Source organism: Ostrea edulis, chromosome 2 (genome assembly GCF_947568905.1).
Source record: "Ostrea edulis chromosome 2, xbOstEdul1.1, whole genome shotgun sequence".
NCBI lineage: Eukaryota > Metazoa > Mollusca > Bivalvia > Ostreida > Ostreidae > Ostrea > Ostrea edulis.
The window spans coordinates 53,991,788-54,063,876 of NC_079165.1; the positions used below are offsets into that span (position 1 = coordinate 53,991,788).

Below are 72,089 nucleotides of genomic sequence, written 5' to 3' on the forward strand. Positions count from 1 at the left end.
TCAGTCTACTAGTAATCATTAAACTATGCTTGATTTTTAACTTATTTCTAACTTATTTTAGGTCCAAATGGGCATTCAAAGAAGAAACCAAACAACAAAAACTAACAATAGTAAAAGTGATACTAGAAACACCCCCAAAAGAACTTACACCATTATAATGCTACAAAAGAACTTACACCATTATAACGCTACAAAAGAACTTACACCATTATAACGCTACAAAAGAACTTACACCATTATAATGCTACAAAAGAACTTACACCATTATAATGCTACAAAAGAATAAAAATGTTGAATGGTAAAAAAGAAATTACACTGTAATCTATCGTCTGTATAATCACCAAGTTTGAGTATCTTTTAGATCCAGAAGTTAAAATCAAGCCAAGGTTCGACAACTCTATCGAAATGATCTCAGACGGATATGAACATATTATTATTCACAATACATCAAAAGGATTAGGTACAAGTTCAAAAACTGAAATAGCCCTCTCCCAATAGCATAATCTAAGAACAAGTTAAACATTGTCAAACAATATGAATAATCTACAACAAATACAAAGAAATACAATAAATGAATATAACGCGTGTATTACAGAGTATAATGGCAGTATCATTATATAACGCGTGTATTACGGAGTATAGTGGCAGTATCATTATATAACGCGTGTATTACGGAGTATAGTGGCAGTATCATTATATAACGCGTGTATTACGGAGTATAGTGGCAGTATCATTATATAACGCGTGTATTACGGAGTATAATGGCAGTATCATTATATAACGCGTGTATTACGGAGTATAATGACAGTATCATTATATATCGCGTGTATTACGGAGTATAGTGGCAGTATCATTATATAACGCGTGTATTACGGAGTATAGTGACAGTATCATTATATATCGCGTGTATTACGGAGTATAATGACAGTATCATTATATATCGCGTGTATTACGGAGTATAGTGACAGTGTCATTATATAACGCGTGTATTACGGAGTATAGTGGCAGTATCATTATATAACGCGTGTATTACGGAGTATAGTGACAGTATCATTATATAACGCGTGTATTACGGAGTATAGTGGCAGTATCATTATATAACGCGTGTATTACGGAGTATAATGACAGTATCATTATATAACGCGTGTATTACGGAGTATAATGACAGTATCATTATATAACGCGTGTATTACGGAGTATAGTGACAGTATCATTATATAACGCGTGTATTACGGAGAGTATAATGACAGAATCATTATATAACGCGTGTATTACGGAGTATAGTAGTGGTATCATTATATAACGCGTATATTGCGGAGTATAGTGGCAGTATCATTATGTAACGAATTTTTCCTGTCAGTAACCTTAACCTTCTACACTAAATAGAAGCCAATGATCTTGTTTCTCGGCTTTTAAATGTCTAAAAAAAAAACTTCTTAAGAGATATGTTGGAATTGTCTTTCCAGTGACCTTGATCGTTAACATTTAACGTTGAAAAGAAATAGAAATCCAGGTAGCAATGCATTGCTGAAAGTTTGGTAATCGGATATGAAATGTGGCTTAATATTTCTCAAGATATTACATGTCCTCATTGCAACCATGAAACACATTTTGTTGTTGGTGGTGATATTTTAGGATTTTTGAATATCATTTACAATATACGAGTACATGTATTCCGATACATTTTGGCATTGCAAAGTCCTGATCTGCAGGAAGACAAAAATACAAAGAGATACAAAATAGCACCAATGTATCGCGGTCCAAACTTCTGAAAGATTGGGATCAAACCAAGGGCTGAAATATGTAGCGAAAAGTGTGATAATAGAAAATACTGTCCGTGATTACAAAAAACATGTTGTTTCCCTGAAACCCAAGGAACTGTAACGACTACTACCCCGGAAGTGTTGATAGTACGGGAGAGTTGCTGTGAAGGCTTGGGTCAACTTGTAGTTTGTATTTACTCATTAATTTCCGTGTGATTTATATTTATGGTATAAACTGAATGACTCGTGATTAAGCAAATCAGCTTGTGTCAAATATGTCACATCAGTGTTCAAAGGAATTACGAACCGTGACATCATAAGATGACAATCACGTCTATTTTACGTACAAATATTGATTCCCAATAAATAATTACAGACAGATACAATTCAAAATATCTCGGACCAATGTCCCGGCCTAGTTTTTAATTTTAAAAATTATTACAAGACTTTTACAGAAACAATATAAGATGATAGGTTGAGATAGATCACCTGCAATTTACTGTGGTTTTTAATACTAGGGCGATCTACACGCAATGTCTGTCCGCATCTACACTGATTGAATTTTTAAAGATTTATGGTCGAGATACTGGGATACCGTCTATGGGGAATTTTTAAATTTCTTCAGTAAGTTAAATGTGATAGGTATCTAGATTTTGTAGCAACGATTTCCGTCCAACTGACGCGTGCTGGGCTGTTAGTGGTCGAGATGTAGGGTTGTTTATCGGCTATTCTAAATAAAACAATGATAACTTATTCTGCAAGATCTTACAAGAATAGTATAGTCTTTTTAAATGTGTTTATCCAGTCTCAAGGTTTAATTCTCTTACCACCCGATGTAAACAGGATATTTTGATCAGCATCGTCACACATATGTATAGAGAGAGAAGAATAGAATGTACATCATACATCATCTAAATTCAATACAACCTTGACAATTATTATGCATAACTCTATTCAAGCGTTTATCTATTGCTATTAAGGATATCAGCCATATTATCTTTGTGATATTTTTACAACTTTAAACTGTTCATGAAAAAAAAGGAAAAAAAGGTCGTACTTATGTCAATAGCAGATCTAGATCATAATGGAATTTTATGAATGTTGATCCCTTACGAAAACACAACAAACTACAATGACTTCATGATATCGATTCCAGATATCCAATCACTTGACTGCAAACAATGCATATCTTATTGCATTAAAAACTTATTTATTTTTACCAGGTCCAAAGCCAATTATCAAGACACTAACTTACGTTTTAAGAGCAAGATGCAATATTGACCCTAATTTGGGGGAGGGCGGATAAATCGATTTTATACCAGCACTTAAAATTTCGAAGTAATCCATCGAGAGAGCAACCAAAAAAAAAAAAAAATTACATGTACGTGTCTGACAGGAATATTCTGTTCCGAATACAAAACATCAACAGAGCGTGTCTGACAGGAATATTCTGGTCCGAGCACAAAACATCAACAGAGCGTGCTTACAGGAATATTCTGTTCCGAATACAAAACATAAACAGAGCGTGTTGACAGGAATATTCTGTTCCGAACACAAAACATCAACAGAGAATATCTGACAGGAATATTCTGTCCCGAATACAAATCATAAACAGAGTGTGTCTGACAGGAATATTCTGTCCCGAAAACAAAACATCAAGAAATTTCAAATAGACGAAGATGTATCATTTTGTAAGATTTAAGCTGACTGCTATCCAATTAATAAATTCTAAATTTACGATACGACACATTTTACTCATGATTAAACAAGAATAAAAATAATAAGGGGAACATCTCTGCATGCAGCACTTCTTTGCATGCACAATTTTTACGAATACTCATTAAAATATTAATTGAAGAATAACGTTTTGGAAAGTCTATCAGTTTATGAGGGAACATATCATACAGTATAAAATTATATGACGACCAATTTCAAAGGGCCTAACTGCTCCAGTTCGGAGCGTTCCACCTTCTGTGTGTGTCAAGCTCTACATCTCCATAAAAATACGTATATTGATATAAATTCATTAGAAGTCTATTCAATATTGTTTACTTGTACAAATTGGCATATATATCAAACACTCTTCCGTAATAAATCAAATTGATGCATTAAATAGCGTATGTTCTCGGTTTCACTTACCCCTGTGATCCCAATTTACGCTAATGTGCGCTATAGAAAAGTTTACAGTTTAAGGTTACACAGGAGCGAATCAAAAGTCATCCGGGTACTTTATTTCCAATTTTCTCTGACACATACGTTTCTTTCTGTTGATTAATGCAGGTTTTATACGCACTCAGAGTTTAGATACCATTTACAACATGGTTGCTGATAGCTTTCATTTTCTGGAGAACAGCCCTTCCCTTTGTATTCGGTTTTATTTGCCAGAGATTAGGGGTGGTTTTCCAAAGCCTCCAAAATGGAAGATTTGATATTTTGTTCGCATTATGCGACACCCTTCGATAAATGTCGACGCTTCGTCTGATTATGCGCCAAATTGCAAGAGCTGCAAAACAAATTCGTATACAATCTTTTGGCAAAACGCGCTCAAATTTTGCTTTCCTGTAGGTTATCCGTTAGTTGATTTGACATATACTTTTGGAAAGCTAGGACGAAGGTTTAATTAAAACACACGAGACAACAATTTTAAACACATCATAGCCGTGCACTCGTATAATAGCCCCTAAGATTACCCTTATTTGATACGTTACTATTTAAATTCGTATATAGTCCATGTATGATTTATAGTGTTAGAGCCGAAAAGTGTTGTTGGAAGTTTTACAATACAGATGCACAGAGTACCGAGATAGTAAGCCGAAGATAAGTGATTTGCTTTCTCTGGTTACAGAAGATGCTATTCATAGTTACAAACATGACTTACCGCAGATTTTCTTCACGCCAATCGTTGACTTCGAATACCACGGTCACCTTGCATACGAATCCATTTCGCACTAATGTTCAAAATCCGACTTGTCAATACAAAAACTTTCTTTTTTCTATTTTAACTTTACATGTTCTTTGAGGGATTAGAAGTTGAAAATTGACACAAGCGATTTGGCATTACTACAACTTGGTTGTGCCCGTAGATTTTAATATACTGCAGCCAAGTTTTGTGCTTGTAGATTTTCATATACAGAAGCCAGATATGGAAAAGAAAAAATAATAAAAACGAAGAGGTAAAACCTGTCTTTAACGTCAATTAATGAAGTCAATCAGCTACTCCAATCGACCATGCAGCCGCAGATTTAGCATTTAAATAAAATGAGAAGATATTTTGTTATGGAGTCTATTCAGCATATAAAGCCAGTGAATTCAATTACTGGCCGTTATCACATATAGAATAACAGTTTTAGATCTCATAGACCATGGATTCCTTTTAAAGAATAATTAAATTGCTAAACACATAATTTTTTTTAGCCTTTTCTCAATGAATCATTTACAGGAGACATGAAGTTTAGCGATAAAAAGCGGTCGGCAAATCCGGGTGATAACAATCGTGTGATTTAGGGGGGGGGGGGTGTTGACAAAAATATCATTTGTTTAAAAACGTTTGAAGAATTGTCATTGTAAATATATTTTAGTGACCATCACGGATGTGGGTTTAGCTTTTCCTTTATAAATACAGATTTAACTTTTCCATTATGAATATGGGTTTAGCTTTTTCACTATAAATGTGGGTTTATTTTTTTCACTTTAAATGTGAGTTTAGCTTTTCCACTATAAATGTGGGTTTACTTTTTACACTTTAGATGTGAGTTTAGCTTTTCCGCTTTAGATGTGAGTTTCACCTTTCCACTATAAATGTAGGTTTATTTTTTTCACTTTAGATGTGAGTTTAGCTTTTCCACTATAAATGTGGGTTTACTTTTTTCACTTTAGATGTGAGTTTCACTTTTCCACTTTAGATGTGAATTTAGCTTTTCCTCTTTAGATGTGGGTTCAGTTCTTTTGCTTTATGTGAGTTAAGTTTTTTCACTTTAGATCATAGATGTGAGTTTAGCTTTTCCATTTTAGATGCGAGTTTAGCTTTTCCTCTTTAGATGTGGGTTTAGGGTTGTTTTTTTGTTTGTTTTTTGTTTTGCTTTAGATGTGGGTTTAGTTTTTTCACTTTAGAGGTTAGTTTAGCTTTTCGACTATAAATGCAGGTTTAGTTTTTTTCACTTTAGATGTGAGTTTAGCTTTTCCACTATAAATGTGGATTTTGCTTTCTCAATATTGATGAGGTTTTAGCTTGTCCACAATAGATGCATATAAAACACTCTTTAGAATAGCAAGTATCAAGGCTATGCTGTATCAAAACACAGTTGTACCTAGTACCATGTACATTAAGAGGGAGAGCATCGTCATGTCACCTGCGAAATGATTTTAAATGTTAGTTGAAATTATTCTAATTGTTGATTTCAAGCTACCTTGTAGATATATTTCAGCACAACTTTGCAAATCAGTCATAGTGTGTGATGTGGGATTTTATAAAGCAGTCATAGTGTGTGATGTGGGATTTTATAAAGCAGTCATAGTGTGTGATGTGGGATTTTATAAAGCAGTCATAGTGTGTGGTGTGGGATTTTATAAAGCAGTCATAGGGTGTGATGTGGGATTTTATAAAGGGGTGTTATGGTATATCAGGAAATCCCAATTTTAGGGAGGGGTGATTATGCGAATTAACTGGAAATCGAGGGAGGAGGTGGGCCTATGCGGGGATTGGGTGGGTGGCATTGAGTCTGCAACTATGCCACAGCGATATTTGTAATAATAAAGTCCATGTTTGGATTATTTAGAATCTTTAAACGTCGATAGCGTATTCAATTAATATAAGTCACCTAAAAAGAGAAAACCCATTTTTCATTTTTTCCCCCCTCTAAAATGAAGATATTTTTAAATTGGAAGTTCGTAATATGAAGTGCCTTGTAATCTTTAAGTTAAGGGATAATATACACATTGTTTTTACATGAAGTGTCGCTGACCTATGATTTGGGGGGTTAATGATTGTATAAGCCACTAATCTACCCAGTAAATATTACTGAAACAAAATCCCATTGGGGAAGCTATCAGGGTTTCCAGTAAATAGTTTACGACATTCAAACACCTGTGCTCGGGAAAATACTCTTTTGTGAAATAAAATGCTATGGTTCCAAAAACAGTGTGTCACTTCGCTCGACCGAACGTGCAAATCTTTTGGGTGAGGTTTCTCATAGATTTCGATGAAATAAGTTATAATTTTCTTCTCAGTGACCAATTACGTTGAAAGAATGACATAGCATGGCCATCCAAACTCACGTTTATTCAAACCATACGGCCAACAGCGAGTGAAATTTGCATTCTCGATCAAGCGAAGTGACGTGCTTTTATTGGATGGTCATACAGTCATGTGAACAACTCTAATATATATAACTAATGTTCTAAGCAAGAGGGAATGAACACGCGATTCTAAAATGGGCGTAACCAAATGATAACATTCCTAAATCGAGCTGCAATTTCTAAGTCCATGGAGTCCTCTGAAAAGTTCATGACTTTTCTTTGTTAATGAGCTTGAACAAAGATTCCTACGAGTCTTTGTTATCATATCATCACATCATTAGCAGCAACACACTACACCCGAGATACATATCACTAGCAGCAACACACTACACCCGAGATACATCTCATTAGCAGCAACATACTACACCCGAGATATATCTACACTCGAGATACATCTCACTAGCAGCAACACACTACACCCGAGATACATCTCATTAGCAGCAACACACTGCACCCGAGATACATCTCATTAGCAGCAACACACTACACACGAGATATATCTCATTAACAGCAACACACCACACCCGAGATACATCTCATTAGCAGCAACACACTACATCCGAGATACATCTCATTAGCAGCAACACACTACACCCGAGATACATCTCATTAGCAGCAACACACTACACACGAGATATATCTCATTAACAGCAACACACCACACCGGAGATACATCTCATTAGCAGCAACACACTACACCCGAGATACATCTCATTAGCAGCAACACACTACATCCGAGATACATCTCACTAGCAGCAACACACTACATACGAGATACATATCATTAACAGCAACACACTACACCCGAGATACATCTCATTAGCAGCAACACACTACACCCGAGATACATATCATTAACAGCAACACACTACATACGAGATACATATCATTAGCAGCAACATACTACATACGAGATACATCTCATTAGTAGCAACACACTACATACGAGATACATATCATTAACAGCAACACACTACACCCGAGATATATCTCATTAGCAGCAACATACTACACCCGAGATACATCTCATTAGCAGCAACACACTACACCCCAGATACATATCATTAACAGCAACACACTACATCCGAGATACATCTCATTAGCAGCAACACACTACATCCGAGATACATCTCATTAGCAGCAACACACTACACCCGAGATAAACATCATTAGCAGCAACACACTACATCTGAGATACTTCTTATTAGCAGCAACATACTACACCCGAGATACATCTCATGCTTCCTACTTTTATAGAAAAATTTAATTAAAAAGTCCCTCACGCGTAGGTCAAATACTTCTAGCAGTACAAACAACAAATGTATCTGAATAATTTATAGCTAAATGATGCAATCTAGTTATAGTCTTTTCTGACTTTATGATAATTAGCAAAAGGGATATTGAAAACGTTCCTTTGTGCCTGGTCATTTCAGTCGTCTTTTTCGCGATATATCCGAATAGAGTTTTATCGAGTAATATTTACATGTTTTGTCAGTAATATTTATCGATATAGAAACTGTGACGCGCACGTGATCTCTCAACGACATAAAAACCTACATTCAAAGAAAAGCAAGTTGTGTTACAAATATGAATATAAAGAATAAATATATTTAGTTTGGATGTTGCATGGGGTAAAAAAAAAAAGAAGAAGATAAAATGGGGTTCATTTCTGAATGGTCAGATTCACGGATAATTAATAAATAAATTTTAATTTTTGAAAATACATGAGGGCATGAACTGCGACGTTTTGCATTTACATTGTATTTTCATTTCTGTCGAAATCCCCAGCCGTTAAAATAGACATTCTACATTATTGTGTTCACAACTGCATCGCATTCATTAGGAAATGGCTATCATTACAGGTAAAGATATTGAATGTAAAAACATTAGAAATGTAAATAATGCGAATTATCTCATGCTTCCATTATCTTTATACCCTCACAGGTACTAATTCCTTAACTCTACCACATGTTGGTGAACGTTACACCTTAGCAAAAAAAATACTATAGCAATCTACATTGTATATCAATTTTTTTTTAACCCCAGTTCACTATAGTATCAAAGTTTTTACTCCAGTTTACTATAGTATCAAAGTTTTTACTCCAGTTCACTATAGTATCAAAGTTTTTACTCTAGTTCACTATAGTATCAAAGTTTTTTGTTGTTTTTTTTACTTTAGTTCACTATGGTATCAAAGTTTTTACTTTAGTTCACTATAGTATCAAAGTTTTTACTCCAGTTCACTATACTATCAAAGTTTTTACTCCAGTTTACTATAGTATCAAAGTTTCTACTTTAGTTCACTATAGTATCAAAGTTTTTACTCCAGTTTACTATAGTACCAAAGTTTTTACTTTAGTTCACTATAGTATCAAAGTTTTTACTTTAGTTCACTATAGTATCAAAGTTTTTACTTTAGTTCACTATAGTATAAAAGTTTTTACTCCAGTTCACTATGTTATCAAAGTTTCTACTTTAGTTCACTATAGTATCAAAGTTTTTACTCCAGTTTACTATAGTACCAAATTTTTTACTTTAGTTAACTATAATATACAGTTTTCACTCCAGTTAACTATAGTATAACGATTTTACTCCAGTTAACTGTAGTATAAATGTTTTACTCCAGTTAACTATAATATACAGTTTTACTCCAGTTAACTATAATATACAGTTTTACTCCAGTTAACTATAATATAAAGATTTTACTCTAGTTAACTGTAGTATAAATGTTTACTCCAGTTAACTAAAATATACAGTTTTACTCCAGTTAACTCTAATATAAAGATTTTACTCCAGTTAGCTATAGTATAACGTTTATACTCCAATTAACTGTAGTATGAAGTTTTTACTCCAGTGAACTATGATATAAATGTTTTATTCTATTTAACTATGATGTTAAAGTTTAAACCCCATTTAACCATAATATAAAAGTTTTTACCCCAATTAACTATAGTATAAAGGTGTTACTCCAGTTAACTATATTAAAAGGGTTTTACTCCAGTTAACCATAGTATAAAGGTTTTACTACAGTTTACAATAGTATAAAGTTTACATTCCAGTTAACCATAGTATAAAGGTTTTACTACAGTTTACAATAGTATAAAGTTTACATTCCAGTTAACCATAGTATAAAGGTTTTACTCCAGTTAACTATTATGTCAATGTTTTTTCTCCGGTTAACATTTGCATCAATGTTTTTCCTCCAGTTAACTATAGTTTCAAAGTTTCTACTGTAGTAAATTAATGTACATTGGGGGCAACAAAGGAGATTGCACAGTAGCCGTGCGGGCTCCATACGATTTCCGTGGGATACTTGTGGAGATAGCACAGAAATTGTTATATACCTACACTGTATTCGAATAATTTCCGCACAGCCATAGTTCGGATTTGTCCCGACCTCTCCCCGAGAGTTCGTGCGAGAAATGGCCTGATAGCCGTATACAAAATTATAAAAGTCGTAGCACATAGCTTCTCGTGATACCCCAAAAATCGCAAGGAAATATTGCACGGCTGCCGTGGCTAATGTAAACTACGCTTTATCTTGGTCATCCCGACTTACTTATATCACAAACCTCACGGACAACGACAATCGGTTTACTACTTCTGTTGAATGATCTTTGCAATATCTTAATCTTTCTAAAGCCTTAAGAACACAGAAAGAACTAGTGCCTCTCCCACGAACAAATAGATATGACGACTTATTATTGACAAACTCGCCTTCTTTATATCTAAATCTTGACAAACGACCATAAAGATAGAAAAAAGACAACAGATTTTCGCCACTTGGGTTACACATCTTAAAAGCATAGATTATTTACTTTAGCCATCTGTAAAGTAAGGTCAATAATGTTTTATAAGATTTCTACTTCTTTTATACTTTTTTTTAAACCGGTAGTTAGCTGAGAGGTTCATAACTGTAGCACTGCATGTTTATGGAATCTCGTAACAAGATGTGTTTGTGGGACTTTATGCCCCGTTCCGTCGATAAGTCGTATGTTGGCAAATTTGGCCTTCAAATATTATATTTTGACCTTGACCTTTCATTGCTCTACATATGAAACACAAGACAAACAGAGGGAATAAATGGAGTACACAAGTGGCTGGATTTTTAAAGAAAATTAATATGACATTTTTCTTCTTTTCTGTGAATAAGACTTATTAAGAAGAAAATACAAGACGGGTTGCGCGGGAAAATCTGTATAATGTCCTGGAGAGAGGCTGACATACTGCATATTCTTCCGTCTTAGGACTGGTAGACCCATACCTTATTTAATTAAATCGAACATTTCTGTTTTAAATGACTATGTTTCCCGGATTTTGGACACACATCGACAATTTTTATATTTGTTTGAAGAAATAATACAAAACACTTTCATTTTATTACCATGGTAATGTTCTCAAACAAACTACATGTACATTTCTATGTTCTCAAACGAACTATTTATAGAGTTTATCTCAGTAAGGAGTAGTTTCCCTTGAAAGGGAACTCAAGTTATTAATTGCGAAAATTCCGAATGATTTGAAGATGATTGTTTATCTTTGTTGACAATAGAAATGATACAGTGTAAAATTCATAAGTTGTACAGATTCAGAATACTCTCTACAGATTCAGAATACTCTCTACAGATTCAGAATACTCTCTATATGCCATAGAGCAATAATCACCGGTGTTGTTTTGTGGTTTTTTTCTTGGGGGAGGGGGGGGCGCTGTTACTGGTGAGTACTTTACATTTGAAAAGAATTGGAATGGTAGGTATGAAGAAAACGTTAAAAATGTTCAATTGTTAACGAATGATGGACGACGACGGACACAGCAAAAGATCACCTGGGTGACTCAAGTGAGGCCTATAAAAACTACCCTACTGACTTCACTGGAGAGCTCGTCAAACCCGCGGCGCTTCTGGAGTTACGTCAGCAGTAAACGTAAATGGAGTAACAGGGTAGCCTTCTGGAGTTACAACATCAGTAAACGTAAAGAGAGTAACAGGGTAGCCTTCTGGAGTTACAACATCAGTAAACGTAAAGAGAGTAACAGGGTAGCCTTCTGGAGTTACAACATCAGTAAACGTAAAGGGAGTAACAGGGTAGCCTTCTGGAGTTACAACATCAGTAAACGTAAAGGGAGTAACAGGGTAGCCTTCTGGAGTTACAACATCAGTAAACGTAAAGGGAGTAACAGGGTAGCCTTCTGGAGTTACAACATCAGTAAACGTAAAGGGAGTAACAGGGTAGCCTTCTGGAGTTACAACATCAGTAAACGTAAAGGGAGTAACAGGGTAGCCTTCTGGAGTTACAACATCAGTAAACGTAAAGGGAGTAACAGGGTAGCCTTCTGGAGTTACAACATCAGTAAACGTAAAGGGAGTAACAGGGTAGCCTTCTGGAGTTACAACATCAGTAAACGTAAAGGGAGTAACAGGGTAGCCTTCTGGAGTTACAACATCAGTAAACGTAAAGGGAGTAACAGGGTAGCCTTCTGGAGTTACAACATCAGTAAACGTAAAGGGAGTAACAGGGTAGCCTTCTGGAGTTACAACATCAGTAAACGTAAAGAGAGTAACAGGGTAGCCTTCTGGAGTTACAACATCAGTAAACGTAAAGAGAGTAACAGGGTAGCCTTCTGGAGTTACAACATCAGTAAACGTAAAGAGAGTAACAGGGTAGCCTTCTGGAGTTACAACATCAGTAAACGTAAAGAGAGTAACAGGGTAGCCTTCTGGAGTTACAACATCAGTAAACGTAAAGAGAGTAACAGGGTAGCCTTCTGGAGTTACAACATCAGTAAACGTAAAGAGAGTAACAGGGTAGCCTTCTGGAGTTACAACATCAGTAAACGTAAAGAGAGTAGCTGGGTAGCCCCTTTGAAAGCCGAGGATGGAATAATGTACTCTGAACCATCAACAAAGACTAACATCCTGAACGATCAATTAATTCATCTGAGACCTCGGAGAACATCACAGACTTCACTGCCTATGCCACATACCCATTGAGAGAGTTAGAAAACTTTTATCAGGGCTGAACATCGATAAATCTAGTGGTCCAGATTGTGTGTCAACTTGAATACTTAAGGAATTTGCGATTAGATATCATCACCAGTATTCACCACACTATTCCAGGCAATATTGCACCATGACACATTACTAGAGGACTGAAAAATGATGATGTAGTCCCCATCTTCAAGAAGGGAACCAAGACTTGTCCGTCAAATTACATCTCAGTTTGTCTGACCTCCGTGGTATGTACATCTCAGTTTGTCTGACCTCCGTGGTATGTACATCTCAGTTTGTCTGACCTCCGTGGTATGTACAGACCAGTTTGTCTGACCTCCGTGGTATGTACAGACCAGTTTGTCTGACCTCCGTGGTATGTACAGACCAGTTTGTCTGACCTCCGTGGTATGCAAAGTTACGGAGCACATTATTTGCAGCAACATCATGCAACCTGTACATGTACCAAACGCTCACAGATGCCCAGTACAGTTTTAGGAAATGTTGTTCCTGTGAGACCCAACTTTTCATCACTCCAGGACTTGTCGAACAAACTAATTCTTAAAAAAACCTTTTTAAAATCTTTATAAGTTTCCTGTTAATCATCATTGTAATGCTAAATCTGCAGTGATTTCTATCTATATCAGATCGAGTAAATGCAAACAGGTGTTGATCTTTTCTTTGAAGCTCACTATAATTGATAGAAAATGAGAAAATTAAACGTTCCTCCATTATGACGTTACAACATCTGATCCTGAATGCTATCCTCGTGGAAGACGCAATCATACGATTGACATGATTTGTCATACCCTTGACCCTATGTTTCTCACTAAAACTTTTCTAAAAGTCAGAACCAAGGTGTTATTAGATTGGAATTAAGATGGCTCGCTACACCTGGAAAGGGTTTCTTAAATCAACATGAAATGGTTAATCATGAAAGATATTATATGTAATAAGTACGTATGTAAAAAGGCAGACAATAAACATTTTTGGATAAAAACATGATTTTCAAAAGATTTGGATTTGAACTCAGAATATACGGGTCATTGACCCGATACTTTATCCAATGAGCTACAATGATATACAAACAAATCGATCGACACAAAGCATTTAAATTGCTGTCTTGTGACGTAGTGTCATAAAAAGTATAAATCGTATCAAACTATCAATCGGTATAAACTGTCCACGTGATGCTCATATGATTTTCCCCGTTTTCGGTTAACTCTGGTTACCTACCCCCCCCCCCTCCCCTTTTTAGACAATACGTTATATACTTACAAATGTCGAGTGGTGCGATCTGTTTCATCTGCATAGAGCGGTTAACCCTCGTGTCATCTCAAACTTCTTATGCTTTGTTTTATGTCTTCTGTTCTAAATCTTCATCGCAGATGTTGTGACATTTGCGGATTAGCGCGTGTGTTATACTAGGGCGTTCGACGGTTGGTTGGTTGTTTTTTTTTACCACTTTGCTTAGTAGTTTTTGAATGTGACAACGTGCTGTCGGAATCTTTGCATTGATTTACCGTTGTGTCAATAAAAGTTGTATATATTTCCAGCGCGAGCTTTCGAACAGGGACAATATCTATGTAGACCGGCCGTTCTTAAAAGGGTTAAAGATCATTTCAACATTGAAACCGTTTCAGAAAATCAATGTTATACAAACAACAGCCGGACACTGTATCAAACTTATGAAGTATGTCGACTGCAGACCATCACACTTGCCATAAAACGGTAAAATATAAGAAACGTGTAAAGTTCACATTGCCACCACATGCCACAAAAGTGCAATATCTTCCAAGGGGAAGTATGGAAAAGACAACTCATTAGTGTTTCTACAACAACAGACCAACACTGTATGTGCACGATCATACACAAGACCTTGCTGTTGAATCAGAAGAATTGCAACATTTTCAAATATCACCACAAATGAAGCTTGCACTTTCCAAGTATGATGGAAATTTCAAACATTTTCGATCGAATTTCAAAGATTACATTGTAAATCTTTTCGTACATCATCGAACAGGAATAATGTCAAGATATCTTATCAAATTGTGGATTGCACTTCAAAAGCTTTTAATTTTAAGTTAATTTTGCACTCTAAGTAAATTTAATGAAGAAAAAGAGGCAAATTCAAACTAATTATTTATTTTAACTAGCTAGGGTATTTAGACCAACAACTAAGTTGTTGCAAGATTTGATACCTTAAGTTTAATCGAGTATCGAATGCCTTCAGCAAAAAAAAAAAAAAATCAAACGACAACGATTTAAACCGATAAGGTAATCATTACAGATGATAGAGAAAGAATCTTCACGCGAAACCTTTGAATAGGAGTCATACAAATTGTGCAGAATTTGTCTCTTCGTATAATTTGGAATATGAAGAGATAACTATATCGACATACAAGCTGTGTTAAATCCGCGCAGCCTACCGTATCAGTTCAGTTTTGTCCTTGTCAATGCGGGGTGAGGAATAGATTTTTATTAGATCCGTTCAAGGTGTCTTCCTTATTAGAGGGAACCAAATCAGATCGAATTCAAAAGCACGTTAAGATTATCAGATTTGCATAGGACCCTCATTAGCTTAAGCAGTGCTTAGGAATTCTGTCAAAAGCGTGTATTCCACGTCACTGTTTGGTTTGTCTGGTTTCATTTGGGGTAAAAAATATTTACAGCCAGGACCTCCCAGCGTGGCAAAATGAATTGTATACAAAATACCAAGAGTAGTAGAGGGGTATCTGAATTAGTGCTGTAGTACAACGTACGGTGTCCTGATATTGTCAAGAGTAGTAGAGGGGTATCTGAATTAGTGCTGTAGTACAACGTACGGTGTCCTGATATTGTCAAGAGTAGTAGAGGGGTATCTGAATTAGTGCTGTAGTACAACGTACGGTGTCCTGATATTGTCAAGAGTGTCAACAAACCACACAACGGACGTTTCCTTGAATGTACGTGTTTCTTACTACAAACAGAATGATGTATGAAGCATTGCAAGAAATATACATGTATTCTAGCGTGGTTTACAAAACTCCAAAACCAAGGTCACGTTTACACTTTTCCTTGATTATACAAACAACACTTGTTTTACATAAAAAGCAGAAGAGGGCGCGGGTATGATATTCAATGTCGCAAAATTTTGCAAAGCGCCAAATACACATTTAGCGATATAATCTCTAAATACTAAATTTGGTTTAAACATCTCATTGGTAAAGGCATGCATTTTTGGATCGTTTACTGTGGACATTTAGTCGTGGAGCAACTTTGAGTAAACAGTAAATCAGATTTATTTGTCACAATTCAGAAAATTTTGAATACTTTTACATTGTTGTGAATTTCCTCCATTTCAAACATTTCTAAGTTTGGGGAAACATTTAACATTAATTTCTCGGTTAGCTCCCTGGATCCTCCTTATTTTGTACACATACTACATGTGTTTTGTACTCATACTACATGTGTTTTGTACACATACTACATGTGTTTTGTACTCATACTACATGTGTTTTGTACTCATACTACATGTGTTTTGTACACATACTACATGTGTTTTGTACTCATACTACATGTGTTTTGTACACATACTACATGTGTTTTGTACACATACTACATGTGTTTTGTACTCATACTACATGTGTTTTGTACACATACTACATGTGTTTTGTACACATACTACATGTGTTTTGTACTCATACTACATGTGTTTTGTACTCATACTACATGTGTTTTGTACACATACTACATGTGTTTTGTACTCATACTACATGTGTTTTGTACTCATACTACATGTGTTTTGTACTCATACTACATGTGTTTTGTACTCATACTACATGTGTTTTGTACACATACTACATGTGTTTTGTACTCATACTACATGTGTTTTGTACACATACTACATGTGTTTTGCACGCCCACCTCCAGATTAGAATGAACCAATAACAAAACACCTCCCAAACTTTACAAAACTAAACTAGAATTAACAAACAACAAAATAAAGTTCCAAAATTAAACATGTGAAATATATGGAATTTTCCTTTCATGCAAGTGACTTTTAGAATGCATAAAACGCAAAAAATGCAAAACTTATAAGCTTCTAAACACATGAAAAAACTACTTACCTAAACAGTCTGTCATAGGGAGATGTAATTTCGGTTTTGCCGATCTCCTCTGTCCAAGTAAGTAAAATATTACATCAGATTGTTCTTTATTCTACAAAAGCATCACGCTTGATACTGACTAAGTGCTTACACGGTATATAAACAGAATGGGGGCTTTGACCGGTGCCGTATGGGGTTGAGGTAGAGATGAATTCGGTTCAGAATAAATTAGAACCGGTTCGGAGGAGAAATAAAAATGGAGGAAAATATATGAAGAAGATTATCTGGGATCAAAAAAGTCCGCTCTGTTTGTGATAGGTACAATAATATGTTGATGGATGAAAGGAAAAGATTAAACAACATAAGAATGGCTGATAATTGAATGTAAAATTACCATATTGCTCGTTCAAAGCAGAATTTAAAAAGCCATTAGTCAAATAACGTGTTTGTGGTATTGTTTTGTTCTTCAATAAATCATTTAAACAAGTTGACAGAATAAACACCAATGCGATATATTTAATATACAACATTAATACAGGATTGTTGACACGTTTTTTGATATAATTATCAGAAGCTTAAAGATTTTGATATTCTAAACGATGGATTTTCTAATACTAGGAGTATCAGGAAATTTATCCATTTTTAATTTTTGATACCAATTCGGGTTTGTGATATCAGAATATGTTTTCCATGTTAAAAAATCGTTTTGCGATTTCCATAAGGGGGTTGATGACAACAATGCCCACGTCATTGCATTATCATACCATCGTCATCGTCATTGCACTATAATGTCATCAACTTCGACACTTGGTTCAAGCTAGCAGCCATTTGAACATTTTAGCTCGCCTGAACATGACAATCTCAAAGCGTAAACTCAGAGGTTGATAGCTTCTTAATCTTTGAAAAGTCTACGAAGCGAGTATCGATTGTCAGTTAGGGAACCCCTTAGACTGTCATTGCATATCCTCAGTTTGGGGCTTTACAAGTTCTTCCGAGGGTGGGGTTACTTTTCAGATCATAGAATAATTAGATATGGGGTAATGGAATGAAATAAAACTGATCAAAAGATGGGAAAAAATGCAGACTATCATACAGGGCCCCTAAAAGTGGTCAGGGAGCCCATATGGGCAATTTGAATCACCTGAAAGCTCACAATTTTACATCACATAGGATCATAATGAAAAATAACAACTTAATCTTAGAAGAATCTACAAAACTAGTTTGGAGGAAAGGTAGGGGGCCCCTTGGACTATCATTTCCCTCCCTCAGTTTGGGGCTGTTGGGGTACCACCAGCGGCCTCCCGAGGATGGAGTCACTTTTCAGATCTCTATAATTGTTAGATATGAAGTGATTGAATGAAACTAAACCGAGCACGAGATAGATAAAAAATGTAGACAAACAAATAGAACCCTAAAAAGGTGTCATGTCGGCCTTTGAGGGCAAAAGAGCTCACCTGAAAGTCCCCAAATTTATTTCAGATACAGTAATTATGAAGGTTAATATCGCCTCAATCTTTGAAGAGTGTGGAGACAAGGTAAGGGACCTGTTGGACTATCATTTCCCGCCCGAAGTTTGGGGATGTAATGTTGGACTATCATTTCCCGCCCGCAGTTTGGGATGTAATGTTGGACTATCATTTCCCGCCCGCAGTTTGGGAATGTAATGTTGGACTATCATTTCCTGCCCGCAGTTTGGGGATGTAATGTTGGACTATCATTTCCCGCCCGCAGTTTGGGAATGTAATGTTGGACTATCATTTCCCGCCCGCAGTTTGGGGATGTAATGTTGGACTATCATTTCCCGCCCGCAGTTTGGGGATGTAATGGTGTCACTTGACGCCTTCTTAGACTGTGGACACTTTTCAGATATCTTGGATTATTAAATATAGAGTGATGGAGGGAAATAAAACTATTGATAATCAAGAAATGGAAAACAGTTCATACTATCATATAGGCCTCTTAGAGGAGTCGGGAAGTCTGGCACAACTCACCTTAAAGATAAATAAATAGATAGATACATGTAGATAGATAGATAGATAGGTAGATAGATAGATACATGGAGATATATAGATAGATAAATAAATAGATACATGTAGATAGATAGATAGACTACATTTTTACAACTTTATCTCACACGAGCTTGGCATTAATTCCATGTTTGGTAATCCCACCTATATTCCAAGTTCCCTTTCAAAAGACGAGATTCTTCGAAATCACGTTTCAGTTTTAAACACATTTGGTATCCCAGTCAATGGGACGAATGAATATGAGTTACAGTACTTTTACTAGATTCTAAAACATCACAAAAACCCTTACAAACAGATACATTGCAGAATCCAGTAAATATTCTATTTTAATCCCCAATCTTTACTCCTCTCAAAATATTATAAGCGACAAATGATGTAAATCAAATGTGGATTCTCAAAAATTTCAAAAACCGTTTAGTAAATTTGAAATTTACAGCATCAAAACGTAGAACTTTTCAACATTTTACACCACCCTTCATCACGATAAACTAAAGAATAGGCATTATCATAGACAGTTGCTTCTTGAATTAAAACGGAACTTGAAAATATTCATATCTTGGGATCAGTCATCTAAAAAATTACTTTGTTAAGGTGACTCCATACTCGCAGTTTTATCTGATACAAGTTTGAAAAGTGTATTTATTTCCATTCATTAGAGTTAAAACTAACAAATTATCAAATAAAATACATAGGTCATCACACTTTTTAAGATGAGAGACGTACAGAAACATAATCATATATCACCGTCAGAAAATTGCTATTTTCCTTAAACAACGTTATCAAATTTTCATAAAAACTGGTTATGACGATATAGTAACATTCATAACAATTTCATGAAACTATATCTTCACAAAAATATACAAAATGTCTGTAAAAAATAAAGGAAATCTATCGCATAATAGACTAGATAAAGAAATCAATAGAAACAGAGTTATTGCCCTTGGATTCAATATTTTGATATGTTTCATTGATTATTCCTCGATAACTTAGACTTTTAAAATAGTTTATTTCTAACAAGATTTTTTACAATAAGTATCGGAAAATACTCCAACAAAATTTATGTTTGTATCATGCATAAATCTAAATAAATAATTGATTTTGCAAAATCTGATGACATCACAGGAGAGCGGAATTACTTTAAACACCATTCTGATTGAACGCACAAGTACTCTGAAGTTGATATAAAAAAAAAAAGATGCTTATCTACGTAGTCTTTGGTGATCAGGTCTTCCAATAGTCTATTGGAATTTCCATAGACTCGAATTGTGCTCTCTTATTAGCTGACCGTTTTTGTATTCTTATAAGGCAGAATTTATTCAAAAGCTTCTACATGAAAAAAAAGCGATCTTCAACTCGACATTTAGATACATCGACGACTTTTTATATATTAACAATTATCACTTTCATGCATATGTCAATTCGATATATCCCAGTGAACTTGAAATAAAAGACACCACAGGGTCTTCCAGATCTGCTTCATATTTGGATGTTTTATTGAACATAGACATGAACGGCAAACTAACAACTCAACTTTATTACAAACGGAATGATTTCAGCTTCTCTATCGTCAACTTCCCATATTTTAGTAGCAATATTCCATTTTCACCTGCATATGGTGTTTAAGTCGCTCAACTGATTCAATACGCAAGAGCTTGTTCTGTGTATAATCAATTTTTATTCTATTTTATTAAATCGAGGCAGGCTACTGCAAATACAATCTTTCATTGGGTAGAAAGTTGTCTGACGTGTTTCATACCAAATTCTTTATATACTGATTTTGACCACGGATTACTCCGTTAACTTGATTAATATATATGGTTCTCGGCGAGTCAACGGTCAACGGGGATGCTTACTATTCCTAGGCACCTGGTACCACCTCTGATGTTTCCAGTGATCCGTGTATTACCCACTTTCAATTTTGTTAACTCAATGGTATTCATGAGATTGATCACTGTTCATTAATTTCATTTCCTCGTCTCACTCAACCCATGTAACTGTCTAGTTTAACAAATAAAATAGAAAGAGAGCTAGAGTTAAAAAATAAGAATAGATAAAAATAACCGTGTTCTAACTTAACCCCAGTGCATGACGGACGATGCACGACGTCGGATATAGACCAATTGTGAGAGACTCAGGTGACCTAAACTTGTGGACAGAATTACAGCTTGAACGTGTTACTTTTGTTTGAAATGTTCTTCCGTGCTCGTCCCAACGTTCGCATATTAAACATATTACCAAGAAGATGAAGTTTTGAAAACATCCGACAAAAACTCTTAAAAATAAAAACTGTTTTATAATGCAAGAATGATAAATACTCGTACGTACACGTGTAGGTATAAAAATTTATCCCCATAGGCTCCCCTGACCCTGCTAATGGTCATATATGATAGTCTACATCGTTTTTCATCTGTACAGACCGACATGACCACTTTTAAGGTTCTGTTGGTTCCTCTACATATTTATCTATCTCTTGATCACTTTTGTTTCTTTTACTACCCCATATTCAACATTTATAGAAGATGGAAAAGTGACATCACCCTTGGGCACTATTACATGATACCCTTACAGCCCAAAACTGAGGTCATAGTTCAAAGGGTGTCCTCACTTGCCTCGATACTCGTTTCGTGGACTCTAAAAAATGAAGGAGCTACCATGCCCATATGAGAAGTAAAATTAGGAACTTTCAGGTGAGCTCAGTTGCTCCCGAAGGTCGACATCACCCCTTCATAGGCTTCTGTGGGCTCGTCTATATTGTTATCTATCTCTTCATCAGATTTCCTTAACTCGACCACTACTCATATGAGATAGGCGAGATACCATCAACATGGAGAACAGGGAACATCTGTCCAATTTTCAAAAAAGGAAAATGATATGATGCAATTAATTATAGGCCTGTATCGCTGACATGCATCTCATTGAAGATCATGGAACATATAGCGACCAGTCACATCATGACACATGCTGACAATAACAACATTCTAAACTCACTACAACACGGATTTAGACGAGGATTATCATGCGAGACCCGACTCATTGAATTCATTGACGACATTACCTGTAATATGGATGCAAAAACAAAAACAACCCCCCAACCCAACCCTAAAAAACACCCCAAAAAACCCAAACAAACAAAAACAACAACAACAACAGACAGACAGACAGTAATGGATTTTTCGATAAAGTAAGTCACAGCCTACTCATCCATATACTGCAGCATTACGGCATTACAGGGAAGACCAACAGGTGGATCCAGAGCTTCCTACTCAACCGCAGTCAGAGGGTCGTCACTGCAGGCGTATCATCAGATCAAGCGTCAGTGGAATCCGGGGGTGTCACAGGGGGGCAAACTCGGACCCACTTTATTTTTAATCTATATAAATGATATGCCCGATGGTATAAAATTAACAGTCAGACTATTTGCCGACGATAGTACTGTCTGTCTCGCCATAACATCAGATATCGACACAAATACACTTCAAGAAGATTTAGACAAGCTAGCAGTGTGGGGATGTAAATGTCTTATGAAATTCCACCAAGAGAAGTGCAGCATTCTCACTATCACCAACAACCGTACTTTCGTCTCGAAGAATTACATCTTGCATGGGCATCAGCTAGAGAGGGTAACATCAGCTAAGTATCTGGACATTACAATAACACCTGGCCTCAAGTGGAGTCAACACATCAACAACATCTGTGCCAAAGCCAACAACACCATCGGCTTCCTTTTTAAAAGCGTCATCTCAATGATAGTTGGGCAAACACGGACCCCTGGACACATCAGAGGTGGAATCAGGTGTCTAGGAGGAGTAAGCATCCCCTGTCGACCGGTGATACCCGTATCCTGATCGGGTAAACAGAGTTATCCGTAGTCAAAATCAGTGTGCCAAGAACGGCCTAACAATCGGTATGAAACACGTAAGACAGCATTTAACCCAATGATAGGTTGTATAGACGAACTAGATCGTTATAACGACCATAGAATTTGCGAAATGTTGACTTCAATCGAGACTGTTGAAACCCCTGTACCATCAACTTGTTTGTCAGTAGCTTGCATCGATTTAAAAACTGACCATAAGTAGAACAAGCTCTAGCGTATCGAATTAGTTGAGAGATATAAACACCATATGCAGGATTCACAGTAAGTGTGAACGAAACCTATTGGCAAGTATATGACGTGCCCCACATAGTTCATTGGAAAGCCCCTGAGTGATTTTAAAGAGCGCTTTTGATTGGTCGTTAAATTATAGGTAGGCGTTCTCAAGTATTTGGCATCATATTATCTCGTGCTTAACAAGTGTAAGTTTCACTTCATAGGTGTATTCCCGTGTTGATTTGATTTCAATGTAAGTTGCACCGTACACGTGTAGCGTGAGATTCAATATCGGGTTTGATTTGACAACGGAGATTTGAGATTACGTTAATAAAATGTCTTGTAAGGTTTATCTTATATATACTAGATATTTACATGTATATAAGTAATGGGATATCTTATAAAGAAAAAAATATAAGATATCTTATAAAAGATACAAGATATCTCGTAAACTTTAGAAGATATAACTTTTATGAGATATTAAACAGGAATAAATGTGCCATACTTATAATCCATCGCAGTATCAATAGGTATGGGAGGGGGCATGAAAGGAATTTGAAATAAAAAGGCGGGATACATGGTGAAAAAGGCGGGCTCCGATATGTAAAGAAAAGGCAGGGTGGCAATATCCCAGAATTCAAATAGTGTTGAATATTGAAAAAAACAAACCCAGACGGGATCGAAAATGCTGCGGGAAAAGGCAGGATCCGCAGTTGCCTCTATATCCCAATAAAAATTGAAAGCTTCCTCCCTTAAATTCCTGTAGATACTTGTCAGCTTTAAGTGATCAGAAATTTCAGTACATGTTTCTAAAGGCGATTTTGTCCGTTTAAGAACAATGCTTTTGTTTTGTTGTCTCTTTCATATTCGCAGTTTCCATATCGTTATTTTTAAATAAATCTCTCAGAAGATATTTTCGAAATCTTACAAAGCATTGGATAAGGGCGAGATCAAAAGATCGATGTCGGAAAAATTTCTAAATTCAAATAGTTAGGGGGAAGAGGGGGTAAAAACTCGCAAGTTTCTGTCATCCGACATCGATTACACTTTAGTGGGAGAAAAAAGACAACTGACTTGAAAACCACATAATAATACATTTTAATAAACATTTAATAGTTTCAATGTACACTTTCATTTGTTCTACTTGTTAATCGATTAGTTTCAACCAATCTAATTAAAAATTAGATGTTAGATCCGTATGTGAGCGGATCTAACATCCAATTTTAATTAGATTGAGTTTCAACATACATGCTGTACTTCATATTTAGTTTTGTAGTGGGGGGTGGTCTTGGTGAGAACTATGCGAACTCAGTTTTGTCAGATATTGAACATTTGATCTCGCCCCTAAGATAATTTGTCAGATTAAGTAATAAGATCAATAGATATTCTACTTGGAGAAAACATTTATTTTCAACACATGGCAATTGGATGCTTTGATGTCTTTTACTGTTATATATACCCACATTTTCGTAACAAATTTGGAAGTAACCATGGCTGGATGTTGTTAATTGAATGAACAACTGAAAGTTCTGTGAATTCTAGCAAAAACTAAATTCCCCAAACCATCCCTCTCCTGTAACGCATTATTAAAGAATATATATATATATATATATATATATATATATATATATATATATATATATAACTGACTCGGCCTAAATTGCAATAAAATCAGTAGCAAAGAAGTTTTCAACACTTCGTTCGTGTTCAGACGAAGTATGCTTCTCTTGGATTTTTGTTGTTGCAGTTTCTTGAAAGTCATTTCCCAAAAAATTCCTCGCAGCTCTACAAATTAAAGACACCGATGGTACATTGTCAGGGGTACAGATAATTCTTCTTAATAAATTTTGTCTGATTTCTCTATTATATACACTTGACTTCTTTTTAATTTCATACTCGATCCGGTGTGAACTTCGTTGGCGACACTTTCAGTGCAACAGTTCCCATGATTGACAATTTTATAACATGTGGCCCTTGCGACGCCTACTTTCTTACTGATTTTACCATAAAATAAACCCTCGGCATGTAATTTTAGAATCAACGGCATTGTTTTAGTTGGTATGGCATTGGTTTTCTCTTTTCGCAGAGTCCCTTCCATCGTGCTTAAAGATTATGTAATGACACGGTCCAATCGCAGTGATTGTTCTTTCCTTGATGCGTCATCATTGACAGATTTGTTATGAAATCGACTATCCGGGACGGAGAATGAACTTGAGAAGCTGAGTCGTTCACACTTACTGTAAATTCACAGTAATAGACAAAACGTCGTCGATATATCTAAATGTCGAATTGAAGGCCACAGCAAGAGATTTTTTCTTCTCACGTAGAAGTTTTTGAATAGATTCTGCTTCATATGAATATAGAAACAGGTCAGCTAACAAAGGAGCACAATTCGTGCCCATGGGAATTCCAACAGACTGTTGGAAGACCTGATCACCAAAGACCACGAAGATATTGTCAATGAGGAACTCTAGCATATTTTTTATTTCAACTTCAGAGTACTTGTGCGTGGAATCAGAGTGGTGTTTAACAAAGTAATTTTTTGGATGACTGATCACTAGATATGAATATTTACGTTTTTCATTTTAGTTGAAGAAGCAACTGTCTATGATGTCAAAAAGTCTAGTCTTTAATTTATTGTGAGGAATGGTCGTGTAAAGTGTTGAAAAGTCATGGGTTTTGATGTTATTGATTTGGAAAAAGTTTTGCGATTTCAAGTTTACTAAAAGTTCTTTAGAATTTTTTGGAATCCACATTTGATTAACACCACTTCTGGCATATGTAGTCGCACAGCAAGTTTGAAGTTTCTCCTTCACAGCTGTTAATATTTTCGTGAGGAGCAAAGATAGGGGCTTGGTAGAGCACTTGCTGTATCCAGCAATGTATCTTTGTTTGTAAGGGTTTTTTTATGTAGTTTAGGAATCCAGTATAGGTACGGTAACTCATATTCATTCGACCCATTGACTTGGATATTAAATGTGTCTAAACTGAAGCATGGTTTTGAAGAATTTCATCTTTTGATAGGGCAGTTGGAGTATAAGTAAGATTGCCAAAAGTGGAATTAATACCAAGTTCCTTTAAAATACAGTTGTAATAATGAGCCTTACAAACAAAGACAATGTTGTTACAAGCTTTGTCAGCTGGAACCAACACATATTCCTCAGGTAACCTATCTAATTCTTTATCACTTCTGGTTTACTAAATACAGAAAAAAATATATCAACAATAAAGGTATGAAGGAGAAATCATATAAATTACTAGTTAGACCCAGCCTAGAATATGCTAGCATAGTCTGGATTCCCTACTACCAAACTGACAAAAAGAAACTGGACATGGTTCAACGCAGAGCAGCAAGATTTGTTATGAACAAATATCACAACACCTCATCTGTTTCAGACATGTTACAACTAGAGTGGACATAATTAGAAAAACGGCGAAGAACAGCAAGAATCAGCATGATGTAAAAGCTTCTTAACAACAAAGTGAAAGTCGACGTAATCAACAAACTGATATCATTTAACAACAAGAAATAGTAACAGTCAAGCCATGCAGATTCCATCATGTAGAACCACAGGCAGGAAAGAATCTTTTTATCCACGTACCATCAAAGAATGGGATATCTTGCCCACCTCAACAATGCTGGTGCCAAGTCTTGATTCCTTCAAGGCTCGGTTACAAAACCATTTGGCAAATCTCAGACTGTTCTTTTAAACTATATAAAACATAAGATTGACACCAAAGATGCACAGCCTATCAAACAAAAACTAAGACGAACACATCAAACAAATGTTAGAAAGGGGAATATTCCAACCTTCTCCTTCAGGGTGGGCTTTACTACCAGTACTTAACAAAGTAACAACCAAAGATGCATGTTAGGTTACCTTTGGTTTGTGCAATAGCCCAGCTATATTCAGTCGTATTATTCAACTTGTACTACAGGGACTGACCTGGCGTGAGTGTCTTGCTTATCTGGATGACGTAATTGTTATTGGGGCAGATTTTTCATTCTCATTTACAAAATTTGCAGACAGTTATGTTTCGGTTCGAAAAGTACAATCTAAAACTTAAACCCCCCAAAATGTAATCTTTTTTCAGACAGAAATAAAATCTGGGGGAAATTGTAAATGCTAAAGATATTTCTGTCAATCCAGAAAGCATAGAGTCTGAAAAGAAAATGGCCCTTACCAAAAACAAAAAGAGAGGTGGAATCTTTTTTAGGTTTTGCAAATTACCACAGAGACCATATCAAAGAGTTTGCAAAGTTAGCAGGACCATTACATGAATCAGTTAAGAAGTCAAAAGGATCAGAATTGCACTGGTAAGAACCTCAAGAAAATTCATTTCAAATTAAAAATTGCTATTATCAAGGCGGTCTCACTAGATTACCCAAGCTCCAACACAGATGACATTTTCATTCTAGACACAGATGCTTCTGACAAATATGTTGATGCAGAATTGACACAATTACAAAACGGTTCAGAGAAAATCATCAGTTTTGCAAGTAAGATTCTCACGTCAGCTCAGCGTAAATACTGTACTACTAGAAAAGAGCTGTTGGCAATCATTGTCTTTACTAAGCAATTTCGTCATTTTCTATTAGGTAGAAATTTTTTTTTGAGAACACTGGAGAAACCGCTAATGATACAATTACTCTTAATGATACAAACTACATTAAAGGGTGCAGTTGCAACGCTTAATGATACAAATTATCGCATTAAAGGTCTACAGTATAAACCGTTAATGATACAATCTCCCTACTAAGCCCTGGTGGGGGCATAGGATGAAGCCTTTGATGTTTTAGAGTAGACTCCCCTCTGGAAAATCTACTTTATGCCTGGCGATTTAGTATTCCTTTAGGAGAATTTAGAGTAAAAATAGGACCCAAAGGGATATTTACGACCTATGATAATGTTGAAAATTCAAAAGTTATTCACTATTTGAGTAATCGTCTATTATTCAAGCGATGATTTTCTCCACACCAGGAGGGGATCCAGGATTTCAAGGGCAGGGGGAGGGGGGGGGGGGGGGCAGTAGGTCGTTGGGCAAAGAAAGTCCTAGTGTCCTAGTGGGGGTCAGGGGTGAAGTCCCCGGAAGCTCTTGGATTCTAGTGATTTTGTAAGGCAAGAATGTAGTCTTTTAAATAGTCATTTGACCATTTCTTTTAGTCATGCATGATTAATGATGAACGTAATAGAATTCATCTTAAATATGACATTTTAGAGGATCACACACTGGGTGCGTTCTAACCATAGTTCCGCAACTGCTCATCTCTCCCTTTTAATCCCCCCCCTAGACCCTCGCCACACAAACAACGAAGTAAAACATGTATATTGATTTACGAAAATAGAATTTATTCCATTTCCAATTCCATTTTTTTCTGGGTAATTTTCAGAGGATTAAGTTAATTATCGCTTATAAACTATAAGCTCCTGTTTGAAAATACAATGTGTATGATATTCAAGCAAAGATACAATTCTCACTCGACCCGCGTCATTCATTTACCAATATTAACATATGATTATCATATAGAAACATATATTCTGAAACAAATGTATCGCCGGTGTTAGTGTTATAAAGTGAGACTTCCCCATACTGAGACTTCCCCATAAAGACTGGCTATATAGTGAGACCCCCCCCCCCCCCCCCCCCTCCAAGAGAAATCAATAGTGAGGCTCCCCCACGTGCTTGGTATGGGTTTTGTTTTTAAATTTCCATTCATGGCATTTAGTGAGTCATCTGTTGAGCGCCAAATCAATATAAACTCAACAAATTGAAGATGTTTTTGATTATTTAAAGACACCATCAGTTCAATCATTGCGAGCATCAATTGATGAGAGCAATACTTGATTTGATGCGCAGATCAATTCAATTGATGATAGATATTACGCGCATTTATTGAATTTACACGGGCATTTTTGCTCTCTTCAATTGAATTGTAGCACACATCAAATGAATTGATGATATCTTCAAATAATTAAAGATATCTTTGATTATCTTAAAATTCATGTTGATTTTGCGCTGCATAGCCATCCCTTTAGAAAGGTAGCTTTATCCCTTAACCACTAATAATGGATCTTCCCCTACAATACACATACAAGTACGTGGTTGGTTGCAATTTTTATCGATAATCTTTCATATACATGTGTTAATTGAACGGGTTACTTCTTTTCTCTACTAAATTCAATGAGTTTATCAAGGATCATCATTTTTTAAATAAGATGTATAATCAAACCGAGGTGTACTGAATTTATCATCTATTGTTCATTATTGTTCATCCTTTCCATCAATGAAATAACTATAAGTATTGCGTGTTATATTTTATTCTTTCAACCATTGCATATAACACATGTAATTGAATGTATGATATCTTTATATCTGAGTGTATCAAATCTAATAAACCAATGGATGTTTCCCCCCATGTTTTGTTTGTCTTCTCAAGTAATCACATCTTCAATATTTATTACATTTCGCTATAGCCATAATTCCGTGGGGGTAATGCTGCTAGTTAGTCGGGTTTCACCCAAGAGAAGAAATAGGAGGGACGCTTTCTTGCTTTTACACTAAACATCAAACACATTCAAACTAGTTTAATCTGAATTCAAGACTTTCATACGGTGATAGACGATTCAAGAAATCTGGAGGTTTTAATGATACGCCTTTATACTGTACACAAACTCGGCAATAAATTCAATAGAGAAAACGTGAAAAAGTACACAAAGCATGTGGTCCATTATTACAGATAAAGATAACCTTTCATTTAAAAGTACGAGTACTTAAGTATTCATTTAAAAGTAAGTGTGCTTTAATACATGTACATATATATTACTTAACACGTGCATGCAATTTAGATTACCACCCCCCCCCCCCCCCCCACATAAAATAAGAGGTACATGGGCCACATTGCTCATTTGAGTGGCCTTTGCCCTGCCGCTGTTCAGCAGTTGTGATTTTCAAAAGAATCTATTAATCTTTATTGACCCCATATTGTGCCCCAAAGAATCATAACATAACTGAAAATGAATTCACATAACACGGATATGCCTCAACACTAATATGACTAACATTATGATATATGTTGACCTTGATGTTTTGGTTAAGACAAAGGTCACAAAGTCATACATGTACATCATGGTATGAAATGAAAGATCTTTCCATAAGTATTAAGGAGTAGGACAAGGTCACAAGATCAATCATGATTGTATCAAAGGGTTATGTCCTAAAGAATCTATTTTGTCTATCCCAAGACCAGTCTTCACTGGTACTTTCATCAAGGTTTTGATTGAGATTTGATGACGGACTTGTACATAGTGTAGAACACATCAAAGCAGATATGACGCTCAACCCACCTAGTCTTACAGAGTCCAACTAGTTTTTTTCTGGAAAAATCTACAGACCCATCATTTTCTATAATAGTCTCAAGAAACCCTTGTCGTTTAGGGGAACTGTCAAAGAAAATAAACACTGAATTAAGGACACCTATCATATTCCTCACAAGGGGTAATTTGCAGGCTGAAGCGATGCTCAGATTCAATACATGACTCCGACAGTGTGTGTACAAAGCTAATTGGTTTAGAGACTTGATTCGTCCCTGACACCCCCGTTTTCCCGATGCCATTGCTGCTGCACCATCGTATGCTTGCCCTCGCATGTTCTCAATCGGAATTGCAAGCAATTGGAGGATTTCAATAAGTTTATCAGCAATTGCTTCCCCAGTAGTTCTGCCTATATTTGCAAAGTCACGAAATTCCTCCTTAATGATGGCAGGGTGTTCTCTAGTATCTAGAAATCTGAGACACAAGACTAAAACTTCTTTGTTAGCGTACTTGTCAGTTACCTCATCGGCTATGATGGAATAAAAAAAAACCTCCCTTGTAAACCCTTCAAAATTTTACCTGTGATGTGATTTCCAATGAGTTGGATAACCTCATTCTAAATGGTTTTGCTGGTATATAAGGCATTCTTTTTTGCTTTTTGTAGATGAGACCAGAGCTGCTCATCATGTTTTGCCAACAGCTGTAATATTGCCAGGAATTTACCTTTATTTGAGGAATCACCTGTGGTATCATCTCTGTGTCCTCGGAGAGGAATATTTTGTTTCCCACAAAGAATGATCGCGTCTACTATTTTCTCAAGCAACTTTATGTTGTGCTGATACTGTGCCTGATTTTGCTGATTGAGTTTATACGGAAGAGACGAAGGTGGCACTTCGGATGTCATCTTGGTTGTGTGATAAACAGATTTGGCACTCTTGTGGTGTTCTGAATTTTGATGCTTTGAAAGGGCAGATGTTTTTCCAAGGGCTTTCTTATACGCAGTAAAAGGCTGCGTAACAAATGTATTTTGATGTTGGACATCTGACTGAGGGAACATGACACAAAACTTACACAGACCGCCATTTAACAGTTTGCTGAAGGTCAACCATGAAAACTAATTCATCCAAGAAGATTGAAATGATAGTCTTTTTGAGTTCACCCGTATTCGTTGTTTGAGCACGACCTGTTTTTAACTTGGCGACATCGTCTGGCAAGGGTTGATTCTGAATATAACTTATCTTTTCAGCTGAGGTCACTGTGTTCAACTTTATGCACCTGTTACAATTTTACCAAGATCAGATAAATCCGAATCGCCAAAAGATGTTTTATCTTTATCATGTTCTGTTGTCTTAATAAATTCATTGTCATCAGATTTAATATCCGTCTTTTCATTTTGTGAGTCCATGGAGATTTCCGGGGTATCATCTGAATCAATACAAAATTTTGACTTTTTATGGGCAGGCTCCTTCATTTCATTGGATTCAGTAGGTAAAACTGGGAAACAAACCACAAAATGATTTGGTGACCAATTGTTTGGGTTGCTATTTTCAGTGTGTGACCACATGGTGTAAATGGGGGAACCCTGACGTACCTTTTCATCTGAAAATGGCTTTATTTGTTGATGAAGAAAATGTCTGTTTACAGCAACATTTTGTATTGTTGGATAAATTATATAATTATAATTATATAAGCAACGCGCCTTCGCGCTCTCACGACAACAAGCAATACACCTTCGCGCCGTCACGCCAACAAGCAATACGCCTTCGCGCCGTGTTGCTTGTTGGCGTGACGACGCGAAGGCGCGTTGCTTGTCTGTACGAAGGCGCGTTGCTTGTTGGCGTGAGAGCGCGAAGGCGCGTTGCTTGTCTGCGCGAAGGTGCGTTGCTTGTTGGCGTGACGGCGTGTTGTGACTAACGCGCAGTCACGCTTTTGCAAATGGCCCTATCCGGACTCCGTCTCCGAGTCCTACAACTCTATACTACGTACGGTGAGTACCTTGGGATTATCTTAAGCACCTAATTAAAAATTTACGTCTTAGTATGACATCTAATTTACTAAGCTTTAGATGACAATCTAGAACGATTATCGATGAGCTTTTTGTTTCCGGACGAATAGTTATTTTTTCTGTTGTTACCCCGAATATATTGATCCTTTCCGCTACTGATATGATTAAGAACTTTTCCGGAATTAGTTTGTAGTTTTAATTCTGAGTTTATTTTTCAATATTGATATCCGGTATTGCACACATGGTTAAAAACTGACCTGTAGCGACTACTGTGTTGACAGAATCGCAGATGTCTGTTTTTCACGATGAGATTGAAATAGAGGATATGGAATATGATGAAGATACTGAAACTTATTATTACCCTTGTCCCTGTGGTGATCGATTCGAAATAACAAAGGTAAATTTTACATGCTCAATATAGATCTTCTTCTTCTTCCAATAGGCCTAATCTGGATACCACCTCTGGTGTATTGTCGCAGATGAAATCTTAACAACACACCTGATCCCACCTCTAGCCTCTGGTATGTCTAGGGGTCTATGTTTGCCCTAATCTCGGCTGAGATTCGGCTTGGCTGAAGAAGTCGTCAGTCCAAATATTCAGCCAAACCGAATCTCAGCCGAGATTATGTTTGCCCTTCTCTTGATTTTGATTTCTTTGTGGGATTGATCGCTGTTCGTTGTCTTTACTTGTTCATTGATCACAGTTCAGGTGCTTAGCCTTGTGTACTATCTATATAATAGATGTCTTACAGTGTGACCGTGTTTAATTGATTGATTGATTGTATCTTGCTTAACGTCTCTCTCGAGAATTTTTCACTCATATGGAGATGTCACCAAGACCGGTAATGGGCTTCAAATTTAGGCCTATGGCAGTATGCTCGGCGCTTACGACCATTGAGCAGTGAGGGTTCTTTAGTGTGCCACACCTACTGTGACACGAGACATCCGTTTTTAAGGTCATCTCCGAGGACCCGTGACATGCACACCTGATGCTGAGCGTTTGGTGATGGAACTGTCACTACCTGTTTCAACGACTTCGGTCTGTCGCGACCCGGATTTGAACCCCGGGCCTTCCGCATGCTTAACGAACGCTCTAACCTCTAGGCCCCTGAGGCGGTCCCGTGTTTGAAGGCGAAGCAAAAAGTATTGGCATTAGTATCTATATCCATAACAAGACAAAAAATATCCCAAAGTTAGCACCTAACGTGTAAGGACAGAGCTCTATCAAAGCATCCTAACTTTAGACATTTGATTCACCTATTCATTGAACGGAGGAGATATAACACAATTGATGTACACAGTGCATTGTGACGTCATATTCAGTGTTTAGCAAAGAAGTATAGCGCACTTGGTATGCAATTTTGTCTACATAAATATTTTTTTCTTGAATATCATTTTTTACTAATATTCTGCTATACAATGCCAGTTTATACTTGTGTTTACCCAAATTACTCAATAAAGATATCTGTATGTTGATAGTATCTTTATTTGGTAAGCATAAACATCACCGTGATTATATAGAGTATATAGTAGATGTAACGTAATGGGCCTTAAAAATTGCAAACTGCTGCAAAAGGCCACCCTAAACCAGAAATAAAACACTGAAACTGTTTTACTTGAGTATATTCATATTACAACAGAGTTCTTGAAAAGTGTCGGTAATGTCGGATTATCCGATAAAAGTAGTAAATGTCCGACACAAGTTACTTCATTGTCGGTCCTGATGGCCGATATAAGATCGGGATCGAAGTCCGTATTTTACCGGGGAAAAATGGAAGCCATGTGGCCCATACATTTTCAAACCGATGCTAAATCCGGCAACACAGTGAAACGTAATTGTGAGGAATCAGTTGTGAGGAATTACAAGGAGAAGAGAAACCGATTGTTTCAATTTGACTATGAATGGATTATGAACTAGTTTAAAGCATGTGACTGAGAGAGTGTAATGATTTGAATACAACATGTGTTACAAAGATCTCGCAAAGTCACACCTCGAATTAAGATTGTGTCCCTCGGAAGGTGATCTGGTGGGCACTGCGAAAACTTGGTGTGGAAGAGTGGATTGTGCGTCTGGTGCAGGGGATGTATGCAAATGCCCGTAGCTGTGTCCGCATTGGTAATGGCTACAGTGAGGAGTTTGCTGTGAGGGTCGGAGTCCATCAGGGGTCAGTACTCAGCCCTCTGCTTTTCATCATCGTACTCGAGGCTCTTTCACGCGAATTTCGCACCGGTGTTCCCTGGGAGGATCTGTATGCAGATGACCTGGTTATCATTACTGACTCGTTGGATGAATGTGTCAAGAGGCTTCTGACTTGGAAAGAAGCTATGGAAAGGAAAGGACTGAGATTGAATGCAGGCAAAACCATGATCTCCGGTACGGGTCTTGACCTACTTCAGGACTCGGGCAGCTTACCATGTGCTGTCTGTCGTACAGGTGTAGGCAGCAATAGTATTTTCTGCAATGGCTGCAAGCACTGGGTGCACAAGAAATGCAGTGTGCTCGTGCGCCTGTCTGTGGACCCTGACTTCAGATGTTCAAGATGCAGAGGAACGGCTCGCCCTCTTGACGGCAGGCCGTAGAGTGATATCCAAGTTGGTCTGGACAAGTTAGAGGTTGTAGGCTCCTTCTGCTACCTCGGAGACATGCTTTCCGCAGCTGGTGGCTGTGACCTTGCAGCCACTACGCGTGTGAAGACTGCTTGGAAGAAGTTCAGGGAGCTGCTACCAGTCCTGACATCACGCCACCTGTCGTATAAGACCCGTGGTCGAATGTATAACACCTGTGTACGGAGCGCTATGCTCCATGCCAGTGAGACCTGGGCACTGACCAAGCCAAATCTTCATCACCTACAGCGCAATGACAGGGTCATGATAAGACAGATCTGTAACATCACGCCTGAAGATATGGCCACTGTAAGTTCAACTGAATTGCTGGGGCGGCTTGACATCGACGACCTCAACCTCATCTTAAGGGAAAGGAGACTCCGCTGGTATGGCCACGTTGTCAGATCCAGCAGTGCAGTCAAGTGCACTCTAAATATACAAGTTCCTGGGAGACGTAGAGTTGGTCGGCCAATGCTATCTTGGAGAGAGCTGACGGAGAAAGATCGTAGAGAATGGAAGCTCTCTACTGCCGACCCTCAAGACCGGAAAGAATGGAGATCTGAGGTGAGATCTGTCATGCGTGCAGCCAGCCAGATACCTGGAAGGGGGCCCACTAGTGTGGACACTACCCGTGATACTGCACGGAAATGGAAAGGAACCGACAGCAACAACAACAACTTAGGTGGATTATTATCCCAATCTTGTAGTCTCCTAGCTCCGAAATACAGCACACCATGCAATGTTGATCAAAGCACAGGCACCTGAATTTCTGTCAAAAGTCGCTCAATAAAGCCAAAGATCGAAAAATCCTACCCTACATCTGTATGCAGATGACCTGGTTATCATTGCTGACTCATTGAATGAATGTGTCGAAAGGCTCCTGACTTGGAAAGAAACTATGGAAAGGAAAGGACTGAGAGTGAATGCGGGCAAAACCAAGATCATGATCTGCGGTACGGGTCTTGACCATGTGCTGTCTGTCATACAGGTGTAGGCAGCAACAGTATTTTCTGCAATGGCTGCAAGCACTGGGTGCACAAGAAATGCAGTGGGCTCATGCGCCTGTTTGTGAACCCTGACTTTAGGTACTCAAGATGCAAGGGAACAGCTCGCAGGCCGCAGAGTGATGCCCAAGTTGTTCTGGACAAGTTGGAGATTGTAGGTTCCTTCTGCTACCTAGGAGACATGCTTTTTGCAGCTGGTGGCTGTGACCTTGCAACCACTGCTTGGAAGAAGTTCAAAGAGCTGCTACCGGTCTTGACATCATGCCACCTGTACAAGACCCGTGGTCAAATGTATAGCTATGCTTCATGCCAATGAGACCTGGGCACTGACCAAGCCTCCATCTAATTGTAAATTTGATGATCCCAGGGGTAGGGTCTCTGACCCCAGGGTGGGGCCAAACTTTGTAAATAGTATTTATGTGTAAGTTTGCTGATACTGTATAAAATCTAAATGCATACTTAGGAATAGCAGAAGAGGATGTACAAAAAATGGTGAATTTCACAACTCAGGGTTTCGACTCTAGGGTGGGTCTAAATTAGTCATATCTTTGAATGTTTTAATATTAATACACTTATCATATTATGTAAAGCCTTTCTTCAGTGTATGCACTTTTGAGGGCATTGGAGGTTTAAGAACACATTTTGTTTTATAGTACTGCTACTGAATATTAGAATTTAGCTTAGATATGCAGAACAGGAAAATTATTATAGTTTTCATAGCCCTTGGGGCTAGCGATACTTTTAACTAATGCTCAGGAGACTGATGAGGCCTGTGTGCCTCTTGTTTATGTAATATTTATGAATTTCTTCATTTCATTCATTTTCACTCCAATTAAATCTTTAAAATTTTCATTTAAAGCTGCATGGTCCGAATTACAATATTTTTTTCCATCTCGTAAAAACGCTATTAAATCATCGCACGAATGTAGTTATGAAACTGTACGACATATCATAAATTATTTCACCTGATTTAACCCAAAGAATTTGATTTTAAATCGATGTTTACAAATAACCGCGTCACTCTGCCATTTCAAGTGACAGTCACGTGACCAGTTCAAACTTTCAGATCATTGGTGGTCTTATCTGTGTAAAGCTGTGTATTTTGTTATAACAGATCCGTACCATAAGTTTGATAGAAATAGAAATATCAAATACCTCTTAGTAATTCGTTGTTTTACGCTCTTTCAGCCTTAAAACTAGACAGTTGCGTATGAGTTAATATATCATGTTGGGATTCCCCTGACGTGCATGGGTCTATTTATAGACATCTATTATGGGATTATTTATATATGTAGGCACTATATTTACTTTCTAAATGATATTCGCACTGTTTTCTTTTACATGCAGATGTTTTCAAGCATGTAATTAAGGGAAAGTTAATAACTTTATAAAGTAATTAATCTGCTTTAAAGTAATTATGTACACAAATAATACATGAACATCGGATCATACAGCTTGAAAGCTGTATGACCCGATGTTCATGTACGTATTATATTTGTACATAATTACTTTAAAGCAGATTAATTACTTTACAAAGTTATCAACTTTCCCTTAATTACATGCTTGAAAACATCTGCATGTAAAAGAAAACAGTGAGAATATTATTTAGAAAGTAAATATAGTGTGGTACATATATAAATCATTCAGAAAACCTCGGGCCTTTCACCAAAAGCACGGTGTATTCAGTGAAAAACCCAAGGTGTTCCGGATAACGCATAAATTATACAGTGTTGGACGTCTATAAATAGCCCCACGCACGTCAGGGGAATCCCAACATGATGTATTAACTCAGACGCAACTGTCTAGTTTTAAGGCTGAAAGAGCGTAAAACAACGAATTACTAATAGGTATTTGATATTTTTATTTCTATTAAACTTATGGCACGGTACTGTTGTAACAAAATACATAGCTTTACACAGATAAGACCACGGATGATCTGAAAGTTTGAACTGGTCACGTGACTGTCACTTGAAATGGCAGAGTGACGCGGTTGTTTGTAAACACCGATTTAGAATTAAATAATTTTGGTTAAAACAGGTGAAATAATGTATGACATGTCATACAGCCTCATAACTACATACATGCGATGACTTAATAGCGTTTTTACGCGATGGGAAAAAAATGTTGTAATTCGGACCATACAGCTTTAATTTTGCACAATATTTTAATTTCATATGATGAATAATTTGTAGTATACCACCACCACCCTATTTCCCCTTCAATTGACAGGTTGCTGAGTGGTAGAGCATTAAAAGCCCAGCTCATGCCATTGCTATGTCAAACCTAAGACAAAAACTAAGGTAATGATTGCTTCTTTGCCAAATGATTGGCATTTTGATGTGAGAATCACAGGTATTTCAGAGATTAAAGAACTTTCATTGCTACAGCCTGAGTGCTAGCCTTTGGTACTTAACTACCTCTGGTGACATCTTGATATGAGTAAAAAATTCTTGAAGGGATGTCAAACAAGGAAAAAAACCTTCCAGTTGACAATGTAAACCAATATTTACAATAACTGAATTGTGGAATTGTATTTTCCTCTGTTTTTATAATGCCCTTTCCCCCTTCAAAGAAGAGGGGCATATTGCACCTGTCAGTTGGTATGAAGGTTGGTAGACCACATTTTGTCCGCTCAATATCTCGAGAACCATTCACTTGATCGTAATGATATTTATGCCCCCCTTCAAAGAAGAGGGGCATATTGCTTTTAATATGTTCACTAAATATCATAATGATATTTCATATCTGGATTGAAGAGGACCCCTGTTGATTTTTAGGCCAAAGGTCAAGGGTCAATCTACTCTTGACATAGGAAAGTACTGTCTGCTTAATATCTTGAGAACCCTTTGCTTGACAGACATCAAACTTGGTAAGGAGTAGATGACCGCTATTGATTTTTAGGTCAAATGTCAAGGGTCATCATAAGGAATAGATGACCCTTATAAAATCTTGGTTCATATGGTCAAAGGTCAATGGTTAAACTGGACATAGTAATATATTATCCCCTATATTTTAAGAATCATTTGCTTGATTGACACCAAACTTGGTACACTGGTACAGCATAAGGAGTATAGATGACCCCTATTGATTTTTAGGTCACTTGGTCAATCCACTCTGGACATAGGAAGATATTGTCTGCTCAATATCTTGAATTGGTTTGGCACTACTATCAATTAAATGATGCTTGTAGTTAACCCTTTTCAATTTTGCACCATGGGGGAGGGGGAGCATATGTGTTTTACAAACATTTCTTGTTACAATTAAATTCTTTAAGATGTTGAGATCTTCGTTGGTCAAGTTTTTATATGAGGATAAATGATCTTGAAAGTGATGGGGAGTTGGTTAATCAATATAAAAATTGGGGCTAGATGTTTAAATATTTTTTGGGGGACCTCTTATAATTGGTTTCAGTTGACCAAACAGTTTGGGCATGATGGCAGAAAGTTGGGATAAGTCGGCAGAACATTTGTGCCAATTGTTCTACATCCCTGATCAACTTCTGTCTTTACTTTTCAGGAAGAATTAGCAAGTGGTGAAGATACAGCAAAGTGTCCAAGTTGCTCTCTCTTGATTAGAGTTATTTATGATATTGTAAGTATTATTTTATACGCCCGTCTTTAGATGTGGTACAGTGATGTCTGTACGTACGTCCATTTGGGGTTTTCTGTTTCTAATTTCATTTTTCTGTCACATATCAAGCTGAAACTTGCTGTGTAGCTTCTTTGTGGATCACTCTAGATCAAGTTGCAATTTTGATCCATTTCAACCTCTCATGCAGGAGTTTTGCCCCTTTATTGAGGTCTTCCATTTCAAATGGAAGATCTTATTCTGATTGTACGGTTTATTATTATTTTCCCCCTTTTTTTGTCCAGGCCATTTCTCAGAGATGGCTGGATAGATTTTCTTGAAATGTTCAGGGTAGATGTGTCGTGGATTGAATTTGATAGTTTTTTTTTTAGGTCACCTGAATAAACTCAGGTGACCTATTGCAATTGGTTGCCGTGCGTCGTCCATCATGTGTTAACAATTGAACATTTTAAACTTCTTCTTAATAAATACCATTCCAATTCTTTTCAAATTTGGTATGAAGCATCATTGGAACAAGGGGGACATAAATTGTAAATTTCAGGACTCCAGCACCCCTGAAAGTAAATAGATATTTAGAAAGAACAGGTAGTCCTTTACCAAAATTGTAAATTTGATGATCCCAGAGGTAGACGTTTTGGTATCAGGGTGGGGCCAAAATGGTCAGTTATCAAATGTGTGAACAATAGACATTTTTAACTTCTTGATAACTATAAATCATTCCAATTCTTTTCAAATTTGGTATGAAACACATTTAGAACAAGGGGAACTTAAATTGTAAAATTCAGGATTCCTACACCCCTGGGGCCTTAGGGGTGGGGCAAAAACTGTCCAAAATTGACCAATTTTCAAAAATCTTCTTATCAAGATCTGTACACATGCAAGAAAAACTAGATGCACAGTGATGTAGGACAGGAAAGCCTCTACCAAAATTGTAAATTTCATGATCCCCAGGGTAAGGGTTCTGACTCCAGGGCGGGGCCAAACTTGTTATATAGTGATTATGTGTAAAACACTTAGATAACATTTTCTTTAGTACTATTGATACTAAATTGAAACTAAATGGATAGAGCAGGTAGTACTTTACCAAAATTGTGATTTTCCCCAGAGTAAGAGTTCTGACCCCAGGATGGGGCCAAACTTAGTATATACCGGTAGTATTTATGTGTAAGTTCGCTGATACTGAATGAAATCTAAATTCATACTTAGGAATAACAGAAAAGGATGTACAAAAAAAAAATGGTGAATTTCATAACCCAGGGTTATGACTTTAGGATGAGTCCAAATTAGTCATATCTTTTGATGTTTTAATGTTAATACACCTATTATTTAAAGCCTTTCATCAATGTGCACTTTTGAGGGCATTGAAGTTTTAAGAACACATCTTGTTTTACACTGTTGCTGAACATTAGAATTTAGCTTAGATATTCAGAACAGGAATTTTTTTTCTAGATTTCATAGCCCATGGAAATACTGATACTTTTTCACTAGTATTCAGGTGACCGATAAGGCCTGTGGGCTTTTTGTTGACAAAAAAATTCACTTCCGGTCAGAAGATGTGGTCGATTTTCGTTTTTTCAAAAGAGATTTTGTCCATCTTTTTTCTCAGCAACTGTAAAAGGTAGAGTCTCCAAATTTACAGGGATGATAGATCTCAGGTACTAGAAGAACTTTAGGGAGTTAAGCATGTCAACCGTCACTTCCGGTCGTCACCGGAAATGAATAAAGAAAACGTTGAAATTTCAAAATTTGCATGGTAAAATGAGGTGTCTTTTGTAATTTCAGAAAATGGGATACTTACCAGAAGTTAAAACAGCAACTTTCGGTTTATTGAGAAAAACGTTGAAAAATTGGTCTTTCTTTTTTCTTTTTCTTTTGTAAACAATCTGTACATATCATAATACATGTTCAATATATACATACCAAGGATCATGTAGGAATACAGACAGGTTTTTTATATGTGAGAGAGGCAGAGATAAAGAGAGAGATAAAATTAAGGAAAGATCAAGTTCCATCTGTTCCAGTGGGTATCAAATTTTTTGTTATCACCATTTTTGTAAAACAGGAATTTTTGCGTTTCATTTTTAAGGGGACTGATTCACGATTTTCTTCCAAATTTTGTTCTTCACTTTAAATACATCAAAATCTACAGTCTAATATGTTTAGAAGGTTTCACTAAAAAATTGAGGTTATTCATCATGACAGAAGCTCATTATAGATAGTGTATTATTTGTTTTGAATACAAAAATTGAGGTGTGTTATTGTTGACGGAGTTTTCAAAATAAATGCATTATGGATATTCATCCAAGTTTATCATATATCACATATCAAGTATTCGTTAGGTAAAATGTGTCATTTAAAAGTTAAAATTTGTGATTGTACAATATGAAGATGCTTTAAATTACAAAATTAACGTTTCACTGGTTAGTTTGTTTACATAAAAAGACTCGAGTCTTTGTTTACATAACACAGAATCTAAGCCAAAATATTGCTCTTATCCTTGCACTCAGACTGTCCAAAATTTGGTTGTCAACATTAAATGAACTGTATTGTAAATTTTAACATAAAAAATGAAAAACTTTTCTTTCGAAAAACGTGAACCAGTCCCTTTAAGTAGGATATTGCAAAATGAATGTTCAATGATTTCTCAGTACATCTTGCTGTATAAATATAGTATTTCAACCAAATGATAAGAGTATTTTGCATACAAAACTTTTTACCAGGAATACCTAAAATAAAATATTTTTTGGTAAAACTATTTGAAAGTTTGTTTTATCTTCTATGTAAAGTTGAAACTCATCTAGGAATGCTTGAACACGATCACATTCCCACAGTATATGTTCTATTGTCTCTTAAATTCCTCTCTGTGGTCTTTCTTTGTCCCCATATATCTTGCTTCTAAATCAAGTGTTTGATTTGATTTTCACTTATTTTATTGACATTATCTATCTCTAAAGTAACGTTAAATATTTTTTTCAAAATTTACTTCCATTCATGAGATATGGCCAATTTCCGTTTTCAAAAAGAGATTTTGTCCAGGCGTTTTCTTATAAACGGTTTAGGATTGGGTCTTGAAACTTTCAGAGATGATAGATCTCGACTTATAGATGGAACTTATGCATGTCATTTTTTCGACCGTCACTTCCGGTCGTCAACAAAGAAAACGTCAAATTTCAAAATTATGAGTTTGAAACGAAATTTGCATGTTAAAATAAGGTTTCTTTCGTAGCTTCAGTAAATGTGATACTTACCGGAAGTTCAAAAAGCAACTTCCGGTTTATTGAGAAAAACTTCAAAAAATTGTTCTTTCTTGTCCTCACATTTCTCGTTTATAAATCAAGTGTTTGATATGATTTTCACATATTTTATTGACATTATCCTTCTGAAGACAAATTTCAAATTTTATTTTTTTCAAAATTCACTTCCGTTTGTGAAATACAGTATAATCTGTCTAAACCGGTTATGTGTGGTTCCAAAGAAATTGGCCGGTTTGCAGAGTCCGGAGTGCAGAATGTTGACAAGAATGAGAGTTACTTCCCTTGTATTCACTATCTATGCATACATGTACGTGTGTAATGATTGCTATAACGTTTTATTATATCACAAAAGAATTCAAAATGTAGAAATATAAATATCAGTGTTTTATTGTTGTGCTCATTTGAAAAAGTTTCAATTTTTATTAAACAGTTTAAAATCTGGGAATTATTCGCGCAATTTTCTGTTGGTAAATTGTCGATTTCGTCTACATCATCGCCGTTATCAAGTACTACATTATGTACGTTCGTCAAGTTTGTTTTGTGTTCGTCTAAACTTTGACTTTCCCAGCTTTCATTGTAAAATGTATCGCTTTTAACCGTCTCAATTTGTGAAATGGAAACTGATGTAATGCCGAGTGATCGACCGGACATGGCGAGTTGTGCTAACTAACTGCATATCATCACTGTCTGACTCGCCGTAGAGCTCCGAGATGTCCACGAGGGGAAACCCTGCTTTTGGAAAACATAACAGGATTGTTACCGAATTTGTTTCATTCAAAGAATGTATCGAATTCATCGATTAATTGAACTTTTGTCTTTTAATGTCAGTTTTCGTCTCTGTCGTTAGGGGGAGGGTGCCATTACCTCGTGCGTGGTGCTGTCATAATTGAAAAGTGCACCCTCTAAATATCAGGTTTTATTTTAAACTGATCGCGACTCATCGCCAGTTGCACTCTTTTACTTACCTGTGGCTTCCCTTGAGACACCCTTTGTGTACACCGCGTGTGATCGACCGAATACCGACAGGTTGGTCATCGTGGGGTGGCTGGTTTGAATGCGATGATTAGAGCTAATTACGAGCAGTTGGGACCTTGTGTACACCGAATACAATTAGGGTGGTACATCAACGAGCGGCCAGTTTAAACAGGATAATTAAAGTTAATTGATAGCAGTTGGGACTGTGTAAGCTGGCCGATATACAGAATACGCAGTATCCGGAGTACAGGGAATTATTAATAAAGGATTTGTTAAAGAAATGTTAGGGACTATATTTTGTGGCCGGAAGAGATTTTGTCCATGCGTTTTTTCACAAATGGTCAAAGATTGAGTCTTGAAACTTACAGGGATGTTAGATGGTGACTTGAAGATGTGACATACGTATTTCAATTCAAGTTAGATGAAGCCGATGTCATCGCTATTCACAGAATTCCGGGGAAAGCTGGAGAACCAAAACCAATTCTCGTGAAGATGAAAAACAATATGGCAATATCCAGCGTAATGCGTAAAAGATTTGCCTTTAAGAAAAATTCTAACGGACATTGCTGATTACCAGATGATGTCACAAAACTGAATGCTCAGCTGATTAAGAAACTGAAGGAACATCCGTAAATCGACAATGCATGGTACTTTAATGGTAGTGTCTACGGTGAGAAAGATGGCATCAGGATGAAGTTCGATCTACTGGACAATATAGACGAGAAAATCAGAAAGGAAGAAATTACTGTGGCTATACTTATTCTGGAAAACCAAATTCTCTGTCATGAACATATATTGGTTTAACCATTTTTTGTCATTATGAACTTCCGGTTATGGGTGTTGACTGGCATGAAATGAAATGAGGCCCAGGACATTGCTAAGGCTTCACTAAGAATTTTTTGAACTGTTTTTAGCTCACCTGATCTGAAGGCTCAAGTGAGCTTTTCTGATCAAAATTTTAGGAGCTGAGATTTACATGAAAGCTTCCTGACATAGGGCCGTGCCCCCTTCAAAGGGGAGATACATGTGTAATCACAAAAATAGGGTGGGTCATTTAAAAATCTTCTTCTCAAGAACCAATGAGCCAGAAGAGCTGAAATTTATATGAAGGCTTCCTGACATAGTGCAGATTCAAGTTTGTTCAAATCATGGCCCTTGGGGGTAGATTGGGGCCACAATAGGGGATCAAAGTTTTACATAGAAAAATATTGGGAAAATCTTTAAAATCATCTTCTCAAGAACCACTGAGCCAGAAAAGCTGAGATTTACATGAAAGCTTCCTGACATAATGCAGATTCAAGTTTGTTCAAATCATGGTCCCCCAGGGTTGGATGGGGCCACAATAGGGGATCAAAGTTTTACATGCAGATATATAGGAAAAATCTTTAAAAATCTTCTTCTCAAGAACCACTGAGCCAGAAAAGCTGAATTCCTGACATAATGCAGATTCAAGTTTGTTCAAATCATGGCCCCTGGGAGTATGATGGGCCGCAATAGGGGATCAAAGTTTTACATACAAATATATAGGAAAAATCGTCTTCTCAACAGAACCACTGAGCCAGAAAAGCTGAAATTTACATAAAAGCTTCCTGACATAATGCAGATTCAAGTTTGTTCAAATCATGGCCCCTGGGGGTATATAATAGGGCCGCAATAGGGGATAAAAGTTTTACATACAAATATATAGGAAAAATCTTCTTCTCAAGAACCACCGAGCCAGAAAAGCTGAGATTTACATGAAAGCTTCCTGACATAATGCAGATTCAAGTTTGTTCAAATCATAGCTCCCGGGGTTTGGATGGGGCCACAATAGGAGATCAAAGTTTTACATACAAATATATAGGAAAAATCTTCTTCTCAAGAACCACTGAGGCAGAAAAGCTGAAATTACATGAAAGCTTCCTGACGTAATGCAGATTCAAGTTTGTTCAAATCATAGCCCCCGGGGTTTGGATGGGGACACAATAGGGGATCAAAGTTTTACATACAAATATATAAGGAAAATCTTTAAAAATCTTCTCAAGAACCACTGAGCCAGAAAAGCTGATATTTACATGAAAGCTTTCTGACATATTTCAGATTTCAGTTTGTTAAAATCATGGCCCCCAGGGGAGGATGGGGTCACAAGGGGGGGGGGGGGGGGTATCAAAGTTTTGCATACAGATATATAGGGAAAATCTTTAAATATGAGCCAAGTGACTCAGGTGAGCGATGTGGCCCTTGGACCTCTTGTTTTCATTTCTAATGCTCACCCCATTGTCTAATAGAATGTTTTAAGTCATACCATTTCCACCGGAAGTTTGTTGTTCAAAACCAGAAGTTGTCCAAAAAATTAATATTTCTCTTCAAAACTTTCAAGGAAGTTTCCTGCACACTCATTGTGGAATTTTCAGTAATTTTATGGATTTCCGAAATACCAGAAGTGAATGAAATAAATCTGGGAGTTATCAAATATTGTTAAATCATATCTCTTACGTGTTTATCACTCTGTTTTTAAGAATTAAATTATCATTCCTTTCATGAACAATTGTTCTTCACTAATACGCCACTTTCGAGATACGAACTCTTCTGAATACGAGGTGCATTTAGTGGAACTTTGAATGCCTAAGTGGGACAGAGTGGATATACAGCCAACGAGAAAGAAGATGAAATGTATTAAAAGTGGCTTCTCTTTAAATATGTAAATGTGGGAAATACAAAATGCTATCGAAAGTAATGTTTTACCGAAGTGGAAACATACAAACAATGTCATATTTGCAAGAAATATCTTGGATATGGTACTTATGACCAGCGAAATAACGTGATAGGATAAGAATTCTATGTATTTAATTACTCCCTAAATACTTATCACTTACTTAGTTTGTGTATCAGTCGAATTCGGGTTATCAAACAGCGTATAAGAAATTTACTGAGTACATTCACTTACACTGTGATGAATATCTGTCCCACTCCCGCGTGTAAACAAATTCTTTCGCGTCTTACTATGTACGAGAGTTCTCAAAGGGAAATAACTCGGACGTATCTCGAAACCGGCGTATTGAAGTATCCCATTCAACATCTTATCTCATCAGAAATCAGATGGAAGTTCTTTGTTGGTCACTTCCGGTCTACACAGGAAGTTGTTAAAAATTCAACGATTTCCAGTTTTTCTTACTTAGTCTCCCTTGGTTTTTGTGTCACATTGGTGCATATAGATAAAATTCTTACATATGTTGTAGACACTGTTTAGAGGAAGAAAAGTTCAGAGTGTTGAAATGAAAATCACTTCCGGTCGTGAAATATTGTGTTGACATATTTACCCGTTAATTGCTTATTTTCGAATGATTAGTAAAACTAGAGATTTAAAAAACACTTACAGAAATGATAGATCTGTGATTGTACATGAAAGTAATTATGTCAACGTGGATCTAAGTCACTTCCGGTCCAGATAAAGTGCTGAAAATATGAGATATTATATGGTCACAGATAACAAGTTCTTTAAATTGTCATTTTCAAACTGTAAAAACTAAAAAAAAACGACTGTTTAATTCAACATATGTATTTGTTTTGTTGTTAGTTTGCAAACTTTAAAAAAAGTGTAAAACTTTTTTATATACCAGAACTCTCTCTCTCCCTCCTTCTATCTCTCCTCTCTCTTTCTCCCTCTTTCTCATATCCCCCTTCTCTCTCTCCTTATCTCTCCCCTCCTTCACTCTCTCTCTGCTTCTCTCTCTCCTCCTCTATCTCATCTCTCTCCCTTCTCTCCTCTCTATATCTCTCCTCTCTAGAAAGAAAGAGAGAAGAAAGAGAAAAGAAGGAGAGAAGAGGGAAAAAGGGTGAAGAGAGAGAGAAGGGGGAGAAAGGGTGAAGAGAGAGAGAAGGGGAGAAAGGGTGAAGAGAGAGAGAAGGGGGAGAAAGGGTGAAGAGAGAAAGAGGGAGAAAGGGTGAAGAGAGAAAGAGGGAGAAAGGGTGAAGAGAGAAGAGGGAGAAAGGGTGAAGAGAGAAAGAGGGAGAAAGGATGAAGTGAGAGAGGGGGAGGAGTAAGGGTGAAGAGAGAGAGGGGGAAGAGAGAGAGAAAAGAGGGAGAGAAAAGAGGGAGAAAGGGTGAAGAGAGGAAGAGTAAGGGTGAAGAGGGAGAGAGAAAAGAGGGAGAAAGGGTGAAGAGAGAGAGGAGGAGGAGTAAGGGTGAAGAGAGAGAGGGGGAGGAGTAAGGGTGAAGAGAGAGAGGGGGAGGAGTAAGGGTGAAGAGAGAGAGGAGGAGGAGTAAGGGTGAAGAGAGAGAGGGGGAAGAGAGAGAGAAAAGAGGGAGAGAAAAGAGGGAGAAAGGGTGAAGAGAGGAAGAGTAAGGGTGAAGAGGGAGAGAGAAAAGAGGGAGAAAGGGTGAAGAGAGGAGGAGGAGTAAGGGTGAAGAGAGGAGGAGGAGTAAGGGTGAAGAGAGAGAGAGAGGAGGAGTAAGGGTGAAGAGAGAGGAGGAGTAAGGGTGAAGAGAGAGAGAGGAGGAGTAAGGGTGAAGAGAGAGAGAGGAGGAGTAAGGGTGAAAAGAGAGAGAAAGAAAAGAGGAAGAAAGGGTGAAGAGAGAAGAGGGAGAAAGGGAGTAGAATGGGAGAGGAGATAGAGAAAAGGAGGAGAGAGAGAGAGAGAGAGGAGGGAGGGAGGGAGAGAGAGCATTCTGGTATATAAAAATGATCAAAGTTTTACACTTTTTTGAAAGTTTGCAAACTAACAACAGAACAAATATGTATGTTAAATTAAACAGTCTTTTTTTTTTTTTTAGTTTTTAGTTTTGAAAATGACAATTTAAAGAAGTTGTTATCTGTGATCTATGAGTTGTGATAAGATGTGATAATTAGTACAGATGTGATAATCAGTATAGATGTGATAATTAGTACAGATGTGATAATTAGTACAGATGTGATAATCAGTATAGATGGATAATTAGTACAGATGTGATAATCAGTATAGATGTGATAATTAGTACAGATGTGATAATCAGTATAGATGTGATAATTAGTACAGATGTGATAATCAGTATAGATGTGATAATTAGTACAGATATGATAATTAGTACAGATGTGATAATCAATATAGATGTGATAATTAGTACAGATGTGATAATCAGTATAGATGTGATAATTAGTACAGATGTGATAATCAATATAGATGTGATAATTAGTACAGATGTGATAATTATTACAGATGTGATAATCAGTACAGATGTGATAATTAGTATAGATGTGATAATAATTACAAATGTGATAATCAGTACAGATGTGATAATTAGTACTGATGTGATTATGTGATTAGCATGAATTATCAGTTTTCCGGACTTTTTTTAATGTGCTTGCAGGTATTCATTTGTATTTGGCACATTTTCTTTGCCTTAATAAGTTACAAATGGGTCCATTAATTTTTCACTAAGTTATGGCCCTTGGACTTTAAAAAATAGCATGAATTATTAGTTTATTAGAACCAAGTTTCTTATTTCTGTAGATAAGAGTACTACACTCATTAAAACTAGCATAGTAATACAACAATGTAGCTAAATTATTCATGATCACCTACATGTCACAGTTTATTGACTTGGTTAAAGACCTAAATCTAATTATAAATTTGTCTTTTTTTCTTGGTCTAGTCTCTACTCGAATAGTAGTTGATTTCCAACCATTCCTATCCTGGTTCCCCAATTTTCCCTTTTGCCATAACCTACATAATGAACATTGAATATAGTTGTCGTACAGTAATTTTTGCAACCGGTAGGGGACTATGCTTGTTTTCATTATGGATACAGATATTGCCCTGATATTTAGTCAAAGGCTACCTCTCCGAGGAATACAAGTGCAGTTATCATTTCAGCTAGATTGGCGCACTATGACCTAATTTAGGGATAGAAGTAGGTCAAACAGTTTTCCAGATTTTTTTAGTATGGTCACAGCTAGGTATTGCTCTGAAATTTTGTCACAACCTCCCTCTCAGAGAAATACGTAATCAGTTCACATTTCAACTTAATTGGTGCACCATGACCTACTTTAGGGCTAAAAGTAGATCAAATGGTTTTCTGGACTTTTTATCATCATAGGTAGATATTGCATACCAACATTTTGTCACAACCTCACTCACAGAAAAATACATAATCAGTTCACATGTGAGATGGATTGGTTCACCATGACCCACTTCATGGCTTTTCTATTCAGAATGTGTGTTGTATCAATTCAGAGTGGAATTTAGCTTAGATAGTCAGAACAGGAAATTTTTTTCTAGATTTCCTAGCCTTTTGGAGTAGCGTTCTCATTGATACAGTCCCTGAAACATTTTTCTTTCCCATTTTTCTTTTTGCTTACCTTGCATTCTCAGTTCACTGATTGCTCTCTGAGCATTTCAACGAGAATTGCATTTCATCACTTCTTGTGATGACCTTATAGGTATCACACTGGTAATTATTTTCACTTTATATTACTATAGAGGAAAAAAATCATTAAAAATCAGTTTACAGAATTGATGCCGAATAACGCAGTCAGAAACGTTCTATGTTACCTATCTCGTCTGCCGACACCAGAAAAACAACACCCTACGCGGCATTTTCGAAAATAAATTAGCCGCAAACAAGACTACCCTCAAATCCACGTGTTTTTCACATGTGTGTAAACAGCCGGAGTGCACCTCAGGAAGTAGCCTCAGCTACCAACAGCAAATAGTTCCTTTGTATACACTTGGGTATTTCTACAAATTACACAAAATTTCCTAATCAGGGGTACAAAAATTAAGAGAAAAGAAGAAGAGGAAATGAGAAAAATTGTGCAAGGAAAAAAAATATTTCTTTAGATATATGGAACTACAATTGACTAAGTTCATTTTGATTGGACAATTACCGATGTGATTCCTCATATAAGTGAGCTTTTCTGATCCATTTGTCTGTCTGTCTATCCATAAACTCTAACCATATAACTTCTTCTCCAGAAACACAAGACTTATGATTTCAACCAAACTTGCCATAAAACATGCTTGGGTGAAGAGAATTCAAGTTTAAAGCGTCGTGCCCATATTGAAATGGTGATAATGAAGAATTAGTGAAAAATTTGTGGCAACTTTTAAAAATAAAAAGGATGAAAACAATATCCCCCCCCCCCCCCCTAATCCTTTAGTCACAATTAGGGGCATAAAAAAAACTTGATTCCACACAATTTGGGAACATTTGCATTTAGATCTGATTTAATGTGGCCCTGATACTCTTTTAAAGAATTTGTTTAAATCAATTTTCTGAATATTCCCATATAAAACTTTGATCTCCTATTGTGGTCCCACCTTACCCCGAGGGCCTCTGAATTGAACAAACTTGAATTTGAATTACCTGATAATACTTCCATATCAATATGACTATTAAATCATGGCCCTGCTGTTGTTGAGATAAAGATTTTTAAAGAATATGTTTCCCTATATATTCCCATGTAAAACTTTAATACCCTGTTGTGGCCTCACCCTACTTGGAAGAGCCACAATTTGAACAACTTAAATCTGCACTACCTAGGGATGTTTGCATATCAACATGGCTAATTATGGTCCTGTTGTTCTTTAGAAGAAGATTTAAAAAAAAAAATATAATTCCTATACACATGTATTTGCATGTAAAACTTTGGTCCTTATATTGTGGACCCACCCTACCCCCAGGGGACATGATTTGAACAAACTTGAATTTACTCTATGTCAGGAAACTTTCATGTAAATTTCACAACTTTTTTGGCCCAGTGGTTCTAAGATTTTTAAAATCAGCATTTCACAAATTCTATGGTTGTTATAAAAAAAACCATGCAATCTAGTTTGCCAATACAACCTATAAAAAAACCAATCTAGTTTTCCAATACAACTTATCATTGGGTCAAATGAGCTATCTGACGTGTTTCATGCCGATTGTTAGGCCGTTCTTGGCACACTGATTTTGACTACGGATAACTCCGTTTACCTGATCAAGATATAGGGCTCATGGCAGATGTGACCGGTCGACAGGGGATGCTTACTCCTTCTAGGCACCTGATCCCACGTCTGGTATATCCAGGGGTCCATGTTTGTCCAACTTTTTATTATACCCCCCTGAACGAAGTTCAGGGGGGGTATATAGGAATCACTCTGTCTGTCCGTCCATCCGTCTGTCTGTGCAGATTCGTGTCCAGGCCCATAACTGCTTTGTTCTTTGACTTAGGCATACCATATTTGGCACACAGGTGGATCACCATGAGACGATGTGTCGAGTACCTTCATGACCTCTATATGATCTTGACTTCAAGGTCAAAATTAAAGGTTTTTTACAATGGACTTTATGTCTGGGCCATAACTTCTTTGTTCTTTGACATAGGCATACTATATTTGACACATGAGTGTATCACCATGAGACGATGTGTCATGTACCTTCATGACCTCCATATGACCTTGACCTCAAGGTAAAAATTAAAGGTTTTTACAATGGATTCGTGTCAGCGCCATGACTCCTTTGTTCTTTGACATAGGCATACCATATTTGACACATGAGTGTATCACCATGAGACGATGTGTCGGGTACCTTCATGACCTCTATATGACCTTGAACTTTGATCTCAAGGTGAAAATTGATTATAGGGATTTGACATAGTCATACCATAAGACATGGGTGTATCACCATGAGACTATGTGTCATGTACATTCATGACCTCTTTATGACCTTGACCTTTGATCTCAAGGTCAAAATTATAGGTTTATGCCATGGATTTGTGTTCGGACTATATCTTCCATTTTCTTCTACAAAGGCATACCATATTTTTACACTCAGGAAAGAGGTAATTTATACCAATTATCAACACCCTTTGGGAGATTGGGGTAAGCGGGAGGTATTCTTAGTGAACATTGCTCACAGTACCTCTTGTTTTGTATTGCTTATAGGAGCTATGAGATTGATCATTGTTCGTTATCTTCGCCGCCTTTCATCTACACCGAGTGGCCAAAAGTATTGCAACAAACATGGCTGACGTCATCACAATGTAAATAACAGCTGCATGGAAAAAACCAACTTTCAATGAAATAAACATTATTTATTTACCATTTTTTTCCTAGTATTTGGTTACAAAGCCTTTCTGAATAATAACTTGTCGTAGTCTTGAAGATATTGAAGCATGGAAGCTACGGATATATGTTTAAGAGAGGCCATTCCAAATTCTTGTCACTGCAGCCATTGGGTCATCCCAGTTTTTAATATCATCAAACTCACGGGACAGTTTCATTTTGATACAACGCCAGACATTTTCAATGACATTAAGGTCCGGGGACTGTGCAGGTCAGTTGAATTTTGGAATACCGTTTTCTTGTTTCCAAGTATTGGTCTGTCTAGAGGAGTGGGGGTGGCATTATCGTCTTGGAAAATAAATTGCTGATTTCCAAAAACTTTGCTAACAACGGGCCATATGTGATTATCCAGCAATTCAATATGCTTTGCTGAATTTAGATTTCTATCAACAGGTACACGAACACCAATACCATAATAGGTAATACACCCCCAAAACATACAACTTACTCTCACGGGCGTTTTGCGTTGGTTCAGACGGTAAGGTTTCCACTTCTCGGACGATTTTCTCCACAAACTTACAGAGTTATTTTGTCCAATGACTACCTGTGTTTCGTCTGAGAAAATAACTTTCTACCACTGTTCAGGTTTCCAATGTCTTTTCCACGGCACCACAAAATTCGGCGTTGTTTGTTGACTTTAGCGATTGCAAGCGTTTTCTGAATTTTGCCCCTCCTGTATCCTTCCTGGTGTAACTTACGACAAGCAGTTCTCCTGGACACATTTGTACCTTCATTCCTATTAAAAGTTGATGTAATGTCTTGAAGAAATTGTCTTCTGTTAGTTTTCAGAATGCGAGTAAAATTGTGATGACGTCAGCCATGTTTGTTGCAATACTTTTGGCCACTCAGTGTACATGTAAAACTTTGATCCCTTGTTGTGGGCATTCCCAACCCTGGGGACTGTTATTTGGATAAACTTTAATCTACTCTTTGTCAGAAATCTGCCATGTAAATTTCAACTTTTCTGGCCAATTGGTTTTTGAGAGAAAATGTTTTAAATGACCTCACCCAGTTTTTACCATTACTTGATTATCTCCCCTTTCAAGGGGGCATGGACCTTCATTTCAACAGATTTGAATCTCCTTTCACCCAAGGATGATTTGTATCAAGTTTGATTGAAGTCTTTTCAACCAATGATAACAGTATTTCTTCTTTTTAACAATAAGTACTAGAATATACATGTAATTTTCTATATCGCTTTCTTTAATCTGTATTAAAGTGCGAGTAAAACGTGTATATGTATTTGTTGAAAATGATGGGGAAAAAAAGGTTCAGGAGATGAAAATGTAAAAGGTTTACAATATTGTCAGGCGAATTCTGATCAGAATAGCTCACTTATTATAAGCTTTTGGCTCAGGTGAGCTAAGAATGTGAGTCATGTAATTTTAATGATTGACATTTCATTTTTTGCAGGATGATTTTCTAGAAGGTGAAGAAGTTGCTGCTCCTTCAAAAATAAAGTTAGAAAAAGCATAAAGGTAAATTATTACAGACACTACTGAAGTCATGTACCCCTATGTAGATTTTTATGAAATTCATTGAAAACAGTTATTTGTTGTTATTTCAAAATAAAAACAAGAAAATTGTTTAATTGCATTTATTTATCAAGAAACATGTTAATAACTAAAACACATGTCATTTTCAATATGTTCATCAAGTTTTAGAATAATAAGTGCAGAATTATTGAATTAGCGTTATTCTCCAAAATGTTAAAAAACGAATAAAAGTGGACACAATTTCCTTATAGCATGGTTTACATATCATTTTTTCTGTTTATATTAGTAAATGTACATCTATTATAGTTATTTATGAAAAAAATCCATACCTTTCCTTAATAATTTCAAATTTATAGCTTCTAGAGTATGTATACCCCCATAAAAAACCGAAGTCTGGCACCATACAGCTGAGCTATTCAAAATCACTCATGGATTAAAATGTTATGTAATTTCACGAAAAGACACAGATAATGATTCCTTATCACCTTGGTAAAATGTTTGTGAAAAATAAAGGAAATCTATCGCATTATGGACTTGATAAATAATTTATTGAAAATGGAGTTATTGTCCTTGGATTCAATATTTTGAAACATATCATTGACTATTCAAATATAACTAAAACTTTTGAAATATTTTATGGCTGACAATTTTTTTTAAAAATAATTATTGAAAAAGACTCCAACAAAATTTATGTTCCATTCATTAAATCATTGACTTTGCAAAATCTTATGACGTCACAGGAGTGTGGAACTACATTAATTCTTACGTTTGATTCATTAGATTTAATCATCAATGTTTCGATTTACCCGCACAAAAAAAATTACTATCATGAATTTTTCAATCTTACAAAAATGCACAGGTAATGCAGGTAACACAGATAACATCCTGTGTATTTGGGACAGTATATACAAGCTAGCAGGGTTTCCTTGGGCTTGGGTCTTCACATCAGCCTTAAATTAGCTCCGCCCCACACTTAACTTACCTGAGGAAACCGACGGGTTGAAAAACTCAGCCTTTAACTTACCTGATGAAAACCGACCAATTGAAAACCTCAGCCTTTAAACTTTAAAGACCAAAAAAAAAACACCATACGGTTGCTCCACGTATCACTGAATGTGGGCGGAGCTTATCCATGGTCAATGTTATTTACCTGGAATTTACCTGGCCAAGAGACCCGTTGTTGTGTATATTTTTATGATATACACAGGAAATTTCTCAGGTTATTACAAATTATGCTTAGTGTCTTGATTTGTGCAAAAAAAAAATAAATTTAAATTTCTACCTACATGCATACCGCATTTCTATTTCCTGTAAACCTTGGTCATATTTATGTATTGCAAATGACAGGTTTAGCCCATTTCTAAACCTTAGCTTTTTAATGTGCTGCGCCAATAAATAATTGTTCATGTTTTTATAAATATAAAGCCACAATAAATCATTAATAGAAAATATTCCAATAACTTATGTTTGTTTGGTTTTTTTTATTATTATTATTGTTTGATTTCTGATTGTTTAATCTATAATACATGTATAAAGATGGAGAGAGAAAATACGATGATAAATTGCATTGTATAGGGGACATTAGAAATTAAAATATTCTAGGTGCGAGTCAATGCTATCAAAACTCAGGTATACTGGGGCTTTCCTTGAGATCTCAAGACTGCTGGTCATCATTAGCCATGATTGTTATCAAAACATCTTTCTCAGGTAGCTGTAGACCATGGTCTCTGCAAATGTCAATCAACCTAAGCTCTATTGTTAAAAGTTTGATTGACCAGTGGCTTATCATTGATTAGGACACAGGTAAAATTAGGGGGCGTTAACTTAAAGTTGGGTCTTTAAGTTAACACCCTCAAATTGTTAGGCGTCTGTCAATCAAACATTTAACAATAGATCTCAGGTGGAGTGACATCTGTAGAGACTGTGGTCTTGAGGGACCCCAGAGAGGTGTTTTGATAAAAATAACGACCAGTACCTACTGGCATTCTTTAAATCTTGAGGGAGCCCTGTATTCTAGAGTTTTGATAGCATTGACCTGTCCACAACTGCTATTTTCCCATAATTCAATTGTTTTTAAAAAGACCCCTGAACAATGCAATTTTAATATAATTGTAATTTCCCCTCTCTATATACATGATATATACATGTATTATGAATTAAACAATCAGAAATCAAACAATAATTTGCCCATTAATTTCTAAAACTTGTAATTTATTGAAATAATTTATATTATCAATTTATGATAGTTCTATATTTATAAAAGAAATTATTCATTGAGCCAATGACTGAAAGTAAAAGAGAGAAAGAGGGGGTGGTGTAGACTCTATGTCATCTAGCCATAGGGATACAACCATTGTACAAACACTATGACCCGAGTTCTAAACACTGCAGACGGCCCTGAGACCCTTCCTGTGTACATCAAAAGTATACACAGCACCCTGATCTCTCAGCCAGGTAAATAACAATGACCATAGATGAGCTCCGCCCACATTCAGTGATCCGTGAAGAAACCGTTTGGTATTATTTTTGGGTCTTTAAGAGTAAGTGTTATGGGTCAGAATATCCCTTGATAGCACAGCAGAAACTACTAACAAAGGCAATTAAACAATTTATAAGATTGTAAGATTATATTATTTATTTATGATTAATGAAAGAAAATTATATAACAAAGTACAAACTTACGACAGGTGAACAATAATTAAGTCTGTGACGAGCTGAATCTACACACAAAGATTAATCACAAATTAGCTGTTAATATACGGTACCAATGAAATCCTAAATAATCCTAGTTCCCAGTAATATAATCCAAATTCGTAAAGCGCTTGTTTAACAAGAGCTTTTTTTTTAGTCCCCTACCGACGAAGTGGAAGTGGACTTTAGGTTAGCTCTGTCCGTCTGTCTGACCAATCTCATAATTTCGATAAAAGGTGAAGATAACAAACAGTGATCAATCTCATAATTCCAACAAAGAATACAAAATTAAGATTAGGACCCCTGGACACTCTGGAGGTGGGATCACGGCTGAGTTTTACTAAAGATCGTAAACTCAAATGTAGACGTAACTTACAAGTTGTTGTTGTGGTCGTCGTCGTTCTGCATTAACAATTGAACATTTTCAACTTCTTCTTGATAACTACCAGTCCAATTCTGTTCATATTTGGTATGAAGCATCTGTGGAACAAGGGGGACATAAATTGTAAATTTCAGGACTCCAGCACCCCTGGGGCCCTAGGGGCGGGGCAAAAACTGCCTAAAATTGACATCTTCTTTAGTGTTATTGATACTAAATTGAAACTAAATGGATATTTAGAAAAAACAGGTAGTCCTTTACCAAAATTGTAAATTTGATGATCCCAGGGGTAGGGGTTTTGGTGTCAGGATGGGGCCAAAATGGTCAGTTATTAAATGTGTGAACAATAGACATTTTTAATTTCTTCTTGATAACTATCATTCAATTTTTTTTTCAGATTTGGTATGAAGCATCTGTGGGACAAGGGGGACATAAATTGAAAATTTCAGTATTCCTGGGGCTTTGGGGGCGGGGCAAAAACTGCCCAAAATTAACCAATTTTCAAAAATCTTCTTCTCTAGAACCACACTTGTTTATGAAAAACTAAATGCATAGTGATGTAGAGCAGGAATTCCTCTATCAAAATTGTAAATTTCATGATCCCCAGAGTAGGGGTTCTCACCTCAGGATGGGGCCAAACTTGGTAAATAGTATTTATGTGCAAGTTTGCTGATACTGTATAAAATCTAAATGCATACTTAGGAATAGCAGAAAAGGATGTACAAAAAACTGGTGAATTTCACAACCCAGCTAGGGTTATAACTTTAAGATGAGTCCAAATTAGTCATATATTTTGATGTTTTAATGTTAATACACCTATTATATTATGTAAAGTCTTTCATCAGTGTATGCACTTTTGAGGGCAGTGAAGTTTTAAGAACACATCTTGTTTTATACTGTTGCTGAATATTAGAATTTAGCTTAGATATTCAGAACAGGAAATCTATTCTAGATTTCATAGCCCTTGGGAGTAGTGATACATTTTCACTAGTATTCAGGTGACTGATGTTCCTACATGTATTCTCTATTCCAGTTTACATGAAAGAAAAAATAGAGGACAGCGATATTGAAGATAGTAAATAAAATTTGATGCATATCTATTGTAGAACACTTGTTTTTCATAGAGAACACAAAGATCCGCTTAAAAAAAATAATCGAAATAATTTTCTGTCCCATTCCTATATTTCAGACCACTTCTATATTGATTTAAGAAATGAAACTTATGATTCTTTGTTTGATGCATGTATCAAACGAAACACTGGCGTAGTGCATTGATGAAAAAGTTTTCCGTCCAATGTTTCGTTTGATACATGCATCATAAGTTTTATTTCTCATCATTTAATTATGTTTTTAAGGTAACTCCATACTCGCAGTTTTATCTGATACAAGTTTAAGATGTGTATTTATTTCCATTCATTAGAGTTAAAACTAACAAATTATCAAATAAAATACATAGGTCATCACACTTTTTAAGATGTGAGACGTACATAATCAGAATCATATATCACTGTCAGAAAATTGCAATTTTCATTAAACAGCGTTATCAAAATCTCATAAAAACTGGTTATGACGATATAGTAGCATTCATAACAATTTCATGAAACTGTATCTTCACAAAAATATACAAAATGTATGTAAAAAATAAAGGAAATCACCGCATAATAGACTTGATAAAGAAATCAATAGAAACAGAGTTATTGCCCTTGGATTCAATATTTTGAAACGTATTATTGATTATTCATCTATAACTTAAACTTTTGAAATATTTCATTTTTAACAAGATTTTTTATAATAACTATAGGAAAAGACTCCAACAAAATTTATGTTCCTATCATGCATAAATCTAAATAAATCATTGATTTTGCAAAATCTGATGACATCACAGGAGGGTGGAATTACTTTAAGATAGAAAAACATGTTGCTAAATCATCACTTTAAAAGTTATTAGATGATAGAGATTTCAATATAGAAATACTAGGGACCTACTTATTCCAACATATGAAAAACATCAGTGTTATTTTATGTGCTTGTTATGGATAAATTTAAACACTGGCTGTGCTCTCCCCAACAGTAGCACTGTAAACATATTAGCACTACTCCAGGAGAGACATACACAAAATATTTACTTGCTTCTCTTTTATGTCTGTTACAGCTACCACCGTTTTCTTTTTACTTACTGTTACATTGTGGTGGAATATGGAAGCAGATGATCAAGGAGAAACAGGCAGGTCTGTCGGTACAAAATGTGACAGAGATAATTCTGACCAGCAAGAATCCAGAGGCAAAGACAAATCAAAGGTAGCTAGCTGTACATGTGAGATTATATGAAAATCAAAATCCTTGTCCGAAGTCACATGACTATAAAAAGCACAAAATATAGAAAATGTGTAATGATCTATCATTTCACCCTAATATAACAAAGTTTTCACATTCATTGTTAATTTGGAAGTGTTGTTGTTGACATTTTATACAACTAATTTCGTCTCCAATGTAATGATTGGAGTTGTTTACATTGATCAATGTTGGTTAATATATGTATTGCTATATAAGTAAAAAACAAAACAAAAACAAAAAAAACCCAACAAAACAACTAAACTTAATTAAAGTGCTTTTGCATAAAATTCAAAGCTATTTATAGGATAAGATTTCAAATATGGCTTCCCCAAGTGCAAAATTTTAACAAATGATAGCTTTTAGGAAGCATTATTTGAAGGGTAGATTTGACTTGGTATGAATTGGATTAGACTTCAGCCTAAATTAGTAGAGCTAACAGGTATGGCATGACTTGCATCACTTTGAAATAGAACTTCATGAGTCACAAATGTAATTATGACACTCGGACATTTTAGTTTGTTTCTCCTTTTTGCTTACAAAAATGTGAACTTTCTTTCTTGGATAATAAATCTAAGAAAGAAAGTTTGCATTTTCGTGGATGTTGCAGGATAACCTCCGAGGTCGAGAAATGTTGTTTTGAAAAATAGCAGCCCTTTAATAGAAACTTTGAACTTGCTCATATCTTTTGAATGTTGAGTGATACATATTTCATGTATGCATTCCTTGTGACAAGACATTTGTTTTGACACCAGAATTTTTCACTTTGTAACCTTGACCTTGGATTTTAACTTACTTTATGGAAAGTTAATCTAGGCAATATCTTCTGAAATGTTTAAGGTAGGGCTTTCGTATTTTGTACATAGATTAGTTATGGCAATACCTTACATTTAATTCCATGATTTTTATTAGGTCACCGGAGCTGAAGGCTCAAGCGAGCTTTTCTGATCAAAAGTTGTCCATTGTCTGTGAGAGTCTGTCGTCGGTGTCGTCGTCGTTGTAACTTTTCACATTTTCATCTTCTTTTCCAGAACCACTAGGTCAATTTCAATCAAACTTGGCACAAAGCATCTTTGGGTGAAGGGCTTTCAAGTTTGTTCAAATGAAGGGTCATGCCCCCTTCAAAGGGGAGATAATCACAAAAATGCAAAATTAGGTTAGGGTCATTTAAAAATCTTCTTAAGAACCACTGAGCCAGAGGAGCTGACATTTACATGAAAGCTTCCTAACATAGTGCAGATTCAAGTTTGTTCAAATCATGGCTCCCGGGGGTAGGTTGGGGCCACAATAGGGGATCAAAGTTGTACATAGAAATATATTGGGAAAATCTTATTCTCAAGAACCACTGAGCCAGAAGAGCCTGAGATTTACATGAAAACTTTCCTGACATTGTGCAGATTCAAGTTTGGTCAAATCATGTCCCCCAGGGGTAGGTTGGGGTCACAATAGGGGATCAAAGTTTTACATGGGAATAAATAGAGAAAATCTTTAAAAATCTTCTTCTCAAGAACCAATGGGCCAGAAGAGCTGAGATTTACATGAAAGCTTCCTGACATAGTGCAGATTCAAGTTTGATCAAATCATGGCCTTCGGGGGTAGGTTGGGGCCACAATAGGGACTAAGGTTTTACATGCAATTATATATGGAAAGTCTTCAGATATGGGCAAAGGTGACTCAGGTGAGCGATGTGGCCCATGGGCCTCTTGTTTTTTAACTTGTGGCTTTATAAGTTTTAAGAACACGTCTTGTTATACCCGCACTTTCTAAAGAAAGCTCGGGTACATATTGTTGTTACCCTGGTCCGTCCGTCCGTCTGTCACACTTTCTTCTTCCTCAAACTGCTCTTTTATTTCAAGTGGTAACCAATTGATCTTTTGGAATATGATAGGTGGTGTACTGTAGATATATGATAAGGTTTTAGAATATTCAATTTTACCCTGGGGGCAAAACGGGGGTCAAAAAATGATGTTTTTTCAACAAAAACCTGGTTCCCAGAACTCCTCCTACATTTCATGCAGTAGCCCAATCATCTTTTGGAAGATGATTGGTTGGGTCCTGTAGATGTGCAATAAGGTTTCGGAATTTTTAGGTCACCTGAATCATTCAGGTGACCTATTGCTATCTGTTTTTGTCCGTCGTCGTTCGTTAACATTTGAACATTTTCAGCTTCTTCTCTGAAACCCCTGAACCAATTTCAACCAATTTTGGCATATAGCATCTGTGGGTGGAGGGGAACAAAAATTGTGAAATTCGTGGTCCCTGCCCCCCTGGGGCCTGAGGGGTGGGGCAAAAACCATCAAAATGAGTGTAATTTTAAAAAATCTTCTTTACTCCTGGACATCAAGAAGCCAAACTGTGGGCATAATTATAATGAGCGTTAAGCCCTCTACCAAAATTGTGAAATTCATGGCCCCTGAGGCAGGGGTTCTTGTGTTAGGGTGGGGCTCTATTGGTCATATAGTGAAAATGTAGAAATTCTTTGAAAATCTTCTTATATTGGTTTTATCTAAGGAGTAAATAACCCTTTTCTTTATGATGTCTCAGACCTAGGTTTTTTAAAAAGGATTATTGATTGAACATAAAAATGACACATGTACTTCATGACCACATAGCTATTCAATGTTTCTTCCATCCAAAAGTAAAATTCTTATATTTAAACACAAACCTAATTCAAACATTGGAAGGTTGTTACATGATACTCAGGTGACCTATAAGGCCCCTGGGCCTCTTGTTATTTTCACCCTGGGGGCCAAATGGGGGTAGAAAATGATGCTTTTTAACACAACCCTGGTTCCCAGAACTCCTCTTTCAATTTACACAGTAGCCTAATAATCTTTTGGAAAATGATTGCTGGTGCCCTGTAGATGTGCAATAAGGTTTTGGAATTTTCATTTTCACCCTAGGGATCAAATAGGGGTCGAAAAATGACGATTTTGTACAAAGAAACCCTGGTTCCCAGAACTCCTCTTACATTTTACACAGTAGCCTAATAATCTTTTGGAAGATGATTGCTGGTGTCCTGTAGATGTGCAATAAGGTTTTGGAATTTTCATATTGGCCCTAGGGGGCAAATAGGGGCCGAAAAATGACGTTTTCTATCACAAAGCTTGTCACTTAAACTCCATCTACATCTTTAGGAATAGTCGCATGATATTCAAGGAGCTGAATAGTAATGTCCTTATTTCTGCTTTCAGTCTTGTTAGGGTTGCTCTGTGCGATTTGCTCCATTTTCAAGCCACTCTTCGATTGGTCGTTCAATAATTTCAAGAACATGAAAACAAATTGAGCCTTATCACTTACCTTCAAACCCCTGGAAATTCTTTAATTGTACATATCTTTGATTGAATTGTACCTTTCTTTTAAATCAGTTGTACCTATCTTTAGATGATTTAAAGATTGGAATGTTCAATTTAATCTTTCTGTAAATGAATAGATATAGGTGTAATTCAGTTACAGATAGGTGTAATTCATGGTAGGTTCAATTGTTTGCAGATAGGCATACTTATTTATACTTCTCTTTAAAATTCAATTATACCTATCTTTAATTTATTTGGAGATAGGTACAAATATTTGAATATGTGTTAATTTGGCATTTCGTATCATATAGCATTGATACATTCCACACACTGGTAAAGCTGTTAGCTACAAGGGGGGTTGAAATACTTGATAGTTTGAAGATGATTATATGAATCTGTATTTAATTGCATTAATATGAAACCCTTGAATGTTTTATTGGATACGTTAAGAAATGTGAAATTTCAGGTTTCTGCAACACAGTCTGATTATGCTGCACATAAAGGTGAAGGCTATGACCCCTCTGACCCCGGACTTCGTCCAAGCCTTCTTGAGGAAGTTCTAGCACAGAAAAAACTGGTTTGTAAACAAGTACATGGTTTAAAAAACCACACAGATAGTGATTCGGGGAAAATTCAATTCAACTAGAAGAATTAGATAATGGTAGGAAAAAGTGTATAGGCTAGAGGGAGGTTCCTTCACCTTCAGTTCCAAAATGTTTTTAATCATAAAAAGCTGCACTGTTTACCTCTTTGATGTTTCAGGAGCTAATGAGATCCCCAGAAGTCATGAGATTCCTTCAGAGTCAACAAGCACAGAAGACAGAGAGGGGCAAAACTCAAAGCAAGGAGTAGACAGAGGCTGGATCATCCATTAAGTCATTCATTCCTTGCTCTTTTTTTTTTTTTTGGACCTGTGTTTCATTGTGAATTGAAAAATTGACTTGGAGACAAAGCTGAACATATGCATTGTGTGCTGTTACATTTTAATGATGATTCTTAAAACTGTTTCATAATGACTCGAAAATCCCAGATAGATTTTCTATGACGTATTTTTTTGTGTGTTGGAAGATTAATATACGCATGGAAAAAAAGTCTTCTTTTTTTTCTCTTAGCCTAAGCATGTGGATTGGTTCCTTACTATAAGATCAGGATATAGGGCTCACGGCGGGTGTGACTTGTCGACAGGGAATGCTTACTCCTCCTAGGCACCTGATCCTCTGGTATATCAAGGGGTCCGTGTTTGCCCAACTATCTATTTTGTATTGCTTATAGGAGTTATAAGATTGATCACTGTTCGTTATCTTTCCCCTTTCATAAATAGCAGTTTTCATGTTTGACGTTATTTTTTTAAGAGCATCACTTGATCTCTTAAAACGTGAAACCACTATCAGTAAATGTATTCATTATCATTCTTTTTCAAAGATAAGATATGATATTTTGAGGAGAGTTTATAGTCAATATCTATGCCTCTATCTATTGATTCAAATGTCTATTACAAAGGAAATTAAGTTACATTAGTTTAACATAATTTTCAAACTAAACAGTCTTTGAACTTTTAATAAGGAGACTAACATGGTTTTCTAACAATTGAACACAATCCGATTCAAGGTCAACCACTTCACTGACAAAAAATGCTAACAAATAGACACATTGAAATAATGTTGCCTCATAGAATGAATGTGCTACATGTGGCAATGTATTTATGATATGAAACAATAGCTGCAAGGTGAATTCTGACTGGGGGATTGTTTGACATTGTTATTCTGGACAGATCTACAATTCAAAGAAGGATGTGATCCATTACATTTCACACAAATATGTAACCCTGAAAGTTGTAGGAGTAGCATTTAAAATATTTAGGGGAATTCTGATTATTGTTTTGCATCGTGGGTTGCATATAAAACAGCCACAGTTCAGCGTCAACAGAATCCCAACTGAGATTTGAATCAATGGATTTTTTCAGCCTAAATTGTATGTCATAATCCCTCCAACCAAAGCTCTGCATCTTTTCTAATTGTTGCCATGTAACGAAACAAATATAGCTTGTGCAGGGTGCTTGGCACAATAAATAGAGGCAAAAATAAAAAGGCATCAGTCCATTGTGAAATGGACCCACTTTTTTCATCTTTGTACTTAAGTTTAACCTGAATTAAGCCGTCATGATAAACAATGTGATGCTGAATATCTGAAACTGGTTCTTTGATTAACAATTTGTTCAGGACAATATACTCATTATTCCAAAATTTTTCTTTCAATGTCTGAGAGATATGAGCCCGAAGCGTTGATGATACACTCTGAACCTGAGAATTTATACCTGATGTAGTGCTGCTGCTGGTACATGTAACTGTGGCTCCACTGCCTGCTGGGTGGGTACAGACTGTACAGCAGGGGTTGCCCACTACGATCTCATAAACAGGCTGTAGGGGTACCGCTGTTTTTATGAATTGTCGGTTCCAGTTTATTTCATCAGCAGCACTGTAAACATGACAAGTCAGGAACAGTTAAGTTTGGAGTCATATAGATTTGAGCCCGTTCTTTCACAAGAAGGAATTGAGAAAAGAAGACGTTCATTAGAGTCGCAGACCAAGCAGACGGTACACGTTTCTTCATACAAATGTCCCGAACCTCAACTTGTCATTACGCAGATGATGAATCCACAATTTACATAACCTTTTCTTTTCAGATTCAGATGACTTGGTTGGGTCAAGAATTTCGAGGAAAAAAATTCACATCTCCCCTTCGCAATAGTGCAATTAACAGCTTGACAGGAAGCATCAACCTATTAATTCGTAAAATCTACCATATCACATGCATATCGTAGAATCTCATCAAAACCAGAACAGACTGTGTGACGTCAAAATTATTGATTTTTGATGATGTAGTGCTAGTTGCTGGTACATGTAACTGTGGCTCCACTGACTGTTGGGTGGGTACAGACTGTACAGCAGGGGTTGGGGCATCTGCGATCTCATAAACAGGCTGTAGGGGTACTGATTGGGCACGTGATCCATGGCTGACTATGTAACTTCTTCCTGAAACTGAGGTAGCTGCCTCTGAATTAAGACTGGCAACTGACGTGGGAATGTTAAGAGTCAATGGATGATGCGGAAGCCTTGGTGGTTACTGTGGTAACTACTACACAATGATCAAGGGATGTCTTTGCCGATGGACGGGCATATGGGCTCTTTGCCTTAGATGCTCTCGTTTTATGGTCTCTCAACATGGTTCATGAAACAAAAGAAACTGCATAAATATTTTTTATTATTTTTTATACCCCCGAAAGAAGTTCAGGGGGGGTATATAGGAATCACTCTGTCTGTCCGTCCGTCTGTCTGTGCAGATTCGTGTCCGGGCCATAACTGCTTTGTTCTTTGACTTAGGCATACCATATTTGGCACACATGTTGATCACCATGAGACGATGTGTCGAGTACCTTCATGACCTCTATATGACCTTGACCCTTGACCTCAAGGTCAAAACTATAAGTTTTTTACAATGGATTTGTGTCCGGACCATAACTTCTTTGTTCTTTGACATAGGCATATCATATTTGACACATGAGTGTATCACCATGAGATGATGTGTCATGTACCTTCATGACCTCCATATGACCTTGACATCAAGGTAAAAATTAAAGGTTTTTACAATGGATTCGTGTCAGGGCCATGACTTCTTTGTTCTTTGACATAGCCATACCATATTTGACACATGAGTGTATCACCATGAGACGATGTGTCGGGTACCTTCATGACTTCTATATGACCTTGAACTTTGACCTCAAGGTCAAAATTGATCATAGGGTTTTGACATAATCATACCATAATACATGGGTGTATCACCATGAGATTATGTGTCATGTACATTCATGACCTCTTTATGACCTTGACCTTTGATCTCAAGGTCAAAATTATAGGTTTATGCCATGGATTTGTGTTCGGACTATATCTTCCATTTTCTTCTACAAAGGCATACCATATTTTTACACTCAGGAAAGAGGTAATTTATACCTATTAACAACACCCTTTGGGAGATTGGGGTAAGCGGGGGGTATTCTTAGTGAACATTGCTCACAGTACCTCTTGTTTTTTATTATTTTCATTTCTTTTACTTTTATTAGTTTAGCATAATATATATTTCATTGAGACTGTAATTTACTTCTGTTAACTTCACTGAATTATTTTGGAAAGCTTTTTTCTTTCTTCTTTTTTTTGGCTGACCTACCAGGCTGAGCTGATTTTATTCAAAATAAAATAATATTCATTAAAGGTTGAATAAAACGACTAAATTTCACATTAAACAATTCAATTAATTTATCCTATGTAACGTCCGATTAATTTCACAAGCTCATTTTACCTTTATCCTCGTGATGCTTCAGATCAGTTTCTTAGTTAAATTTCTGCCACCTTGCAGCTTTCTTGTTCAGCAGGAAAAGGATGTTACACTTGAGCATGCATAAGTATAAAATACTACGAGTTATCATTCTTCCTATTAATAGAGATGTTTCTGAACATGAATCTGCAGGTCTATTAATTTTGCCAATATGTTCTTACCAAAATTACTCACCTTTGACCTGACCCAAAACTTCTCAGAAGTTTTACTTTCACATCATGTAGTACAGTTCTTAATGAGCATTTTCATACCAAAAAATACATACCCATCCAGCAAGGTGTGAGAATTTGTTTACATTGAAGTCAAGCACATGCAAAATCAGCTGGTCAAAAGCTAAATCACCCACATCTACAACAAAAATTAAAAAAAATATTTAAATTCTTCTTTCATGTTTTTTACTCCCAACATTTCAAACACAATACTTGAATTTACACTTCACAAAAAATTGGAGAGCCTACCTCATAAGGAAAGTCCCATAATACAAGCAAAGTTCCCGGAATTATTTTCTTTCGGCCATGATTCAACATGAACCTCCACATAAATATAGTGATGCAACCTGCAATAAAAATATGGTTTCTTTAAATTTTAATAAACTTCATAAAAAAGAAGTTGAATGATATGTATGTGTGACTGTACATTCATTTTTTTTTTTTAAATTTCTGATCTTTATGAAGTGGAACAGGCATATGAGGTGTGTTTGGATGAAATTGAGCCCATTTTGAGCAATTCTGATAGAAAATGTATGTGTGTGAAATTTGGATTTTTCACCTATTTGTAATTGATGACAGTGATTTTTTTTTATATGGAAGGCCTTCCCTTGTATGTAGGAAAATTGTTGGTGATTTTATGTGGTATATTTATATTCTATTGAGATTTGATGTGTAAAATTTGCAATTGAAATGTGATGATGTTCTTAATTAAACTTATCATATTTAATTAATGTGTTGATCAATTTCTTTGAAATATAGTTAATTAGTATCATGTAGAATTATCTTATCTTTAATTGTAATGGAAAGATGGAGAACATTATTCACTCCACCCAGCAAGGCATTCTGATTTTCCTGGACATGAGCTGTCAATTAAGGGGGGTCCTGTAGAAACAAGATAATACATATTGTCACTTATGGAGATGTTAAGCATCCAAACATAAAACTCAATCATTAGACTTCAGATAACAGAAAGAGAAAGACAAAACTAGCATTACAGTCATAAATTAGTAAAAATGAAGGGGAAAAGGCAAAAAGTGGATATTTCAGAGTAAAAGATGGCCACCGCAGAGGGTCAGCCCATGGAGAATGGGAGAGAAGGGGAAAAGAGATTACCTACATTAGGAAACAGACTCTGAAAAAAGTCAGTAAAACGGGAGCATGCATATTACGAAATAAGGGTTATTTCTTTTCAGTTTTATGGATATGTGCAACATAAACACATCTGTAAGGCTAATAACGAGGAATGAAATGGGCGTCTTTTTCTAACCATGTCCTCAAGTAAGAAACCCCAAAAATTTCCAGACGTCTGACTTGGCTTACCCTGGGTAGGGATATATATCAAGTTATCAACTAATCCGATACTCCCGACTCTTACCCCCGCTATTATATCGTGACAAGTGCGGGGGAAAGTCAGAATGGACTCCACATTGTAAAGTGGGAATTCAGCGACACCAGCATGTGTTGCTACATTGCCTGCCTGTTTCAAATCATTACACAAAGTTTCAGTCGAACCTGATTTGCTCCCCAACCAAATTGCTTGTGATTTTGAATATTTAAACGTAGCCCAGAAATCATTCTAAACATATCAATAACTCTCATAGATTCTCTTAGTGATTTTTCACTGTCATCTAACGTTAAAAAAGAGTCGTCCGCATACTGGCCTAATTTGTTTTCTTTTCCAGCCAGTTATACCCTTAATGTTTCGATTTCCTTTAAGTGCTATTGCCAACAGTTCTACTGTAATAATAAAGATATATGGTGCCAATGGATCTCCTTGTCTACAGCCTCGTTCAAGACTGAAGAATTTAGATAAATTTCCATTGTTAATGATACAACTGGTACTAGAGGTGTAGAAAGTAAGAAACCATTTTACAATAGATTCCCCAAAATTGAAGGACCTGAGTGTCTTTACAATAAAATCCCATTCCAATGAATCAAATGCATTTTCAAATTCTAAAAATAATAACAATCCTGGCTGATTTTCCTTTTTAAGATAATCAATCAAATCATACAAAAAAAACCGAGTGTTTACACCACTAAAACGTACCTTTATAAAACCCTTCTGAGTGTCACTTATGATACTTGTTAGTACTTTCTTTAAACGATTTGCTATGGCACTAGAACCAATTTTGTAATCAAAACATTTAATGATATGGATCGCCAATTTTTTTTAATATAGCGTCTATCTTTTTATTCTTTGGGAATACAAGTTATTACACCTTGGGATTGAAACTGGGACAAAACTCCAATCTGGTATCCCTCATTTAATGAACGAATCACAAACGCAAAAATGTCTTTCAGAAAAATTTGTAAAACTCAACTGTAAGACCATCTGAACCTGTGATTTTTTTTATTTTTCATATTCTCTAATGCTTCACTGCACTCCTGTAGTCTCAGTATACCTTCACAATTTTCTTTCTGTGAATTTGTTATTTTAACATTGTTTAAAAAAAAAAAAAAGCTGTCCTCACAGAGGGCTGCTTGACTATTATCTCCTGTATAGATCTGAGAAAAAAGTCACTTCTTTTGCTAAAATCTACGTATGTTCTGTAATATCGTTTCCATCTGAGCAAATGAGCTCGGATATAGTTTTATTTACAAATTTTCAATTTACAAAAATATTCTGACCGGGGGGGGGGGGTCCCATTTCATACCAAGTAGCCTTTGACCGTAACATTAAACCCTCAACATAGTTAGCCCTTGGATTTTGTAATGCTTGCTGCTTTTTTTCAAATAATTTTAAATTCTCTGCCTTTCCTGATGCATTTACTGCAGACTTCAATTCCAAAATTTCTTTTTGTAATAACTTCTTTTCTGTCTTAATTTTTTTGCTCTTTTAGATGAGTATTCTATTGAAACTGACCGAACTTTCATTTTGAGAATCTCCCAGAACAGCTGATCACTAACTCTAAAAATTTTATCTTCCCTTTGCCCCAATTCACCAGATACCATATACTACCCTGTCAAAATAACCAGTTTCCAATGATAATTGAGAATTAAATTTCCAGTAGCCCTTTCCCCTTTTAGTTTTAAATTTAAAAAAAAAATGCAGGATGGTCTGTTCTATAACCTGGAGTAATTTTAGTGTCAAGCATTTTACTAAAGAAAAGGGAACGAGAAGAATCATCAGATGAGGAAGACATCTCTCTAGCCGAACTTCCAAGGAGACTGCGAGTTAGACAACTAATGGACACAGATTAAAAGTGAGCATGGTGAGACTATGAAATCATCTCCTGAGTCGGAGTCTGACGAATTAAATTTAGATGAAAAAGACAATCATGAGTTCGAAATGCCCCTAACATACCCTGTAATGAAGACATGGAGGCGATATAGTAAGTCAAGGCTTTAAACCAATCTCCACACCGTGAAAACCAGTACCTAAACCTCGTAAGAAACAAATTGTTAAGGATTGCTTAGCTATGGTAATTGACGCGAACAAAGCCGTGCTAGCTGACGTGTTCAAGGCGTTAAACTAATTGTAAATAATGCTCTTATTGTAGAAGATGTAGATAATTGGAAAAGACGCTATTGTACTTAATATGCTTTTGTGTATAGCACGCGCAATTGATAGACGATACTGGGATAAATCTTTTCTGATATTTTGCAGTTACTTGCAGAAATGGCAAGTACGAAATTGGAAATATCTATCCTGTCCGGATACCTGATGTAGTATTACAAAACAAGAGATGTTTGTAAAGCACATATGCCTCCCATGGTGCAAAATTGAAAAGGGTTATACATACACACATCATTTAATTGATAGTAGCATCACCAATTCAAAATATTGAGCAGACAATATCTTCCTATGTCAAGAGTGGATTGACCATGTGACCTAAAAATCAATAGGGACCATCTACTCCTTATGCTGTACTAGTGTACCAAGTTGGATGTCAATCAAGCAAAGACAATATATCACTATGTCCAGTTTAACCCTTGATCTTTGACCATGCGACCTCAAAATCAATAGGGGTCATCTTCTTCTAAAGATATACCAGTGTACCAAGTTTGATATCTGTCAAGCAAAGGGTTCTAAAAATATTAAGCGGACAGTATATTCCTTAACCAGTTTGACTCTTGACCATGTGACCTTAAAATCAAAAGGGTCATCTTCTTCTAAAGATATACCAGTGTACCAAGTTTGATGTCTGTCAAGCAAAGGGTTCTCTAGACATTGAGTGGTCAGTATATTCCTATGTCCAGTTTGACCTTTGACCATGTGACTTCAAAATCAATAGGGGGCAT

General features: G+C 36.3%; 3 protein-coding genes and 1 long non-coding RNA gene across 13 annotated transcripts in view; 2 read left to right on the forward strand and 2 right to left on the reverse strand.

The window, feature by feature from the left end:
• The window catches only part of LOC125676553 (formin-J-like), a 61,642-nt gene extending 56,891 nt beyond the window's left edge, over positions 1-4,751 (reverse strand). The window contains exon 1 of the mRNA XM_056154437.1: positions 4,642-4,751. The gene's annotated coding sequence lies outside the window, so the exon portion shown is untranslated. The remainder of the gene's footprint in view (positions 1-4,641) is intronic.
• A 27,601-nt stretch (positions 4,752-32,352) lies between these two features.
• On the forward strand, positions 32,353-54,526 carry LOC125679320 (uncharacterized). 2 transcript variants are annotated; one of them, XR_007371784.2, is made up of 4 exons: positions 32,353-32,550; positions 33,011-33,089; positions 39,693-39,767; positions 54,470-54,526. It is a non-coding gene; the product is annotated as an uncharacterized LOC125679320 (long non-coding RNA). The 2 variants fall into 2 exon arrangements; XR_008800053.1 differs by lacking the exons at positions 32,353-32,550; positions 33,011-33,089 and adding an exon at positions 38,419-38,476.
• Positions 54,527-59,775: 5,249 nt separating this feature from the next.
• On the forward strand, positions 59,776-68,574 carry LOC125679311 (uncharacterized). The gene is made up of 3 exons (XM_048918440.2): positions 59,776-59,920; positions 63,716-63,826; positions 64,012-68,574. Exons 1-3 carry the CDS (start codon positions 59,819-59,821, stop codon positions 64,099-64,101), a joined length of 303 nt encoding a protein of 100 aa, XP_048774397.1. The 5' UTR covers positions 59,776-59,818; the 3' UTR covers positions 64,102-68,574.
• Positions 64,793-72,089, reverse strand: part of LOC125679297 (brain tumor protein-like) — a 93,998-nt gene continuing 86,701 nt past the window's right edge. For 2 of the 9 annotated variants that reach the window (XR_008800044.1, XM_056154444.1), the window contains exons 14-15: positions 68,097-68,194; positions 64,793-67,986 (exon numbers count right to left, since the gene is read on the reverse strand). Coding sequence is in view for 4 of the 9 variants with exons in the window: in XM_056154444.1 (XP_056010419.1) it covers positions 67,972-67,986; positions 68,097-68,194 (113 nt within the window). In the remaining 5 variants the exon portion in view is untranslated. Of the gene's footprint in view, positions 68,730-72,089 lie in introns of all 9 variants that reach the window. The other 7 variants (XM_056154443.1, XM_056154441.1, XR_008800042.1 and 4 more) reach the window with 6 other exon arrangements.

Excerpts from the sequence above, each read along its gene's own strand:
- LOC125679311 (XM_048918440.2), top strand. The coding sequence starts at position 59,819 with ATGGAAGCAGATGATCAAGGAGAAACAGGCAGGTCTGTCGGTACAAAA. Across the intron at positions 59,921-63,715 it reads GAGGCAAAGACAAATCAAAG|GTTTCTGCAACACAGTCTGA; the intron begins GTAGCTAGCTGT and ends GTGAAATTTCAG. Across the intron at positions 63,827-64,011 it reads TTCTAGCACAGAAAAAACTG|GAGCTAATGAGATCCCCAGA; the intron begins GTTTGTAAACAA and ends TTGATGTTTCAG.